The 72,089-nt window shown below is 41.1% G+C and overlaps 1 protein-coding gene across 1 annotated transcript; it reads right to left on the reverse strand.

Annotated features, from left to right (window-relative positions):
• Window positions 1-19,783: 19,783 nt before the first annotated feature.
• Window positions 19,784-57,532, reverse strand: hhip (hedgehog interacting protein). The gene is made up of 13 exons (XM_024802870.2): window positions 56,720-57,532; window positions 52,940-53,132; window positions 48,229-48,373; window positions 45,322-45,523; window positions 38,100-38,251; window positions 35,524-35,697; window positions 35,262-35,405; window positions 33,817-33,935; window positions 32,513-32,636; window positions 31,613-31,758; window positions 30,302-30,383; window positions 22,336-22,484; window positions 19,784-22,154 (listed from the first exon to the last, which is right to left on the reverse strand). Exons 1-13 carry the CDS (start codon window positions 56,987-56,989, stop codon window positions 21,958-21,960), a joined length of 2,097 nt encoding a protein of 698 aa, XP_024658638.1. The 5' UTR covers window positions 56,990-57,532; the 3' UTR covers window positions 19,784-21,957.
• Between the last annotated feature and the right edge of the window lie 14,557 nt (window positions 57,533-72,089).

Consider the following 72,089-nt stretch of genomic DNA (forward strand, 5'->3'; position numbering starts at 1 on the left):
CTGGGAACAGACCAGAGGATTTACCCCCTGCTGACCATGAGGAAGAATGCAGATTTAAAGCACTTCATGACTTCATTAGCCATCTTTTATTTACAGTCTACATCCAGTCCCCACTGAAAAGTCTGTGTCTGTGGTAAATTAACTATTCTACAGGATGAATCAGTAATCAAATCAAACATATAATGTATCTGAACCAAGTTTCTAACTGCATGTATGATAAACATACTACATGTGCACACTGCTTCCTCTTGTTTTATTAATGTGCAGAAACAAGCGTACGTCTGGTTCTAATCCACGTGTGAATATCTGAATATCAGCATGTGTAAACGTCCATGAGTGTGTTTATGCATGTTTATGTTCTTCACATGATATGAAAGGAACAGACATTCCTTTAACACTTTATGAGTTTCTCTTTCTATACTTGAACAAAAAGAAACTGTTATCACAACATAAAGAGACGTACATGATTTGCTGTATTGTACATGCAAATAACAACTCTTGAAATTGTTTTAGGAATTAGGCCTCAATGCGAGAAAATAGGACAGAGCAAAAAATGTTAGGATGTGTGGATGTTTTGAGGGAGTTTCTCTGGTCTATGAGGAGCTCTGCTGAGACTTCATCACTGCCTAACTAGTATACTTTTTGGTTGATGGTTTTAACAGGTGAACCCAGGATGATAAACAGTCTGGGGTCAGCGTTCACAGAGAGTATGCAAAGGAATCAATCAGGGACGAGGGGTTAAAGGTTGAAGGTCAGAGATGAGGTCACCAGAGAGGACACCTGTGAGGGCCCGATGAGAACCATAGTGGTGGCTCTGGCAGGAAGACAGTGCAAGCTGCCCCTCTGTTGGTCTTCCTTGGTCTCTTGTGTTCTGGGGGCCTCTGGATGTCTGGAGTCTTGATCTCCTCCATACCTGCTTCATGCCTTGGTGGACGGGGCTGTGGCCCCCCACACCCTCTAGCAGATCATTACATGAAGGAACCTTTTAAATACAAGCGCGTCCATGCTCACAGGTGTACACACGGGTGATCACACCCACAAACTACACCCTTTTTGGCTCCTACCTCAAAGCAACACTGTGTTCTGTTGATCTTACGTGCTGCACAATAATGTTTAACATTTAGTATTTACTGTCATATTCCCATATATCATTGTGATGTTGTTTATTATATTACTCTCATTTTCTTCTGCTTATTTTCTTTTTTCTTTCTCAACAGGTGATCCAGGTGATCGATATATGCATTTTTTTTTTTGTCTGCTTATTCTGTTGTTTGTTTGTTTTTTGCCCTTCTCCCCCGTCCCTCTTCTCAGCGGTTTTTCTTTCCCTCTTTCTTTCTCTCCTTGTTTCCCCCAGTCAAGTCTGTCCCGTATTCAGCAAGTGAAAATAAAATAAACAATAAAAGGTGGAATCAAATGGACCATTATGGCAAGGCTGGGATGGTCAATTTGGTAAAGTAAATCTTTCTTCGCCTTTAGACAATAATTCTGATGGCATAAGAGCCAAACGGGACAGGCAAAAAAAAAAAAAAAAAAAAAAGGAAGACAGTGCAACAGTCTGGAGGGGGAAAAATTAGGCTTCTCGGGCCATCATTACCAACTTTAAATCTTCTTTATATTTCTGGTCTGGTATGTGCATTTACAGTGCTTCAAAGCATTTGCCTCATTCCCAATTTCTTTTTTTTCCCGCAAATTTTTCACACGTTTCAGATCATTTAACAACAGAGAAGAAACAAAGTCACAAAGCCCTTTCTAAGACTTTGGGAAGGTCCCAAGTTCGCCTCCACCATCCATCCAGGTGTCTGTGTAGAGAAAGGCCCCCCATGTTTTCTTGGTTTCTTTCTGGATACTCCGGCTTCCTCCCGCCATCCAAATACATGTAAATATTGGGGTTAGGTTAATTGGTGATTCTAAATTGTCCACGTCTGTGTGAATGTGAGTGTGGATGGTTGTCCATCTGTCTGTGTCAGCCCTGCATCAGATTGTCAACCTGTCCAGGGTGTATCCTTGTGTACCCTCTTGCCCAGCGGTAGCTGGGATAGGCCTGCACCCTTGATCAGATCAAACTACCAAAATTCCCCCATTGTTGAAGTTGTGCAAAGTATGGAACAGGATGCAATGCCACCGACATGGATGCATATTCATGCAGTAAATGTGCTCCAAGCTAGCTTAGCTTCGGCACTGATTGTCTAGAGATTGCAACAAACGCACCTACTACGTTATCTGATTTATGCTTTATTCAGAAGGTTATTCCTTAGAGGCAAAGTCCAAAGCTGGCTGTAGGTGTGCTCAGCTATACAAATAAAGCAGTGTTCTGGCCTCTCTGCCATAACCACATTACAGCACCAGACCCTGAATATTTAAGTATTGTACAGAAAGCATTCTTCTATTTTGCTCTTCTCATTCTTCTCTTGGCTTCATATGACAAAATGCAAGGTTGCTGGTGTACATCGGCATATTTTATTGAAAACTAGAATCACTATCTTAATCTTACCAAGAACTTTTGGTGTCTGAAACTAAGAGCGTAACCGAACTAAGTGAAAAAAACTGTACCCCGACCACAGTCCCCCTGATTGTTAGTCTTTTGATTCTTGTCACTGTTGCCTGTCCATCCTCCTCATGTAAACTTTGTTGCTTTTTTAAAAATGGACTGTTTGCTCTCAGACCGTGATATGGCACCGATACCAAAGGACAGTGTGTACACATCACTGAAACACCAGGAGTCCTGACAAAGTATTTAACACTGGGCTGTTCAAGCATAAATAAATGAACATGACTCATGAAAACACGTCTTCATCTTTTAACTTCTTCATTTCAACTGCATGACTTCATCCCATTCATGTGGACTGGCATATTTTCATGCTGAATGACATGAAATACAATAACTGTCAAACTGTGTACATGAAAAGTGCTTGTTGCCGCAAATGTTGCTGAAAATAATGCAGCCCTAAACCCAAAGCGCTGTGTGAGGGCAGCGTTCAGCTGCAGAGGATTCAGAGTAGATCACTTCAAATTAACGTTGCTGTGATAGAACTGGAACCTGAGCCCGAACTAAGCTGCAAACAGCATCGTGGGCTACAGATGACCAAACTATGCAGGCAAACTGCTTCCGCACAACAGTGAAGAAACAGGAATAACAGACTCAAATGTAAATGTAAAGGTATTTACTACATTAGAATTATATGGACTTGTGATGGGAGTAGCACAGAGTCATAGTATGCAGACAGGTTAGTTTTGAACCTTGCAGAAATAAAAGAAAATGCACAAAAAGGCAAAAATAAATGTTCTATCCTCTACGTTCATTGAAGCGAGTTCAATCATTTTTAAAAAATATAATAAAATAGTAATAAAAAAGTGCACATAATATAAATAAAAAATAAATAATGTCAAAAATAATAATGCAAAATTAATAGCACATATAAACAACAGAAGCTTACCCAAAGTGCTTTAGAGACAGGCAGATTTACATTCAGGTCTCCAAAAAGCCCCAGTTTTAAAATATATGAAAAGCTGAAAGTTGGGTTTTATTGTGTTAACTCATTATAATGGAAAGTAAAAATCATAGTGATTTAGTGGTCAATAAAATGTATTCAGAATTTGAAAATTATTGACAATTTCTCTCATGATTCATGACACACAACTCCCCCCTACATAAGCTGTCGGTTATGCATATCGTCTTGATGCATGCTCCATCATCCAGGTAAGTAAATCCTAGAAGGTTGATTCTGTTCATCTGGACGTAGTGTTTTCAGTGGGAGAAACGTTTCCTCACTCATCCAAGTGACTTCTTCAGTCATATCGGTATTGGAATCAGCAATACTCCTCCTATACTAACTTTGGCATCGATACCAAACTTTGCAGTATCGCCCAGCACTAGTGACGAGTGGATGGTTAAACTGGTCCTTGAATACACAGGTGGAGGGCGAGGTGATGGAAGACTGGCTTGTCTGCCAGAGAGTCGTCAGAAACAGGTGAGGTTGGGTCCTTGTGGGGAAGGTAAACCTGCATTACATTGAGACACTGACACTGGAGAGGAAATGATGGTACTCTTTAAAGGTACAGCAACTGAAGTATTGAATCAATCAAAAGAACAATAAAAGAAGATCAATCTGTACCTAGATCCTGCAGGTATCTGAGTTTTTTTCCACTTCAAACGTCAAAGTCTAACTTGAATATGCCTACAGTCACCGTGGCTGAAAAGTTTTAGCTTTCTTCCCTCGCAGTCTTTTCCTCCTGTCACCACTTTGTCATGGCTGTTAGGCTGTAGCTAAAGTGGGAGTACACAGTGTACAGAGAGGCAGTGCAGCCATTAGACACAGAGCTTTGGAGAGATTAGGATGCACACAGTACACCACCACCACCACAGGCAGTCTGTGTACCAAAACGAGGATTAAAGATTTGGCAATGGTGAGGCAGCACCAAAGAATAACTCTTATACATGCAAAAAAAAGCTATCAGGAAATTGTTAAGAAAATTTATACACCAAATGTGTTTTTCCTCTTATGTGGCACCAATGAGAATGAATTGCTTCTTTCCTAAGAAGAAATGGGCCATATTTCTTTTTCAGTGCAATATTTCACAGAGAAAAGTCTGTAACCTTCCATTTCTGGATAAAAACAACTTGAGTTATTTATGATTCATTTTGTAGAGTGCATTCTGTCACTGCAGTTCGAATTATAGGGGTGCATTTGGGTGATTGTGTGTGGGTTTAACTGAGAGGCCGTGTACGGTTGCAATTTGTTGTGCTGGCAGGACCATAAACAATCAGATTTCTGTTTATCGAGGCTTTCGTTGCCTCTTTGTTACACAGTCAGTGTTGATTTATTAGTCAAGTTAAGAGGTTTTTCCCTTTCTTTAATGTTGACCTCAAAGGAATAGTTAATCATTTTAGGAAATAGAGTTTATTTAATTTCTCGCAGCTTGTTACTCAGCAGTTTATTGTTTGTACAGTAGGTATGAAACTGAAAGCAGATTAGGAGAACTTAGAGCGGTGTGTGTAAAAACACTCCTGCCATCGTAGTAACACATGCTCACAAAAACACGTTGGTGTTTGACAGATACCACAAACCAACTTCAGTAGCAAGGTGCGACTAGTCCATACACGTACTAGACACTTTATCATATCCACCTTGTTGGTACCGGCTCAGACCTCCTTTTGCCTTCAGAACTTCTATAATTCTTCATGGCAGAGATTCAAAAAAGAGCTGAAAACTTTGGCATGAGAGCATCGCACAGTTGCTGCAGACCTTCCAGCTGTGCATTCATGATGTGAATCCCAAAGATGCTCTATTGGACTGAGGCCTAGTGACAGTCGAGGTCATTTGAGTAGGGTGAATTCATCGTCATGTCAGGTCAGAGGGCCCGGTGGCGCCAGTGTTCGGCAGCCTCGCCTCTGTCAGTGCGTCCCAGGGTGGCTGTGGCTACAATGTAGCTTGCCATCACCAGTGTGTGAATGTGTGTGTGAATGGGTGGATGACTGAAAGCGCTTTGGGGTCCTTAGGGACTAGTAAAGCGCTATACAAATGCAGGCCATTTACCATTTACCATGTCCAAAAAAACTATTTGAAATGAAGACTTTTGTGACATGGTGTGTTATCCTATAGGAAGCATCAGAAGATGAGTACACTGTGGTCAGAAAGGCGTGGACATGATCAGCAACAATACTCAGATAGGGTCTGGTGGTCAAATTCTGACGTGTCCATCAATGTCACAGGAGGAATCAAGACTCATCAAGCCAGGCAACGTTTTTCCAATGTTTGGTGAGCCCGTGCAAATCTCAGCGGTGACTTCTGCTGCTGTAACCTATCTGCTTCAAGGTTCAACATGTTGAGTGTTTTGAGATGCTCTTCTGCATACTTTGGTTGAATTACTGCTGCCTTCCAATCAGCTCAAAGCTGTCTGACCGTTCTCCTCTGACCTCTGACGGCATTTCCGAGAACTCACTGAATGTTTTTCTCTTTCTCACACCGTTCTCTGTAAAACCCTGCATATGGTTGTGTGGGGAAAATCCCAGCAGATCAGCAGTTTTAGAAACACTCAGGCCAGCCTGTCTGGCACCAACAACCATGACACTGAAATCACCTTTCTTCCTCCTTCTGATGCAGGCTAATCTTGACCATTTCTACATGCCTGAATGCATTGATTTGTTGGATAATTAAATAAACTTTAAAAGGCACCAACACCATAGTCACGGCCTAGAGTTGAAATCGAGTGAATTAACACGGCAGGCACCTAGTGGCTATAAAGGAACCTGGGAATGTACTGGACGCAAACAAGATGTCAGCCCTGTTGGTGCATCTTGTGGGTTTGAACCACAGTCATTGGTGTGAAGGTAAGCTGACCTAAGAATTGTCACGTTTTATTTTATCGGTTCATCATAAATAACTTTTGAAAATAATATCGAGTAAATTGAGGAGAACCTTTGCACCTCTTTTCTCCTTCAGTAGGTTAAAAGCATCAGTCACATTGTTTTAGATCAGTTTTCTTGGAAACATCAAAAGTAGAATTAACCATTTGAGGAACTGCACTTCCATTATTTGCATATCTTTTGGAATTTAGGGAAAACAACGCCCACTCTGACTCTCTGCTTCCAGTTAGCCATCCACATCTGACTTTCAGATGCAGTTTCATCTAACTGCATCTGTGCTTAATTTTAGCCATTTAAACTGATGTAATCAGGTTTTGACTTTTGCCTTGCCTAGGCAAGACTGATCGAGAGTCCTGAGTATAAAACGATTACATGAAGAGGTCTACATTTGTTCCAAGGATGCATATAAATGCGTTTTGTGAGTCTGTGTGTTGCGCTATCACTTGTGCAAGACCCCAGCCTATTTGCCAGTGGTGTGTGATAAACACAGGAGAACAGACCATGCTGGTACAGATAAGAAGGTGGCAGGCATCTGGCAGAGTTCACTGGCCTGGACACAGAAACATGGACAGGCTGATGCAAGCAACAGCTCACTTCTCCTGGAGGAAACCACATCTTTGCAAGCACCGAGAAACCAATTGTGCTTCACTTTCTTTTTCTTCCTCTATTTCTTGTTGGGGAGCGAGTGTTTGAAGAGTAAATATGTACAAAGGCGTCGTCATCACGAAGTGCTTGCTGGTTACACAGATCTAGAAAATTGTTTTTAGCCATTTCTAATTGGGAGAAACCAAACAGAAGAGCAGCAAAACCGGGGACGTTTGCACTGCTGCAGTGGTCAGGTGCCTGTGAACATGGCTGGTTTCCCACACACACACACACACACACACACACACACACACACACACACACACACACACACACACACACACACACACACACACACACTATTTGACCCCAGTGTTAGCTCAAGTGTTAGCGGTAAGACTGCGGCGGATATCCCTCTGTTGACTCTTAGTGATGTAAGCTTGAGATGAGCCCTGCAGATTAAGAGTGAAGACAAACAAAAGGTCCTGCCAAGATGAGCCGCAGTGTATACAGATTAATTTAACAATACAGCCACACGAGCACTGCCGTAAACCATTTGCATAACTCCTTTTAATGTGTTTTGGAAAATTTCCTCGCTTTGCTTTGAGAATATACCCCCACGTGGAAACTTATACTTAGGTGGTCCATTCCAGCCGGCATCAGCTGTTTACCTAGCCTGCCCAAGGATCGTAGAGGGAAAGCAGGCAAAGAGCGCCGTGTTATCTTTGACAGCCACGCAAACGCTCACGTAGACTGGATCTTACACACAGACAAATATGTGATGCATGCAAATTTATACATATTTATGAACCTTTACAGTTCTCTCAAAGACCGATAACCAGCTTAATTGAGATGTTTGTGAACAAAATGCCAGTGGAGGATTTCGCCCTGGGTCAGCGGTTCTCTGACAGATGGAACGAACCCTTGAGAACCTCTTGGCAGCCACCATGTTGTTGATAACCCAGTTTGAGGTATAGTTAGCCATTTGAGGAACTGCAGTTGCTTGAATGTTGCTTGGCTTCATTTATCACTGCGCTACACATGAACACATAGAGCGCATAGTGTTTACTTGTAAAGAATCGGACTTTGGCACCAATCATCTTGCTTGTATAAAAAGAGTCTCTGCTCAACAGAACCTGCCGTCCAACATTTCGACTCCATCTAGACGCACATCATCAGGTCTGTCAAGCTATTCTTTTTTCCCATCAGGAGATACTAAATGTAAATTTTGACAGGATCCCCTCGTCATTCGTCTTTGACATCACAGATCAGTCGAATCCTGTCTGGAACATTTTGTTTCTTCTGCAGTTCAGGACATGAAACTCCTGCCCCCCCCCCTTTCTCCCTTTTTTTTCAACCTCCATCCCTCACCCCCGTCACTCTTACCTGTCGGCCAACGCTCAGTGCTGCTCTGGGCTCTCTGTGGGGGTTTAGCATGTGTTAACATGACAGATTGAGCCCCAGTTGGAACCTTAATTGCATCATTTCATGGATGCGAGTCAGTGCTGTGGTCCGGGAGAGTAAACAAGCTCCGAATCCAGGAGCCGAAAGAGAGGAAGGAGGAGGAGGAGGAGGAGGGGGGTGGGGGAGTGAAGGAATGAAGAAATGATGGAGATGGGGATGAAGAGGATAAATACAAGTGCTGAGGAAGTGCTTGAGAATGGGAAATTTGAGTTAAACTGGGGGAAACACGAGAGAGCAGAAGTATAAAGAAGTGCAGGGTTGACAGCAGTGAAAAAGAAATCTCTAAGATAATAATAATAATTAAAAAAAGAGACAAAGTCAACAGCTGATATCCACCCAAACCTCCTCCAAGGTGGTCGGCGCGTGTGGTTTGTTTTGTTATGTGATGAATGGAGAGCTTGGTGAGGGAGGAGGGAAGGCGCAGCAGCAGCCTGGTTGGAAAGCGTGTCCTCATTAGTAAGAGATCGGGGGACAGGGGGAGGTAAGATTTCAGCAGCAGTACTCAGCGAGGCCGCCAGGAGTAAACACATGAGGTCAAGGAATACACTACAATTAGCATTGTGACAAAACCTGATATACAACTGGAAAACTTCAATTAGCACATGCAGTTGCAGACATGCAAGCTCAGAAGGAACCTTCACACACTCCACATCCAAAATTATCACATAAATCAGTTTTAGCTTATTCATCTATTTTAAATCACAAGAAACCTTTTTTTCTTTGGCTTTCTGTGTGAATGCAGAAGAAACATCACTGTTGCTCCCAAGCTCCTTCCTTGACAAGACACCATGATTTAAAAAGTTAACCTGTCACCACAAACTCAGCTAAATGTACAAACACACTCTAAATTTAACTGTGATTTTTGCGCTATTGTGGTGAAGACAGCGCTGCAGGGAAAGTCAGACAAGATATGAAGGAATGTCACAATCCTAATGAACATCAGGAGATGTTTTCAGAAAGTTGACATGTCACATGTGAGGTCACGGGTGGTGCCACGAAAACGCAATCGTCTGAGTTGTCATTTGAAATAACACAGTATAAATTGGCTTTGTGAAGGAAAGGAAGCGCCCGACAAGGAAAAACCCTCGAGACGTCTCGTTTTTCTGGGGAATAGTTAAAGGAAACATCACCCAGGGTGGTCTAAAAAATGGATCTACCAGCTTTAAGCGGCAAATCATATATGTGCAGCATATTCCTCATCCTCATACTACACTCAAAACCACAAAAAGACTGTTGAGAAATTAGGCCTTCGCCCATTTTAAACAGACTCAAATTATAAATAGAAAATTATATATAGTTTATCCAATGCAGAAATGGCCACATGTTCCTGAACTTGCACATTTCTGCTGTAGTTTTTGTTATAAAGCTGAAGTCTATATCCTGATTTTGACTTTTGTAGTGCCTACGACGTAACCTGCGTGACTGACAATGACTTGATTGGTATAGAAAGTTGCAGCTTAGGGTTATAGTTTCCTCTTACATCGTAAGTTAGGGCGTAGATTTCCCACAGAAGTCTATATCAGACTTAGGGAGGTGCACGTCAGGTTACATACTGGGTTATGGTGTAGGGTTCAGAGGGGTTTGATTTCCTGCTGAAGCATAAATTGGGTATAAGGGACCAAACTTTTTTTTATGGTTTATCTTTACTAAGTTCCCTTTCTTCATGTGTTGTGCTCTGAAATTTACAGAGAGAGAGAAAGAGTTTTCAAATAATGTTTTCAAGTTTTTTTTACAGGGGGGGGGATTCAGCTGTCATAGAGGGAGAGGTGGTGTAGGTCGCCCGTCTATCAAAGGGCTAACACTGAGTAACACAGGGCTGGAGACTGGTAGGTGACAGGCCTGGCCACCACCGGTTGCTAAGGAAAAATCACTATAAAAGTGATTACTAAAGCTCCAGTCATGCATGGCTAGAAATTGGTGCCCATCGGTCACAGTTTTTCCTATTATTATTAAAACCCTTGTTTAAAAATTGCTTTTCTTATTTACTCTGGTTATCTTTGTCTAATATTAAAATTAGACACATAGAGAGAATAGTGCCTTTAAACAGTTATAAATCAGGAAGGAGGCAAATACTTTTTAGCCATATATTTTATGCACTGCAGTGAAAGGCTAGTGCAAACCAACAAGCTGTGACAGCAGTGAGAAATGGCTCACCAGCACCATCAAAATAAAATTATTAGTAGCTTACAAAATAAATGTGTTTTAGTTAACTAACTAAATATTGTGTGGTGCTTGTGCTGAGGTTTCCACACCCTACAGGAGAACTGCGTCTAGATGCTCCAGACTGTTTAGGCAATCAGACTCTTGCACCTTAATAGCAACACATACAGATACACCCTAGACACACACACACACTGGCAGCCTGAACAGGGACTGTCGCAGTAAATTTATTAGTACAACAGTTTAATCAGTCTCATCTGTTAATGTCTTGCACAGTAAGTCTAATTTACTCCTTGTGCGCATCTATTCATTATTTATAGAGGTATTAATTATCATTTGCAGTCCCGAGAGTAACTGGCGACCTACTACGAAATAGAAACACAAGTAGATAGAGCTTAATGAATTATTTGCTTTGTTCTGGCTGAGGAGAAAAGGAATGACGTGTCTCGTTTTAATCACGGGGCTATTGTTCTGCTGCTCTGTGGGTCTCCTTCTGTTACCCTATAAGTATTGCTTGCGCTGACTCTTGCAGTCATGTATACAGTATTATAGCATGCACTTCCAGCCATCTCAGTCCTGCAAATATTTGGTATACAGGCTCCTCGTGTTTATTCAAAGTACTGGGTTACACTGTTTGGGAAAGATAGCCAGACAAGGGCCCGTTGGGAAGGAAAAAGAAAACTATTCCAAATGAAAAGAAATGATTCATGCCGCTGATAGTGTATAAACTAAAATATATGTTGGACCTCGCAGCACTATTGGACAGTTCCACTTTATGCAATTTTGATTGGATCTGAACATTGCATAGACAACTTAGTATCGCATTACTCTAAATATGGCAGTGCGGGCTCTTTGGTGTGTGTGTGTGAGTGAGTGAGACCAGAGTGAGGTGGGTGGTCTCCGCTCACTTATCATTACACAACACAAAAGCCTCATTGGTATTTTGAGAAGAAAATTAATATTGCCATCAGCAGCGGCTCTTGCGTGTGTGCCTCCATGCTCGGACCTGTTTGTGTACTTCCGAAAAACGGAGTGGAGAATTTCCACTTCAGATGTGGAATTTTCCCAGCCTGAACTTTGAGCGATGGCATGACGCTGCATGACGACATTGCAGCCATCACTGGGCTTGCTCCTCACTGACAGCTCTGAAGGCAGCTTTTCCATTTGAAGCGAGAATGAAGGGAAAATCTGCGGTTTGTAGGCGCGCTGTCTCCGGTTTAACTTAAAATATTTTCTCAGCATCCTCTTTTTTACTCTTCTTACCTGGCCGGAGGTAAAACTGACAGTGGAAATGTTGCAGCTGAGTTACCAGAAACTCACAATATGCGGCCAAAGGACGTGCTTTTTTTTCTTTGATTACCATCCCGTTTTGACAGATTTATCCAAAATCTTCGCTAACACTTCATTTTATGAAAGCCTGCATTTAGTAACTATACTGAGGAAATAGACACTGACAGGAAACATGCTGAAGGCGAGACAGGAAATATGTTAACTTTCCAATAAGTTCCAAGAATCGTTCAGCAATTTAGCATAAAATTTGGTGCAAATTACAGGAGAAAGTGACATGAAAGGAAATACAATTATAAAGTTCAATGCCTCGAGCCATAAAAAAACAAAAATCCTGGTTTTAATTTGGGCTTTTTCCCCTTTCGAGATCGTGTCCTCTTGCACATCTGGATAGCTTCCAGTGCTCCTGCTACTTTTAGATCGCTCTGTGGTTCTTGCACTTGTGGCTCAATCATCACTCTCTGTGAAATGACCTGACGTTCATGTCAATGATCTTTACTGGTGATGGGAGCTGGGTCTTTGGCTACAACTCAGCGTCAAAACAGCAGTTCTCAGTGGAAGATCCCACAGCGGCCATGCTAACAGTCCATGCCTCAGGTCAGGAGTGCAACATTCGACACCCACGGGGTCATGCACCCCATAGCATCAGACTTTCAGTGTGATATTCGTGCTGCAAGTTACTGGTTGAAATATTTATCCCAAATTACTAAACTGAGGTCATACTATTTGCCATTATGTACCAGGATACAGTGCTTTGAAAAGGAGTGGTTTAGCTAAGCTCTATGCTCCTCTGTGTTTTACCCAAAATGATGCCGTGTTCTATTTACCTCAGAAGTTGGATATTGGATTTGACATCACTCTCTGCATGCGAATGTTCCAGTAATAGAGTCAGAAAACCAAGAAAAACAGGATTTGTTTTGCCTCTTAGCGAGGTAGAGCATGTGTTTTTATGTTTGCAACCGCCATCTTGGATTGCTAACTGAGGGTTGGTGGGACTGCTTCGATCTTTTGAGCTGGAAATCGAGCTTGAGCGTTCCAGATGAAAAAAGTTAAGTCTGGGAAATGGAAATTTTAACTTCCTACTTCAAATGGAACTCAGTATGTCCCTGTTTTTGTTTTTTGTTTTGACACAGTGGAGATCCAGGAGACAAGTAGTGGGAACAGGACTTTCCCAGTGTACAGTGACGTTAACCTGAGCTGCATGAAGAAACATGGAGAGATTGCCCTAGCTGTGATTGAAAAGCGATATAATCACATGCTACTGTGAAAGGATGATTTTGTGGTCTGATTATTGAACTGCTTCCTGTTGGAGTGCTACCAAATTACTCGCCAAGGGACTTCCAGCTTGAATCAACACAGTGTTTGGATTCCTCCATCAGCTGAAGTCACCCAAATGACTGTGGTGAATGGATGTGGATAATTAATGGGATTGTTGTTATTTTACTTTAACAGTTAGTATGTAATAGTTGGTACCACACAGTGTAAAAGATGGGTGCTAATCACCTAAACTCACCTGTGTAAGGACACCTGTCAATCAGAAATACCATGCCCTTAACTCAGTTATCCAGCTGGACGAGTTTAAATATAAATCATCACATTCAAGACTTGTTTTGTGGAACACACTATCCACACAGGCCAATATTACTTTTTACACTTCTCGATACTTTAACTTGAGTTTGAGTTTAACATGGGAGTCTGTGGGGACTGACTCCCTTTAGGACCCAGCCTGAAGTGGCACCCACAGAGCTGTAGTCTCCGTTATCCCCGCATTGGCTTCATTTGTCATCTGTAGGGATGGGTATCGTTTAGGTTTTATTCGATACCAGTACCAAACCAGTACTTTTGAAACGGTGCCGGTGCTTAAACAGTGCTTGAACCGGTGCTTAAAGAATGGAGAACACAAAATTGGTCCAAAAACCTCTCATGTTCAGCTGGGTTTTTTTGTAAAAAGATAAAAAATAATAATAAAAAAAGATAACAAAAAGATAAAAAAGATAAAATGAAATAATGATAAATGATAAGTGATAAAATGATAAGATAAGATAAGATAAAAAGATAACAATGTTAGCCTTTTCTGCAGCTATGGGGCATATATGGTATCACTCTTGGATGGAAGCACTGCTTAAACAATGGAAAAAACACAAACTTTGTCCAAAAACCTCTCATGTTTAACTGTTTTCCACTTTTTCTTTGGTCATTTTAGCCTTTTTGGCCAGGGTGAAGGAAGTATCTGCCATCAAACAAGAAGACAGCCGCATGTAGCTATGATGATGTTTGCTAGTTCACCTTACATGCATTAATGTAATAACGTGGTTAGCCTACTCAACGTAAATTACACACGAACAACATTAAGCTACTCACGCAGAGAAGCACGGCTGCTGCTGCCATCATCATCCGTCATCATTGTAATATTCTGTCTCAAACTTATGAATAACGTGTTGATAATCTGCTTCGTGAGCCACCATTATCTTTATTGCCGCTCGTCCATTTCAACATCAAACACACCCACTTTCGTGACAGCAAACACTCCCCGTTGCCACTACGGTGGACCACAAGGGACAGTAAGCACGGAGTGCAAACATTATCAGCAATACAACATCTCCCTTTTTTTTTAGATGCCCACCAGTGACACAGCTGGTATACATTTCAAAATAGAACATCCCGAACCTGAGGATAAGGAACAGTTTTTCAACATTGCCATGTGTAAAATTACTGCGGCCTAAACTAACAACAACAATGCGATGTGGGATATGCACTCATTAGTACATGGACATTTGACATGTTTCCTTTTTGTTTTTTGTTAGGGCAGCGATCCGCCTACATCCTTTACATCACAGGTCAAGAATAACCCTCGGTTTGACCACTCGTCCTGATCTGGTGGTCAGTGCAGGGCTAGTGTCCATGGTTGGTGTTGTAGTGTCTCTAGATAGTGACAGGGGCTCTGCTTGTTGTTGAGCCGCACTATCTGGCTGGGTTACCAGATCGGATGTTGGTGCTGAAGGTGCCAGTGACGCCTTGGCGCCTCTCAGGTGCCGTCGGTTACGCCGTATAGTCTGTCCCTCGCCAGTGCGGATCACGAAAGAGCGGGCAGTCTCTGCAGGTCGGATGATGACAGCCGGTTTCCAGGCTCCGGACTCGTGCTGAAAGCGAATGTGGTCCCCCTGCTGCAGCCTCGGTAGTGGTGTGGCGCTGCGATTGTAGTAACGCCTCTGATGCTCTTGTCTTTCCATCCGTGTTTTTTGCACAACCGTCGGGCTTATGATGCGAGGTACCAGGTGGCATCCGGTAACAGGAAGCACTGAGCGTAGACGTCGACTCATGAGGAGCTGCGCGGGTGACCTGAAGCTGTCGACTGGCGTGTTCCTTTGCTCCAATAGGGACAGGTAGGGATCTACTCCCTGAGCATGAGCTTTATCCAGAACTGATTTGGCCGTCTTGACTGTTCTTTCGGCAAGGCCGTTGCTTTGCGGGTACAAAGGACTTGAGGTCGTGTGGACAAAGTCCCATGTGACTGCAAAATCCTTGAACTCTCGAGAGCTGTATTGTGGGCCGTTATCTGAGATAAGCGTCTCTGGTATACCATGTCTGGCGAATATGGCCTTGAGCTTTTTGATGACGGACCCTGCAGTGGTAGAGAATAGCCTTTCGACCTCAAAGTAGCGGCTGTAGTAGTCCACAACTACCAAGTAGTCCCGTCCACGCCATGTGAAGAGATCTGAGGCCACTGCCTGCCATGGCCTCTCAGGGATCTGGTGTGGGATGAGAGGTTCTTTGGGATTCGCCGCGCGCCTCTCCTGACATATGGAACAGTTTTCCACCGTGGCAGCTATGTCCTTGCCCATGCCTGGCCAGAAGAGGGCGTCCCTTGCTCTCTGCTTACTCCTCTCAATCCCCATGTTCCCAGTGTGGATTCTCTCCAGCATGTTGTTTCTTAGGGCTGTTGGCACTATAATTTTGTCACCTTTGAAGATGATGCCATGGGAGTGTGAAATTTCATCTCTGAAAGTCCAGAAGTCCAAAAGGGTTTTGGGGCATTTTTTTCTGTCCTCAGGCCAGCCATCCTGCACAGTTTGCTTCAGCAGGGTGAGCTGCGGGTCGCATCCTGTTGCAGCCTGTATCTCTGAGAGTTTTTTGTCACTTACTGGGAGGCTGTTTATCACCGAGTGGATCTGGTCCTCCATGCCTTCACTCAGCGTGCTGTCTTGGTCGGGCAATGGTTTCCTGGACAGTGTGTCAGCCACAGGTATGTCTTTTCCGGGCCGGTGCACGATCTCTATGTCGTATCTCTGCAGCTGTAACAGCATGCGCTGCAGACGAGCAGGGGCTACAGAGATTGGTTTCTTCAGTATGTGCTCCAACGGCTTGTGGTCCGACTCTACGATGACTCTCCTGCCATATATGTACGTGTGGAAACGCTTGCATCCAAACAGCACTGCAAAGAGCTCTTTTCGATCTGTGCATAGTTGACTTCTGTTAGGGTCAGTGTCTTTGAAGCATATGCTATTGGATGTCCGTCCTGCATTAACACAGCTCCCAAACCATACTTTGATGCATCTACCTGTAGCCGTAGCTCCTTGGTCGTGTCGTAGTATGCCAGTATGGGGCCTGGTTCTCTGGTTATGAGATCTTTCATTTGCTGGAAGACTCTGTCGTGGGTCTGATCCCAGATGAACTCTGAGTCTTGTTTGAGCAGCTGACGCAGCGGTGCGTTCACCTCTGATAGTCGTGGTGCGAATCTGGACAGGTAGTTCGCCATTCCAAGGATTGTCTCAAGCTCATTCTTATTCTCAGGAGGTGGCATGTCCTTTATGGCCTGCAGTTTCTTTGGGTCTGGCTGGATGCCCTCCCGGGTGAGTTTGTGTCCAAAGTAGCTCACTTCTGTGGCGCCTATGACACATTTCTCTGGATTGAGACGTACTCCTCGCTCCCGTGTGCGCTCAAGCATGGCACGGAGGTTCTCGTCGTGTTCCTCCTTTGTCCTGCCAAACACGAGGATGTCATCCACGATGGCTGCCACTCCATTGAGCCCTTCATACGTCTCATCGATTTTCCTTTGGAAAATGTCCTGTGCTGATATTATCCCAAAAGGAAGGCGCAGAAAACGGTACCTGCCAAAGGTCGTGTTGAAGGTGGTGAGGAGCGATGACTTGGTGGTTAGTTGGATGGCCCAATAGCCTGAGCGAGCATCCATGACACTGAAGTACTGTGCTCCTGCCAGCTTTGGTGTGATGTCATCCAATGTTGGAAGCGGGTAAAAAAAAAAAAAAAAAAAAAAAAAAAAAAAAAAAAATGACAAAGGATGAACTGAAGCTCTGCCATCACGTAATGTCGCATACTGCTGTTTCTGATGTCATTTATGAAAAAAAAAAAAAAAAAAAAAAAAGGAAGCGGGTAATGAGGTCTTTTGATGGCTTTGTTTAATTCGCGAGGATCGAGGCATACTCTGAGCTTCCCAGTACGCTTCTCTGCGACCACCAGTCCGTTTACCCATTCTGTGGGTTCTTTTACTTTGATGATTATGCCGTTTTTCTCCATGTCATCCAACTCCCGTTTCAGTCGTTCCCGCAGTGTGAAAGGGATCCTCCGGGGGGGGGGGGGGGGGGGGGGCACACAACGGGCATGGCGTCTGGGTCAATGTGTAAGTCGCATTCTCCTGGGAATTTCCCTATGCCCTCGAACACATCGGCAAACTCCTCCATGACATTTGTGATCTGTACTGACATGACCAGCTTGACTAGGTTTAGATCCAGGCATGCTCTCAACCCTAGGATGAGGGGTGCTGCAGTGTCTACTATGTCAAATGTCAGCATCTTGTGAATGCCTTTCCACCTGCACTTCAACTGGCATGTGCCCTTGATGTTGAGTTTTTCTCCTCCATAGCCAGATAGTGTGCGTGTGGGCGGTGCCAAGCTAACCTGCTTAAAACACTTCTTAAACAATCGGGCAGGGATGACGTTAGCAGTGGCTCCTGTGTCAAGCTTAAAACTCACGGTGTGATGCAGTGAGCCTACTTCTACGTCGGCGTAAGCCTGTTCATCGGCCTCCCCTTCGTTGCACTTTGTTATGGAATCTATGAATAGCTCCGCTTCATCGCTTGGAGTGTCAGGGTTAATAGAGTACACTGGGTTGGGTTGGTGTGGTGCTTGTGAACGGCATGCTTTGGCAAAGTGGTTCATTTTATTGCACTTTTTGCACCTCTTCCCTTTTGCAGGACACTCCTCCTTCTGGCTGTGTGCTCGTGCACATCTTCCACACACTTTTCCCATCTTATTATAATGAGGTGCCCTCCTATCTTTTTGCTGCGTACTCTGGCGCTTAGCGGATACTGCATGCGCGGGCGCTGCTCCCTGCAGGCTCGTGTGTGGGTCAACCATGGCTTTCAATTGCTCTCGTGCGATCTCATAGGAGCGTGCAATGTCTATGGCTTTTTCTAGAGTCAAATCTGACCCTTGGCTCAGCAGCTTTTCTCTGACTTGTGGTAAACTGGTTGCAAAGACAATCCTGTCTCGGACCATTTCATCACTGTTAATGTAGCCACACTGCTTGACGAGTAACTTTAACTCGGTCACAAAGTGTTCAAATGACTCCCCTTCACCTTGGAGTCTTTCATTAAACTTGTATCTGGCGAAAATGGTGTTCGTTTTCGGCATGAGGTACTGTTCAAACCTGTCGAGATATGTGGTCAGCTTTTTAGCTTCTTCATCAGACAGCTGCCATGTGTTATAAATGTCCCTGCCTCTTTCTCCTACCCACAGAAGAAGATAGCTGCACTGGGTCTCCTCGGGCTTGCCGCTTAGCGGGCCGCTAAACATTAGCTTCACATGTTGCACGAACCTCCGCCAGGCATCGGGAAGATTGGCTGAATCCCAGTCCATCCGTGGTGCAGGAACTCCCGACGAATCCATTTCGCTCTGTCGGTGGGCGTTTAGTTCGATTTACTCTGACACCATGTAATATTCTGTCTCAAACTTATGAATAACGTGTTGATAATCTGCTTCGTGAGCCACCATTATCTTTATTGCCGCTCGTCCATTTCAACATCAAACACACCCACTTTCGTGACAGCAAACACTCCCCGTTGCCACTACGGTGGACCACAAGGGACAGTAAGCACGGAGTGCAAACATTATCAGCAATACAACAATCATTTCTGCTACACTGGCAGGGCTAGGGGCCAGGACTCTACTCTTCGGGTTTTTGGGGGATGTTGCTAACTCCAGGTCCGATAACGGGCACCACACCCGCAGTAGATGTGCCCGGTGTGAGGTCTCGCAGCAAGCTATCAAATACGGCACATTTCTCGGCTTTTAACAAAATGCTATACGTCGCCAGGTTCGTCGAGTTACCTTCTTTGCACAGTATCACCTTATAGCACTTGTTGCAGGCTGCTGAGTTTGCATCTTTTGCTGTGAAGTACAGCCAGAGTTTGACCGCCTCGCCTTGGGCGTTTTTAATCTGTAGCTCTGCTCTAAAAGAACGTACGTACCTGGGCCCGCCTACTATCCTTGGAAACGTAAAATGATTGGCTAGAATCTAAAGTGTATGACATCTCAGGAAAAAAAAGCACAGAAATAAAGCACCAAAATGTGCGCTGCTTTTCGGTCTGGTTACTACCATTTTATATCAGAACCGATACCGGTACCCATCCCTAGTCATCTGTGAAGGTTGCTCCTTTTTCACCAAGCTCTGATTGAATAGGGAACCCTTTAATGGCTGTACCACTCCTTCATAAGTCATTCATGAAATGTTTTCACTCCTAATAGTTACATTTATAGTTATGTTGCTCCAAGTTGGTCAATTTTAACTGTTAAAATTTTTTTATGTTATAGTACACACTATGAACTGATTAGAAAATTTATATAAGAAAATAATTTTAAAAATAGATACTTTTTTTTAAAACATCTTAAACAAGAGAGACAAATATTTCAGACATGCTATACATTTTAATAGACATATTGATATTTCTGAAGAGAAACCAAGTTATCCCTACTTTTATTTACAATACAGGAATACAAAATTGTCACATACAGTACAATGGTAAAAACAACATAGAGAATTTAAATAATTATTTTATTTGTGTAACTACTTAAATAATGAAAATGGTTATTCTATTCACACCACGCCGTCTCAGCAGCTACAATGCAACTTTCACATTAAGTGCTAAAAAATTATAATTTTCCATTTTACAGCATGAATTCCTTTTTGATGTTTTAAGACCAGGTACAGTTGTTTTATTTCAGCAAACACAAGGAAAGCAGGAGATGAACAATAAGCACATCATTTATGGCCACTAAACTTCAATTGACTAAACTTTAATTGAAAATCAAGTTATTGAAACTAGATTTTCAAAATAAAAGCTGTGGATAAAGTACAAGGATAAATATTTTCCTTAAAAACTTAAAACAACAGCTGTCAGTTCTGGGAAGACTGGCTTTACGGGTAGTGAAGAAGAAAAGTAAAAAAATTAAATGTTCTTATTAGGATGAGTCTCGGGTTTGAAAGAATGCATCTATATGCATCTATAATAACAAACACATTCTTAAAATTTCTTGCCTTACTCTGGAAATGCTCACAAGAGAATTTGCACTTTCTTCCTCAGGTTAATGCCAGCCCTGTCTCTGAGCTCCTTCCACACTGACTTGGTGGCCTGTCGAGATCTTTGATCATCTTACTACAGAAGCACAATTCTGACGGTCTTGCTGTGGGGGTGGGGGTGGGTGGGTTTTAGATGAGCTTCACCAACTCCTCCGAATGACTATTTGCAGGCACAGACATGCGTTACTTGTACTCTGGGCAAAAAAAGAAAACATCCTCGCGTGTCTTTTATAAAAGCTGCATATGTATAAGTACAACATGAAATGACATGAACTGACGAGCTTAGTGTAAAATTGCTTTCTATAAACACCATATTCTCCCATATATTATTACGCTTAAAAAAATAAACCCTCCTCTATGATAACAATAGTAATGCTATAGATTTTTTTGTAGATTTTTTCTTGTATTACTAAGTAGGTAAGCTCTATTGGAAATATACATCAGCGCGTTTCATCCCTTCCCTTTATAGTTTTGACTTCAGCTTTCTGCTTCAGTGTGTGACGCAATGAAAAGAGTTTGTTAAACCATACCTGTGACAGTGTGCTGTGTGAACGTGTGGAGCTGAAACTACTCTCATTGCGCTTTTAATAAATGTTGAAATTAATTTTGAATAAAAAAGTGAATGAAAGGAAAACGATACAGTGCATGGGATTCGAACACTCCGTTCAAATTGCATGAAACTGGCGCTGACAAAGTACAATGTTCTCAACTCGCTCATTCCTACGTCTGTGTGTAGATCCTCTCTGTACACTGATAGCAAATGAGTGATACGTTCTTTATACTGTAAATTGCTGTTTATGACTATGTACCCACAAACTGAACACAACATAAATGAGTCAACACAGCCTTCCTCTTGTTAGTGCTTTTGGAATAGTAAAGCAAAAAGCACTGCAGGCTCTATGAGACGCATGCCTCGTGCTCACAGTCTGAGTGCGTAGACATTTATTTCTTTGCTAGGTTTTCAACGGACCGTGAACACAAACTGCATCTTGAGCCACCCAATTCTGAATCCTTAATGAACTCCTGAATAATCAACTGTCTCCACTGAAATGCCTCAAACTCCATTTTTCGTAAGGCAGCATAAAAGTCTCGGGGTTTTAACAGTCCGCTCCGGCAGAGTTCCTGTTCCTGTGGAGCCAGTGAAGGCGTTTTTAGAGCAGCAGAGGAAATGTCTTAGTGGAACTCATCAATCAGCTGTCTGCAGGGCTCTCTGAAATGTGAACACGGCTTGGATGCCAGGCCTGGTGTTCAGGAACAAGTAGCTTATAGGTAAGGAGAGGAAAAGCTTGGTATGGTGATGTGGTTTAAAAGCAGTCTGATGGGGTCCTGCATGTGTGTGTGTGTGTGTGTGTGTGTGTGTGTGTGTGTGCTTGCCCGTGAGAATGTGAGGGGAAATTAAGGGGCCACATTTAGCAAACCTCTTTAAGAGTCTTTTGAGGGCGAAAGGTAGATGTGTGTAGACTTGAGGATGGATGATGGGGAGCGGCCCCCTCCGCACACCACTATACGACGTACTTGGTCAGGTCTAAGAGGTACGAGGTCATGTCGATGATGTGGTCCACTATCCCGCCATTCTCCTGGTCGTTGGGCATACCCCGCTCGCTCTTCTCACACTGGTTTCCGGAGTAGCCACTCTTACACAGGCACTTGTTGGGCTCCACGCAGACTCCTCCATTGCGGCAGGCTGGTTCACATTTGGCTACAGTCACAGGGTATGAGAGAGTGAAAACACTTTAAACTTTGTTTTATTCAGACGTACTCTGATTTCTGATTAGGGAAACTATGGCAGATATTACTGAACATCTTTTCCACATCTGAAGTGAAAGAACACGTCGATGTTGGTCCATGTTATACGCTGAGGGCGACAGATGCACTCTTACCGACTCGGCAAAATTGTCCTTCCCAGCTGGGGTTGCAGCAGCATTTGCCGGTGGGAGTACAGCGGCCGTTCTTACAGTGTCTGGAACAAGCTGTCATCAGCAGCTCCGGTGGCTCCACCTGATGCTGGCACTCCTTAGGGGTGTAAGGCCTGCAGCAATTGTTAAAAAAACAGAAGAAGACAAAGTAAGTATTCAGCAGACAGAAGCCTCTCAATATGGTGATTAAGCCACAGCGACACAGCGACAATTTATTATAACCAAATAAATAATACAAGACATTTCAAGTTAATAACCGGAGAACATATTTCAACTCTTAATAATAATAATAACACAGAATCAGAATTGTGTTGATTTATGAAGGGAAAATGTGGTTTAAAGGCATGTAGCTTTGGTATAATTCACTGTTTGGATGACTGCATGTCAAGAGATGTGCTATATGTTGTTTAAATTCTACCTATTAATCAGCATCTGCCTCAAATGAATGAACTGCTGTTGTGTCCAAAACAGAAATCAGTCATTCAGCGTCCACGGGTCGTTTAATTGGGCTTACACAAGTCTGTTTAGAGGTTTGAGCCTCGCCCACAAACACATTTAGTTGCCAGATCACAACAGTTTCTACAAAGTTTCACGCAACCTTTAAAAAAAAAAGTCCTGTTAAACAAAAAGCTGAGACTAAACAAAAACAAAACACTCATCCAACTCACACTGGCTGAGCTACACAGTAACACTATACCATGATTTAGGATGGGACTGTAGGAAATGTGTTCTATTTAAGCATCTAACACTTGACTGTGATGTATTGTGGTAGCTATTTATTTACCGCAAAGCTATTTTTGAATGGTACAACAAGACAAATCTGCCATCGCACGCTGCGTCCGTGATCTCAGATTTTCGAGCCTATCAGGTTTTGTTGATATGTAACTTAAGTGGGAAAGCACTTTTGAAGTGAGGGACTTTAAGATGTAAACTTTTAACTTGCCAAGTTAAAAATTTATGTATTTGCTCCTGAAGGAGGCGTGTGTTTCTTTTTCCAGTGACATGCTGTTAAAGTGACGGCGGCTCTTTTTCTACGTATTACCAATTAATAGCAAGTTAATATTTAAGCGTGTAGTTGGGACATGAGCCGCTTCATGTGTGGTTGTTTTTATTTTGAATTCTTATTCGAAGAACGAAACGACATACGGGGTTAAAGCATGGCTCCCACAGATATGAACACGGTTTGGAAAATGCACACAGACACAAACAGAAACATCTCCACACCATATGTGCCAAGTTTGAACACCAGAGAAGCAAATTATTCCATATTAAGACAAACATCCAGACACGCACATCAGCAAATGGGCTGAAACACAATTATTTCATATCACGCTCCACAAATCTGGAAATAATACAGTGAGTGCGTAATCAAGTTCGAATGTGAAGCGTCTGTTGGTGCCCACACACACACACACACACACACACACACACACACACACACACACACACACACACACACACACACACACACACACATTTGCTAGTGTGTACATTTGTGAAAAGGAGAGAGAGGAAGAAAAATAGATGTGTAAACATTCTGCTACAAAACATTGTTGGACATTAAGGCGTGTGTGCATATGTCTGACACACAGGCAGGGTAACTGGACTCTTGTGGACCGGTGCTGGTATGAGAGGCGTGAGCAGTGAGGTCACTGAATGTGTATGTATGTAATTCTCACTCCACGATAGGACGGGCCTCATCAATCATGGCAGGGGAGCAAATAGTCAATCAGCAGGAGAAGCCAAAACTAGATTGAAGACATACAACCAGCAATTTGTATATTAAAGCTCAAATCAGCTATTTTTAGAATACATATTACTTCCATCTGGGTAGCTGTTCCTATGGTAGTCACGTTTTACGTTACAATAACATCTCAGAACTTATCAGAGTCTTACGATTGTGTTCTTTCCTGTTTTACCTGTCTCTAAGAGCGAAGGCTGCCCGCAAATGGCATCAATAAGCTTTTCCTCCATTTCTGAGTGTCGGAGGTGTCATAAGAGTTGCTCTGACAGGTTTTGGTAATGCGGTGTAAATGCCAACCTGGATTTGCATGTAGTAGCCCCACTGAGCAGGTTCTGTGAGTAATGAAGCTCCTCAAAGTGTTTACTTTGTGTTTGTTGTGGAAGCACCACTAGATACTCATTCTATTCTGCTTTGGTGAGGTGCTGATCACCTGTTCCAGCAGTCGGTACTTCGGTATAAATTATTTTCATTTTACTTGCTGTACAGATTTAAATGAAAGATGCAGTTTTATTACAAAAAATACTAACAACTGGGGGATAAATACACTTGATTTTGTGCATACTAATTATATATTTGAAGAATTTCACAAATATATGTTAAATAAAGAAAATCTTAAATGCTGATTTCCTGATTTGAAAAGTGTGCTGCAGGTGTTCTGACAGACACACTGCCTGTGTGTATGTGTTAAAGTTGCTTTAAATTTTGAGGATGGAGTGTCGGTGGGGGTTGATTCCCATGCTCCCATCAGCACCCAACTCCATACTCCATCTCTGCTGGCTTTTGTTGCTGCAGGCTGCATGTAGTTAAAAAAAAAAAAAAAAGAGCAAAAGAGGGGAGAAAACAGAAAGAGAAGGAGAGGGAGAAAGAGTAAGAGTCCCTAGAGAATTGGGGGGGCTGGTCTGTAGCTAACACTGTTAATAGCAGGCAGGGGTCAGCAGTGCTACTAAACAGCCTGTACGACTGCCAGGGTGGCTGTGAAAACAGCACCTGCTGGTAGCACCACTTGACAAAGGCAGCTGGGTCAACAGCCACTGTGGGAATTTATCAACTTTGGGAGGGGTGGCGTATGTGTGAGAGTAAGGGAGTGGGAGAAGGCGATAGTGCTTCCACAAGAGTTACAAGTGGAGAGACAGAAAGAGAACAACTAAAGTCAGAGAGTGGTATGAGACACTGATCATGCCATAACTGAACATAAAACAGAGCAAAAAGTGACAAAGCACGCAAGCACAGCTGCAAAGATAACATACAGAACAGGGCAGATGAATGCAGGATCAGGTTCTTTCTTTGTGTCCTCTCTTCTTCCCTTACGTCAGTTAAACATTAACAGTGACCATCCTTCAAATCTTCCATGTCGAAGGAGTGCGAATGCTCTGCCTCAAACTTGTTATCAGTGTGTATCTGTGTTTAGCTTGTTAGCTCGCAGGGTCTGTTTGATTGACACGAGGTGTATGTGAGAAAAGGGCTATGGAGTGGTGTACACTGTGCACTCTAACAATGGCCTAATCAAACGGCCCAGTGTGGTCTCTTTTGCTGTTTTGTCATCCAACTCCATTGTTTGGGGGCTCCTTTTGTAGCTTCTTTCCTTGTTTTAATTGTGTAAGAAATTTACTGTGTATTGTAGGAGCCAGGGCTATTCAGTGGGACTAGCAAGCAGCTTTGTCAAGGGGAGGACCACAGCGGAGATGTAGGAAGATTTAGGAGGGATAGGAAAATAAAGAAAAGACTTTTTTTTTCCTGTAGCGTGCTGGGAGCTGGCGTACCACACACGCACACAAGCTCGCATGTGTGTGTGTACCCACCACCCACATGGTTTACATCTATGCACACAACACACAGAAAAGCACACATATAGATAAATATATCCACGAAGGAGCACCCGTGGTCTCCTTCCTCAGCACATCTAGTGATTTGTGACTTCCATGTCTAATGCAGTTCATAAAGGAGGTCCCAGGGCCCTATTTGAAGTTCACTGTGTCTTTTTAAGGGCTCTGCTCACTGTAATTCAATCAGTCTAGCTTGCAGCTGACAAAACCCGAACGTGTGAAAAGTCCTTCTCAATACTGCTTTCCCTGTGACGAGCTGCAACATGAAGAATGGCAAATTGCATTTTGTACCAGAAAGCAGCAGGAGATCTGGCTCTATATGTTAATTAAGCTCCTGCCAAGGACTGACCATAGGAGCAAGGTGGGGGTGCAACGTGGGGATTCTGAATTATGATGTGATAAACACGTAACTTTACTGTATGACCCTCAGAACAGGTAAAAGGACATAAAACAGGTTTGTTCCTGGCACAAATATAATGCTTTCACTGTACAAATAATTGTTATTAAATGCAGACTCAGTGGGACAGAAAAGAAGCAAAACCCAGGCCCTGAATACCTGCAGTATGTTCGAGGCACACTCAGGAGTGCAGAACCAGGGTTACTGATGTATGTTAAAGACAAGCAACAAAGGGTAGAAATTACATTTAATCACTTTGCTGTGGAAAGGTGAAACATTAAACATGCTTCCACAGATACCTATTCTTATCTTCTAAACTCTAAGGTCCTCTCATTGATCGTTAAACCACAACCACATCTTACAGTCACCACACTGAGATACGGTCAGTAAAGATATTAATGATAAATATTAATGCATATTTCTATCCCACTGCAACACCAAAAACAAGCCGCGCCTTTCTACATTCTTGCTTTCTCTCGCGTACAACCTCAGTCACACCACACCCATTCGGCATGTTTCAAAATGCATGGTGGCCTATTTATTATTGGAGGGGTACTCCAACTGACAAACAAATACCTAAAAATGAAGTCATTTGGCCAGGACGTGTTTACACAAACACTGCTGAGGGATTTTATGGTTGATGTTTCCTTGTAAGCCTTTACCGCTCCCCTAACGGTTCCTCTTTTTCCCACTCTATGTTCCCAAACACAGAGTTGATTAAAACACAGCGTGAGATGCTATACCGGGCCACAAAAACCACCACACTCTAAAACAAACCTCTGTCTGAATGGGCTTCAGAGTCCAGATGTCCCTGCAGTAGGGAAGAGAAAAGAAGGGAGGACCACCAGACTTGATAACGTGCTGGGGTCAGACACGTTAGCTACCCTATTCATTTCCCCCCCTTTGCCCCCTCTCTCCATCCTCCCTGTAACAAAATCCTAATAACGAAGCCAGAGTGTATTAGGAGTCAGGACTCTAACACCACAGGGTCCACACAAACTAAACAAGTCCAGTTGATGGTGGAAAGAACTGTTCTCTGGGAGAAATGCGTCCAGCAGCCATGCCAGAAAACATAAATACGAAGCAAGCCATCAGGGCCCCCTTTGAAACATCTGTGCTGTAATTAACTGTGCTAATGCCTGGGTGGCACTGCCGTCACCCAGGAATAATAAGATGTGAATATGTTTCTATTGTGTTCTTTCTCCTCAGTATGCTTATGCTACTTTATTTACTTCTCTTAATCACAAGCCACTCATTCACTTGAACCGGTAGGCCTACAGGATCTTATGCTCTCATCTCCCTGCAAAAGCACTGATTAAAAAGATAAAGCACAATCACTGAGTGGGTTTGGCTTGAGACTTTATATGCAGTTGGTTTGAATTACAAAGTCTTCTTATGTTTGAAGTGATTTCTGTACTGCAAATATTACGGATCAAACTTTTTATACATCCCTCTTGTATTTTTGTGGGTCGAATTCATTCCGTTTTCATATTTCCTCATCTTGAGTGACAAATGTTTTTCACATGTACTTGGCTCTCCAAGCAGAGTTTATAGATCTATCACTATCAGAATGATTTCTAATACTGCGATGCATATGGTAAGGATTATGATATGGTGACATGTACTGACATATAAATGATGAAGCTGCACTTGTGCACATGTTCCCTCCACAGCTAATTAAGCATTAAACTGGAAAAGAAATGGATTTCACCTCCCAAAGGGAAGTAGACGTGTGCTGGAGGGTTCGAATCCACCACCCAGCTGTGGCCTTCTCTGCCTGCGTGTTTGAGCTTCCTCCCACAGTCCAAAGATACGCATGTTAGGTTAATTAGTGCTTCTAGACTGGATGTAGGTGTGAATGGCTGTCTGTCTCTCTGTGTTAGTCCTACAATAGACTGGCGACCTGTCCAAAGTGTACCCCACCTCTTCCCCTATGACAGCCAAGATAGACTCTAATCCCTCTGTGACCCTGAATTCAATAAGTGGAAGAAAATGAATGGATAGTGTATCTACATGGATATTTTGGCTATACAGAGTTTGTCCATATCACCCTGTTAGTGGTTAATATGTTGAAATGTCGCTACTTGACAACAGGTGTCTTTGTCTTTTCCCTCACACTTACCAAAATATCACTGTTGCATATTTAGCATCTAACCAGTAGACAAAAGTTGAATAAAGCAATAGAATCAGTGCTGCTAGCAGTGTTTTTCTAAGCAAACAATTTGAAAGGCTATTTTTTTTTCTCCAGTAACCACTCAGCATCCATTCTAGGAAGCTGTAATGTGCATAAACAATTCTACTTGCAGGAATGTGTGTAAGCAGTGAGGATGACACTGTTCTTCAATGTGATGATCTGTGAGTAACTAAGATCTCATAATATGCTGTTAGGCTCATCTAAATTTCACAACAAAACAATCACAGCATGAAAATAAAGCTGGTGGTTTACTGTAGTTCTTCCATCTGTAATAGGCAGTCCTGATTAGGGGTGTTAACGGATATGACTTTGCTAACAGTGAAGTATTCACCTGCATTAACACTTATTCACACATTAACACATATTGTAAAAAATATGTGTGTGTATATATATATATATATATATATATATATATATATATATATATATATATATATATATATACACATACACATATATATACGTATATATACACATATATATACACATACATACATACATACATACATACATATACATATATCTCAATACTAAGAAACTAACTGACAATACAAAATTAATACTGATTAGATCATCTTTAGCAATAGTATTGATATCAGCACACACACACACACACACACACACACACACACACACACACACACATCATAGATAACTGCACAGAACCTAGCTGTTGTCTACAAGCATTATCCATCTACCGGTAAGTATTAACAGTTACCTTATAGCCACACTAGCTGTCTATTATCATTAAGAAAGAGGCTAGCAGCTATGGCTAATATAAAAACAATGATAACCTTAATGCTTGAGAAAACCTCCTGCCTGTCTGTAATCCTAATACAATGAGTTCATTTACCATGATATCACAAATATTTGTATCTAGAAAGTATTGTGTTTCTTTTGTTTTTGATCAAAAATAAAAAATATGGTGCCAAGTCACGAAAAGTGCAGTGCGACCTCAGCCAACCTTACATGTTTACCTTACTGTATTTTCTTTATGTCTGGCAACCTAAAAATGCTGTCATCATTGATGTTATTCGTTTTATTGTTCTAAGAGGAAGTGTAATTTTTATCAAAATCAAAAATTCAAAAATTGTATCTAGTATTTAGAATATTTTCCTGGGTATAAGGAAAATCAAGTATCGTGACAACCTTAGTACGTACAGCGTTTGCTGCTTCACCTTTCAGATATCATCCTCCTGAATTATTTTTCCAAACTTTAGCTGTGATTATGAATTCATGATATCGGTTAAACAACTTCACACTGTTGAATTATTTGCTTGTATTTTTTAATTTTTTAAACCTCCTTAACTTTTTAAAGCTGCGTTAATATGCCTAAAATAGTTAACGGTAAGAATTGGCTAATAGGCTAATAACATGCTAAGGTAACAATTATAATTGCTGTCTAAAAAAAATCCCAAATTCTCCAATACTTGGGAACGGCTGTCCTGCTTGAATATACTGAAAATAATCTGTGTTGTTGTTGACAGGAATCACAATCAACACTTAAAGCTACTGAAAATGTTGTTCAGACTAACTCGAACGAATAACTCAATTACAACCTTTGGGGAATGAGTTTATAACTAAACTCAACTCAAGAGAGAGCGATTTACCAGTAGTTTTGTCTCTCATTGTCTTGGTTTGCCCTCTTGTGGACGTAATGCAGGATTTTTTAATGAACAGCTGAATGTCCTCCCCACTAAGAAGGAATCACTTAATCACCGAACAACTAACTACATACCAGCACAAATTACCAAGGGACTTCCTGCTTTTACCTTTTCGGGTCCACCAGCTTGTAGAGTTTCCCACTGTGTGACTGCACCATGCTTTTACTACTTGCAAGTATGTAGACTTCACCTGCAAAAGAAGAACAGTTAAGTGGGAATCCCATCAGCATCATCTGATGGAAATACTTCCAATGTCCGAACAACTATTCAGCAGATCCCAGTGCCTAACTAAAGAAGAGACAAGACAAGACAAGGAAACACAAGAAAATGAAAGGGGAGGACATGAGGGGTTTAGGAAAATGAGTGTATCACAGGCTTCTGCATTTCTGCACTTGCCAATGGATTTTAAAAAAGAGTTTAATGAGACAATTGGATACTCATGACTGGGAACCAGGCAGATGATTTAATGAGGAACAAGCCTGCAAGAAAATTCCATAGGGGGACAAATTGTAAACATCTGTCTGTGGGGCCTCTTTTTTGGGACATAGGCCTGGCCCCCGCTGCAATTCTTGCACCACTTGCAAATCCTGATCGAATACAGAAATCTTTAAATATCTCGTCAAACAATAACTCCAAGACCTGGCAACAACTGTGATCAAAGATTTCTGATGGCTGGGCGAACAATTTACATCATGTGTTCATTTTAATCAGAAACATCAGAGCTCACGGTTTACAATTCTTCGAGTGTGTGGTGGGGATCCAACTTATAAAACTGTCTTGTGTCAGTTCATTTCAGGTTACTCTGCATATATTAACTTAATCTTTAACTTGCCCAGAGAAACACTTAACACATGTCATGGTGGCACAGTGAATTAAGGAGGTTTGGAAGATTATGACTATCCTACAAAAATGACAACTAACTAAGATGTTTGGACTACTTAATGAGAGGCGTGTTGGCTTTATCATCCATCCATCCAGTCGCATCTTTATCAGGGTTGTGGGGGGCCTATCTCAGCTAACATAGGGCGAGAGGCAGGGTACACCCTTGACAGGTCACCAGTCTGATGCAGGGCTAACACATGCACACTCCACACAGAAAGGCCTTGGCCAGACAGTGGTGTTGTGAGGCAACAGTGCTAACCATCACGCCACCATGCTGCCTGTTTTCAGATTTTCAGTGGTGTTTTATGCTGTGGTTATGTGTGTTATGTATGTATGTGCTGTACACACAGACATACACACACAGAGTCAACAAGCCTTCAAGGAGTCATGGATTAAAACCCTTGCTTCAGAAAATATGTCATAACATAGGTCAGGTGTAAATCTAAAGAAAGATCAGTGCAAGAGAGAAAAGAAACAAAGATAAAAGATCTCAGAAGCAATTACATTTTTAGCTTTTTTATTAATTGCCATACTAACCCAGTTCATCCTCTCCAAAACCCAAGATGTGTCCAACAAGCATAGTGCCACAGGAGTCAGCTGAGCCCAGGCACAGAGCTTTTTCCTGCCACTCTTCACCACTCGCTGATGTGGAAGATGTAGACTTCTGAAGGATGCGAAGGTTACTAAAGTGAAAAGTAAAAATACTCATGGTAAGTGACTGCAGACTGGATGATACTGTAAAAGGTTTAGTACTACATTTGTGCACAGGGGAGAAAGCAAAAGAAATCAACTGTAGTAGCATGGTACAGCATGGTTCATGACCCATATTCTTTTTCTACACCATGTCCCACATGGTGTTAGTTAGGAAGTCAGCCTTTAGTTTCAAAACAAACATCATGCCGGAGCCTTCACTTTGCCACAACAAAATGCTCCCAAATTGTAATAAGGCACAGAATTAACTGATCACACATTGTTTTAAACACGGTGCCAGCTTGCGATAATTGGACGGATTGGGGAGGGGACACACTTTACCCCCTTTGTTTACTCAACTGTCAGTGTTTGACATCAGCAAAACAGAGAAAACCAGAGAAACCAGAGAAAAGTGTGAACAGCACAGAGAACAATGTGTAATCTCCACTGACACTCAATGGTCCGCGCTGTCATGGTGACATGGGAGTCTATGTTTTCCTCCCATGTGGATGAACTTGGTGTTTACACTGGCACATGCTAATGCAAAGGAAATAGTTTTTAATATTAGAAGAAAAGTCATGTTGATCTTACTAAGTCATAAATCAACTCTGGGAGGATAAAGATGTTAGAATGACTTTGAAATATAGATTTTTGTCATCATGTAAACACAGTTAATTCTTAAAAACATACAGCTACTTAAATAGTCTGTTTAAATATATTAATCAGTCATTTCTTTATTGTACTTACCCATTTTTATCTCCAAAGACATAACTGCCATAAAGTCTCCTAGACTGACAGCCCCTGTAGATGAAACCCCCCACAGGTGGTGCTCCACCACTGGAATGCAGGTCATAGGCAGAGGGCTCATTTTCTATTGGGACAAGGAGACATAGGTCTTATTTAGGCACTTCCAATAGACTCATAGACCTACTGCCATTCATCTGTAACACCATCACAAACTGTCTGCATGCATGTTTTATCCCAGAGACAATCTCTTCTGTCTCACTGATGTTGCAGGGATTGTAATCTACTTAACTGCTTTTCTTGATTCATGCACTGGTGTTGTTTTGTTTGTTTTGGAATCAAAAACATAGACCACGTTCATCAGACATAATTGCTGTGTTGTTTATATGAGACACAAAAAAGGAGGAAAGAGGGAATTCTAGATTTAAATCGGACGTGTTTTATCAAAACTGGAAAAGAATGTATTGATCTTTTATTCAAAAGCGTGATGGTGAGGCAATGTGGCACATTTACTGGATTACGATTTCTTGGCAAGGAAAAATATGAATGGAGGTTTGCCGCCCTTAAAAATTTATGATCCGAGACGGGGTGTGCTCATTTCCCAACCGTAATCACTTTGGAGTTTGGGTAACTGGCTAAATCGGGCATCAGGCCAAGAGAGAGGTGGTCTGTGGCAAGAAGTGACATTTTCAAATGGAGTGAGAGATCAAAGTTAAGGATTAACTTAGCGCAAGGATAACCTGCCTCATATATTTTGGAACAAAGAGCTGTAATTTTCTTTTTGTGGAAAAAGGAAGGATAAGCAGTGTAAAGTGCTGCTGTTATTGATTATTTTCTAAATGTGAGAAGAGCTAGATTCCTCTCAGCTGTGTTTTCAACAGCGCCAAACCATCATCTAGACAGTTATTATTGTTGACAGCTTTAAATCTTACTTGTGGACACCATCTTACATTCCACTGGCAAATCTACACACCACAAATGGGGAATATTTCTGGATCACATCATTTTTACATTTAACCTTCACTGTTTCTGCACTCAACCTGGTGTGTTTCTGAATCTGTTGCCAAAACACTGTTCTTACAAAATGAAAGACATTCATAAAAACACATGTCACTTTCAGGGAAATAAATGTGAAAGGTTATCCAGGATGCTAATGTATTTTCACTTCTTTCTCAGGATGTAATGCAATCAAACAAAACTCCAGCAAAGACTGTGCACAACTGGGTATATTAAAACTCCTTCCAAACATGCGAAAAAGGTAAATATTGTGAACATTTTTGGAAATTCTCATGGAAATTGTAACTCACCATAATCGCCCCCCTTAGTAATTTCCAGTATTCTTCCTGCTGTTGTGTTTCTGCCACTGGCATCTGTACAGAGGATTACAAGACTCCCATTGTCTGACTGAAGTCGATCTACTGCACACCTACAGAGCACAGCGTGCCAGGAATGAATATAACATAACTAGAAGTAATATCCAAACACCAAACAAATAAAAGGTGGCAATACAACACAAGCACAAAAAGGTAATTTGCATGCAGTTGACTATTTCTTTATTGTAACGATGCATCTTGGTAAGAACTTTTATACCGTTGGAAAGCGTGTTTATTTCCCATTAAAGCTAGTGCTACATTTGAGCACCAGAGTTGAGCATGTGCTGAACAGCTTGTTCTGCTATTGAGTTTTGTTTCGAACTTCTAGTAGCCTAGTTGCTGACAATCAGGTGCCTGACTGGCTAGTGTTTAGCAGCATCTTGAGATGAGCACGGACCGTGGTACACCGGTCAGTTGGTGTATGCCCCAGGCCATGTTTGACTGATCTTTATAGGGCTGTCCCATAGGGCTACTTCCAGCTGATGTTAAGCAAAAACCAAGCTGCTGCATTATTTGGAGGGAGGCCTACTGCCACCTCCAAAGTGAAGTTCCATAAATTGGGCAATGCCAGAGACAGGCTACAAGGTAGGCGTCTCCGTCAGGTTGTTTCCTCACTCTCAGCACTGGTGAATCATAGGCAGTCTTCTACAAAACTACAGTCAAGGTTTGCAAGATGACACGGCCAACAGCTTTCTACCAAGACAACCCTGAACAGTCTGCATACAGCTAGTCTCCAGTCTCACAGGGCTGCCATGACTGCCTTCCACTGCTGGCATCAGCAACATGTGCACAGGAACCTGAACATGTGGAGGAACGTGACATTTAGCAGTAAGTCCAGGTTGATGCCATCACACAGGAGTGTGACCAAGCTGGTGACCAGCTGTTGTGGCTGTGTATAGTTCTATATAGCATCAAATGACAACAGCAGTCACCTCAACATACTTTATACTGACATACTATATACTAAGGTAGAGACCCTACAATAATACAGAGAAAATCCCACCAATCAAATGAGACCTTTTGATCAAGCTCTTGGGAACAGTGGGAAGGAAAAACACTGTTTTAAAAAGGAAGAAGTTTTCATGGGTGCAGATCATATATCAAACTCTGTTGTTCAACCTGTAAATGGATTTTACTTGTGTCACCATATAAGAGGAAATAAACAGGCTTTCCAACTGCATAAGATTTATTGCCGGGAAGCATTGTTAACAACAGAGAAACAATCGACCCAACACAAAATGCCTTACTGTTTGTGCTAAGTTCATATTTTCTACAAGAGCAGTAATGAAAATACCCTATAGTATGAGCAGAATTTCTACATTTGAAAATTGCAAATCAGTCATAGCAAGAATCTTTAAAGAGTGCAGTGTTTCACTTACCTGCCTGGATCATGTAATCCATGTGCAAAGATTTCAGGTGGCTGGTTGGTGCTGTTGAAGTAAGGATTGCTCCGTGGTATGGAATATGGAGAAGCACAACTATCTGTGTCTATGTCGACCCTTAGCACAGACCCCGTGAAATCACTGCAAGCAAAAACAAGAACACGCATTCAAAATTGTACACGGTAGGTCACGATTGAAACATGGAGCACAAAGCAGTATATAAACATCAATAAAATGACCCTTGGACTTTTGATCTTACCTCAGTCCATCCATTTCTTCCATATCATCCAAAGTGATCATGCCATCTCCCAGGATGATGTGCAACAGACCATCAGGACTAAAAAGAAGTTGGCCCCCAAGGTGCTTCCTATGCAGCTCCGCCACTTCCATTAGTACTCGGACTGTCCTTGTGTCTACCTGGTTTGGGTTTTTCCTGAGAAAATCATAAAAAATTGCAAATGCAAAAAATATGTTTGCTAAACGGCATTTATAAGGAGTACCCACAACATTTCTATACCTTGATGCTTTTACGCTGTCTTATAAATAAATAAGGGGACTTTTGTCTGCTCCCTTATTTTTAAAGGGGTCTGGGTTCAAATGTATGATATCTGAAAGTGGACAAATGGCCAAAAAGGTCATTCTGACTGATGTAAAAGCCACAGACATATGGTCATATAGTGTTTTAAAATATACAATAAAAGATAATGCTTTTTGTAAATGAATTTTCTGAACTGTTATCTGCTTTTTTCTTCACTAATTTGGTGCAACTTTATATCACACAGACTGTTAATGGGGAGCTGGCAGGTTAAAGGCCATTCAATTCAGCGTTCATGTTTTCACATGTGAAAAGCTCATGGTGATAGTGCATGTATAACATGCACTATCACCATGGATTGTCTGTTTGCTTCAAATAATGACTCTGTTAATGGGTACAATGACACCAAGGCATGGATAAGATATGCTGACATGACACGCGGAACAAAATCCAACATTAAATTACTTTAAATACTTTGTTTTCTGCAGACATTTAGTCTTAATCTAATGTATCGCCAAAGACAGTGGGTGGAGATGTAAAGACAGGGTGCAAAATGTTGCACAATTTCAAGTGAAGTGCAAAATGAGAATTTAGTTTCACAGTATCAGCAACTAATATGGCAAGTTGCGTTGTTTTGGGTAGTCGTGCAATTTTTAAAAAGCCTAAAGTTAAAAAAAAAAAAAAGTATTTTAAGCTACCATTAAGTACTTTAACTACCATTTCTCTATTGGACCCTCAAATTAAGGACTATGTGCTGCAGTTACCAAGACTGCATGCCAAGATTATAATTAAGATTAGATCATTAAGTCAAACATACAACTGTGATTATGAAAATGAAAATGTAACACTTAAACATGTTCGTGAGAAAAGATTGTTTTCTTAATCACAGGTCATTGTGAAGGGAGTGTAAGGTACAGACACAGGAAAAGGCAAAACACTGTTATGATAATGAGAGCGTTGCACATCTTATCAAAACACTTTTCTTGGCGATTTGACCTACTTTCTAAATCCTCAAAAGACAAAAATTATCTGTTTTGATTTCTTTGCATGTCTAGAAGAATCCTCAGTGTGCCTTTGAAGGTTTTGTTACCATGGTTTCTTGCAGAAATTGAGGTTAGCAGGTTGGATTTATTAGTGGTATAATCAAAAGATCCACAATTCAGTAATCAGAAACTTCCATATGAGAAAAGTTTGTCCTTTTTATCCGGTTGTTCAGTCTGACGTCACTAGCCGTGTCTGGACCTAAACTCCGCTGCAGGTCCATATATCAAACGATCACTATGGCATTACTGAGAGTTGAAAAACTGTCTAAAGTCTTTCATCTTTAATAAAAATGATCAGCGTTCTGCTCTACCAGGTGTAACTATTGAGTTTAACATCCAGGCATCCATGAAAACGGAATTTATGACATTTAACGGAGTTAGAAGTTAGAAGCTAGTGAGCTAACGAGCTAACTCCCTGCTATCTAAATACAATATAGCATGTCCTGACTGCGGGGTTTTGGAAACAAATTAAAACGTACAGCTCTGTTATCACTTCCAGCATAAATGAAGACAGAAAACTAAAAAGCAGTGACGTTTGTAGGGTTACTGAAGTTGGGCTAGCTGGTATATAATGATGTGCTACGTGACCGCTAGCGACACAGCTATGTTAGCATAATATAAACAAGCTAACTTTTTTTCCACTCGATAAAAGTTAACGTGAGTGTTCTCGGTGGTCAGGAACAAATGTAATCGCATGGCAGGATGCTGTAAAAGGACCAAACTTCAGCCAGGAGAACAACTGAGATAATCCATCCATAATACGAGGTTAGTCATTCATATACTGCTGCATGGGCTGGGCTGTAGTTACATTCTAAGGTTTTAAAAACTGAGTTTAAATAAATGATTAGCGGTAATAAAAGCCGAGGGAGGTCAACGGTGATCACTGACTGTTTTAGGAGCTTTTTGAGATCAAATAGAAGAAAATACATAACATTAAACATGTTAACAACACAAAAGCCATATTAAACGCAGACTACTTTAGGCCCGGAAGTAGGATTCGTCGTGTCATCACTGAACAACCGGATAGTGTTTAGAATTTAAATAAAATTAAAAACAATGGGAAATGGGAATGTTCACCACATTTCATAGGTACAGTACTACAAATCACAGTTGTCTAAAATGAAAACTGTTTTGCATTCATGTGCTAAAGATGTCTTAAAATAAGTTTGCATATCCAGTCTCTATTAACCTCGACCTTTTATGTACCCTTATGGTGTCATTTCAGGCAGTGGTTTGGTGCACTACTTCTCCCATTACCTCGAAACGGTGTATTCAACTACACGGAGAATGTGGTCGTGTGGTCCGATGGCCCAGCGCTCTTGGTTGGTGGTGTAGGAGACGTAGAGCTTGCCATTCTTCTTATAATTGGGGTGGAATGCCAAGCTTAGCAGGCCCCTTTCATCTCCGCCCTGCAGTCAGATGATAAACACAAAAGATCCAGGAGTTAATTATGTCCCTGCTTGGCTTGTGCTTGGCTGTGTGGGGTTGGAATCACCCCCCTTGGTCATCTTCATCATCCCCAACACACAGCCTCTATACATCCATAACCCCCTGCCTGTTTTAGTTCTCCCACTGTCCCCCCCTCCCTTTTTTTTTTTTTTTAAATTTGACGTTCATCTTCCCTTTCACTTCTTTGCTTTTCTCTCACTCTTGCTTCTATTTCACTACACACCTTTAAAACATATACTTTTACCAATCATTAGGAAGCATTTGACTCAGGGTTTAGCAGCATCTCCTCTGCAAATCATAGACTTTGCCAGGTCTTCTGCAGCCTGTTTATGTGCGCCTGTCCCCAGGGTCGGGGGCCCCAGTGACGCCCAGACCCTCCCGGTGGCCTCTATTGTGCGGTGATTTGTGTGTGTAATCTTTGGGGGATATCTGTGAATGCTATGCTGAGTGGCTGAAAGAATTTATTAGCTCACTCACAGTTCATAGAGAGCACAAAAGTGCAGAGTGCTTCAGTCCCTGCTTTTCGCTCCCCATCCCCTCACTCTTCACTGATTTACACAAAATCCATGCAAAATACGAGGCTTGGAAGGTGGTGGTGGTGGTGGTGGTGGGGGGGGGGGGGGGGGGGGGGGGGGGGGTAGGGCTAGAGTAGAGTAAAAAAGGAAAAAAAAGACAACCTAAACAAGGAAAGAGCTGCCAACTCCCACTGTCTTGGCAACATGTTTAGAAAACATCTAAATTGCTTGTGTAATATGTAAACCTTTGTCTAACCCTGCAGGCAGCTACATCAGTTGTCACTACCTTGGTGGTCCTCCCGTCATAGTTAGCTGTAGTAATCAGCTATAGCATTTCATTCCCCAGGCAAGGAAAGTCAAGTTGGCTTTTTTTTAATGTTTTACTCTCTCCCTGTATTTCTTCTTGACTACAGAATGAGCAGAATTCTCAGGTGTTAAGAACATTTTTTAAAGTGATCCTTAAGCAAGTATATAACAGCGTTTCATTTACTATCAATAATAGCTTTAAAAAGGTCTGCAGTTACTACAAAAGCACTGATATTGCACTCATATTCCTCAGGTATTCATTCTCAAAACAGTAACAATGAGAAAGAAAATCAGAAAAAATATATACATATAAATATTTGTTTGCACTATAGTGGCACTTTTCTGGATAGGTGTAGTTTATTTAACAGGTCAAGAAAAACATAAACTGGTATACTGGATCTACTAGTTCGGTTCACACTGCACTGGACCCAGTGCAGTCCAAACACAGGCTCCATACACATGTAAAAAGATGACTCTTTGCCAAGGTATTACTCAAAGTACCAATGAGGAAAAACAGAGACCCACAGGATAAGCCACAGGAGGTCTATCAATCTGAATATAAAGTGAAATACTGTGAAGGTTTACAAATAAGTCTCCACCCCAAAAGGCAGGGTTCCTCTGCAAAAATTTATGAGTACTACTAAATGTCAGACCATTGAAGTCAAATAAAAACAAGAGTTATATGGGAGTGGATGCAGCACTCTTTACTTGGAGACACAGTGAGTATCCTGTGTCAAAAAGTTTCTTGATGGGAAGAGAAATTCTCCACCTCACCTTTGGAAATTTTGGATCCATATGTTAGATTGAGAGATGCAGTGACCCACATCCCCAAAATAAACTCACCATAGGGAGTGGGTCAAAAGCTGTGATTCCAAAGAGGCCTAGATCCGGAGCCAAAGGGGGACCACCAAGGTACACAGTGGTAAATGGGCTGAAATATTAGCTCCCTTGCTAATGACTAGCTCCTTCAGCAGCAGGCAGACAGCAGAGCTAGCACCAGAGCCATAAGAAACAAACACTGCATCAGCGAGCCTTTCACTGTAAGCCGGTCCATGGAGATAGCTTGATTAAAAGAAGACAAAGTGCCAAACTGGGAATCGTGAGCAGTGATCATGTTAAAACTGCTGCCAAAGCTGCAGTAGGTAAGATATTTTTGGCATGGTTCAAAAACTTACAACTATATAAACAACCTCATTTAAAGAATGTACAAACTGCATTTTTGTGCATATTGTTAGGTGTAAAGCCAATTCTGAAGTTTTTAGGGTTCTCTAATGCACCTACATATAAAGATATTCAAGTACATTGACTAGAGTGATACCACATGTGTAGCTGAATGCAGGAGGAGCTACATGTTTCTGCCATGTTTTTCCATCTATATAAGGGATGATTCTCGTAGTTATAGATGCTGCACCTGTACTTCAAAGCTCCCTGATTGTTGTAGTGACTCTGTCAAATTGTACAAATCACCATGCACATTGTGTCAACTTAAAACACATTTTTTCCATGAATTTCTTTGTCTTTTTTATGACTACCATCATTCTTCCAAAGCAAAGTAGGGGGCTTCTGATCTCTCACCAGGTATTATTTCTTCATTTTTCACAAATACCTGTCCCTGCATTTCACTTTTCCCTCAAACACTGTTCTCTGGAGCTCTGGGTTTGGCTCTATGGAACATGTGGCATCATTCCAAATAAACCTGGGAATGTGAGGTGCAGGGATAACAACCAGCTGATATCTCTCAGTGATTATTTTCACAGAATTATGAAGAAAATGTCACAAGAAATGCAGCAATTTCCAATTCTGCAGGGATAGCTGTCACTGAGCATCAGTGACACATGTGTTGGTTCATGCATTATAACCCTGAACCTTTTGATCCTCACTCCACAAAAAGACATTCCATTAGAGTTGATTGGAACAAAAACACCCTCTACACCCTTCACTCAAAGACAACCTGCAGCATGTATGCTCGTACCTCCCTCACAAACAACATACACAGTTTTTTTGCTGTCTCTTTTTTTCTTGTGCAATAAGAATCACACAGTCAAGTTTCCACTGCAATGCCTTCAGCTGGTGATACTTAAATTCTTGGACCATCGAGAAGCCATGCACAAATTCCACTCCAACTAACCAAGAACGAGATATAATCCATCATCAACCACAAAGATGATGATTTTTTTTTAAAGCCAACAATATTTATATGAGCACTGCAGCATTTATGTGCAAAGCTGTTTTTATAGTACTGTGGTGTCCACTTGCATAGCTGTTCAGCTACAGAGAAGGAAGGATTATAGGATCTCGATCAGCGCAGTGGCTACAGAGATACACCTTTGTGCATACTATCACTTGTTTGTAATATGCTGATTGGTTAAAAAGTTTACTTAAACAGGAAAAGGAATAAGCACAAATAGGAAGAAGTGGGAAACAAACCCCAACAAAGATCAAGGATGCATGAATGAGAAATTCATGGCTGCAGTGGACAGTTTAAATTTTCCTTAACACTCGGTTTCACTCCACTACAAACATGTCCTTTATATAGCTCAACTTCTGCCCTCTCCACCATGGGCAAAGCTTAAGGTAGAACTACAACCTGAACAAGAGCAGCCAACATTACATACTGCTTTATTTTACTCCATCATCTCTGATCTTCTGATGCCAAGGACAGCACCAATGCTCTGAATCATTTGGCTGAATAGGGAAATATTTTATGAGAGGCCCACTCACCCACATGCATAGTGATTCATAGGACTACTGTTAGCTCTGGGATGCTGGTCACCCATATCTGTACACTGTTATTATCATGCATTGTACTCTCAAGTAGCATTTCTAAAGTTTTTTAGCACACCGTTTCTGATTGCATCTTCATAGGTTGCTTTGAGAGCAATTCCATACACGTTCAAGGATATTTGTGGTTCCTGACAGGTTTAATAGTGTTCAAATGTATGTTTGTAAAAGCACTATAAAATTTTATGTAATCTTTGTATGCTGCAAGCATTGCTTTCCATAAATCATGAAAAGTACGCAACTGGAAATACACCTGTGGTTCACTGTTACTGGCAAGTAAACAGGCTAACACATAACCATGTTTGCAAAAATAAGCTATATAATCTAAAATAAACTATTAAGTTTGCCGTCTTGATGCATTCTCAATCGAGTGACGAAATGTTTCTCCCACAAAACGCTACACCCAGATGAACACCATCAACTTTTGGAGATATTAAGTTTGCCCCAATAGATACTAATGCTGGGGAATGAAGTTCAAAAGATCAACGATAGCTTGCCAACTCACCAATCAAGGCTATTTTTAGCTCATTTCCAACTGATGCATTAAATAAATATTATTATTATTATTATTATGTGATTCATAATAAATTAAATCTGCCTTGCCATAGTTTCATGTCACATCTGGAGGATACTTATAGCAGCTGTTTTGATTTTTAAACTGTAGCGTAATGTGACTATACTTCCTCTATGTAACTTTTTGGTCCACCAAAGTGGGGAGAAAACGGTGATGAGTGAAGGGGAATTAGGTGAGGCATTTTAAACAGAGTGGATGAGTTAGTAGAGCTACAGGTGTAAAAAATTGGAACTGACATTTGAGAAATAAATTCTCAGTGTGTGTGTTTCTCTCTCACCAGTGTGTAATGAGTTTTCTGAATTTAGGCCACACATTGTATTTTAGGGAGTACAGCCCTAATTGGTGCATGTTAACCTCCTCTGCCATCCTTTCCTGGCAGCAATGCTTTGCAATCCAACAGGAGAAAGACAGTATGATTGAACTATGGAGCAAATTGCCCAGCCCTATAGGCTATGTAAAACATAGAGAGGATAAAAATAAATCTTTGTATAATTAACTTAAAACCTATATTCAATTAAAAACAATACAAATGTAACATATTAAAACAATCAAGAATATGCTCATTTGATGCCAGTAACAGATTAAAACAAACAAAAAAAACCCCCCAACAAAACAAACTTGGAGCAGCATATGGGGCCATCCTTTTGTCCCAATTTATTGCTTAATATAGTGTCCAGTGTTTCTAATGGTTTACAGGTCTGAACTGCGGGTATGTGAGTTTTTCACCTGGGCTCTGTTATAGTGAATTATTGTTTTAAAATCTGGATGAGGAAAGCTATCATGTAAAAAGGCAAGAGATGTAAACCCAGTATATATTATCTTCACTGATGTGCACCTATGCCACAAACAGTAATATAACCACACACGATCACAGATAATCGCTTTGGAACTGTGCGCTGATAACAAACCCAATGGTCCCTATTCTTTTTAACCTGAAGGATGTGGAATAGATTTAAGAAACAACCCCCAAACCCCGGCAAAAAAAGAAAAAACAACATCAACAGTTACTCAGATTTGACATGCTATATTGTTTCTTTGCAAACAACAAGTCCAAAATAGGGCTTAAATTATTTTAACAATTATAGATTTCTGCAGACAGGATCCCGCTGAGTTACATAATCAACTGAAAGTTTGTAACATGAATATATAAATGGACAGTATGACTTTAAAAGCAAACTGAATTTCTAAGAACACCCACAGCCATGTAGAAGCCCACACCAGAGTGTAGTATTGTTTTTGTGCAGTTCAGCTAAATTGGCACCGAGGGATCCATGGAAGGAGGGGGACAGAAGAGTAAGAGGAAACATAGAACATTACAATCAAAGCATGTGCATGAGGTTGATGATTAACCCGTTATCTGCCTTGTCTCTTGAGAGCATGGGTTCCTCTTTATGTATAAAGGCAGCTCCATCCTGTTGATTCTGCCAGTAAACACCTTAGCCCTCCCTTGGAGTGGATTGCACCGTTATGGCAGCCAACAGTTCAGAATAGGACTCCTGGGGCTTGCAGGGGGATTGAGCCACATCTAATTGTCATAATAGTGACTTTATCCACAACTAGTTTGGAGTAAATTAAGATAAGAGAGCTGAGAAGAGTGGGGTGAGCATCCCAAAGGGTGCAGCTTAATATTCAAATGCTCTGCTCCGTTTGACTCCTTGTAAGCAGAGGACCTTGTCAGTGGAGGAGCAAGAGGCATGCGTGATGGATAAACTTCCTGTCTGGGAGTGTGCCCCCCACAGACATCTAAGCTACCACATCTCCTCATACAATCTAAACAATTCCTGAACAATTACCAAATTCAAAATCTGTGATTACCCAAGCTCTACGGATATAAAAATAAATCTCAAGAAGATTAAGTGTCTTTGGAAATGATATATCCATAGAGAATTTATAAAAAAAAGAAAGAAGACATTTCAAGAACTAGCAGCGTAGCACGGCACACATACTTTTGAGAATACATCAACTCAAGGACACAGCAAGCCTAACTATTTCCAAAAGAGTGTATCATGTTCAAAAGACATAAACAATAAAATTCATGTGCACTTTTTTTTTTTTATTGCTTTGGCTATGTTTACTTTTCCCACATAGGGCAGATAGCCAAACAAAAGTAGAACATATGTTTACCCTGCCATCCTCCCTCTTCTGGCAAGAGAGATGGTCAGACAGACAAGTTAAATGTTACAGAGGTGCGGCTAGATCCGCCTTTTCAGGTCTACAGGTTTTATTTGTATTAATAACACCCCAATGACTACACTAAGAGTGCAGGACGAGGAAAAAAGATTTCACAGACCTCTAATATGAAGTTATTTGTTTAACTGAACTACAAGCATAAACAAGGTTACAATTTAAACTTAACTGTCATTCCCATTATCACGTGTGGTAGTCATATAAATAAGACCCTATAATATTGGAACCCTTAAAGGAACAATATGGGAGAGATTAAGAAAGCCATTAACCATTCTAATGAGAGGTAGCAGAAATTATCAGTTTGCTTAATGTTTGCACTGTGTACATTTAATTAGCAGGTAATAGCGCAATGCACAATCACAATTAATGAATGACTGCTTGTTTGGTCTAATCATATAATATAATACTAATAGTATGCAAGCAAGACTGCCAAGGGATTTTCCTTGCCTGGAGACATTTCATTACACAGGTGAAAACATTTTGTGTTGGGAAGACATGTGTTGTATTACTTCCTTACTCTAGAAATGTAGCAGAAATATTTTATGTACTCTCAGCCATGTTTCTTTCTTTCTTTCTTTTCCCCTTGTTCTTTACAACTATGATTATCTAGTTCAACATATTACCTCTATAATTCACAGGTAACAGTATGAGGCAAAGTTGGTCCTACCTTCAAGCCGCTCTGCACTATCTTGTGGATGTCCAAGAAAGGCTCCTTAATTAGCTCGAGGTTATGGTTGAGTATCCTGACAATTCCCTCCCTCTCAAGGACAAAGAGCCGCTGGGAACCATCTCCACAGTGCACCACAGCCACCGGCTGCCTTAGACCACTCAACACCTCCTGGGCACAGTAGCAGTTGTGTTTGTGTTTCCTGGGTAACAAGGAAGATACAAAATGTCAAGGGCCCTGTTCATATTTGCCATCAACATGCGTCTTGGGTGATCCGATCATAAACGGACCGTGCTAAGTGCGTCATTTCACACTTGGCATTAGCATACGTATCGAGTGACCACTTTTGACCGGATCTCACTCTCCCACTTTACAGGCAAACAAACAAGTACTCTACATTATTTCCGCTTGCTAAGACCAAATGTTAGAATCCTGCATGGGCTCAAGTTTGCAAACTCAATTCTGCTTGCAACCAGAGAGCAAACGGACTACTAAATTACTGGAACTTACTTGTTACCAACAATTATCTCTAAATTCCAATCCAGAACCACCACCCTGACTGACCAGTTTTGAGCACATGAGCTGAACCATAGCTAAGCAAGGTCAAACACTATAAAGTGTTTTATTTTTCCTTGCACAACAGTATTATTCAAAATAAATGGTTAATGATAGCTGCAGGTAAACAACTCAATTCACTCTGCCAAAGTGCTGTTTTTCACTAGGGAGAGGCAAATCACTAGAGTACTACTAAAAGAACTGATGCCATTTGCTGTGCAGACCACCAGAAATAATGGACTGACTGACTGACTCAATGTGACTGCTTCATGGGTGCATTCAATACTCTACTGTACTATACTATCTCTATACTTAGATTTATTCAGCAGTGAACAAATAATCTAAGACACATTTTAATGCCAGATATGAACAGGAACAGAGAATGACTATGTCAGTAAATCCAGCAATAAGACAGAACAGGAAGACTTTCAGGTAGCAGTACAGATGAAAGATAAAAACAAAATAACCCCCAAAACATACCAGGGTCTTTATAAGATATTTGGCAACCACCTGCCACCTCAACAAGTTCAGTGAATCTTGGCATTGATTCTACAGGAACATTTTTCTCACAAAAAGATATCTTGTCATTTTATCAGAACATAATCTAAAAGAAATGCAAATACCACCAAGAGCTATGGTTCACTGATCCACATCATTTTCATAATCATGACCTATTATGCTCTATAAATGTCTGATCACAGGCCAAAGGTGATCACACTGAACAGATCTGCAGTCACCCTTACCTCTACTGGGACAAACAGACCTGAAAGCAGTGAATCCTCCATAGCTTTACGCCGTAGGCTTCAAATGTTGAGGGTTTTTCCATACATAAACTAAAAGAATAATACACTATATCCGGCAACAGTATACATTACCTGGACAATGATTAAAAACAATTATTGCTGTAGGTATTTAAAAGGTGTCCTAGCTGATAACTACTAAATCCATTTACATGCAAAGCAAAACTAAATCAGCTGCACTGTCATATTTTATTGACTGTCATGATCCTGGGTCTTGGAGCTCTGAGGGTTTTTTTTAAGCTTTGTACTCTTTGTTCTTAGACATTTTATTTGGTTTCTTTGCGAGTTTATGTTCTTAGTTGTCTGATTATAGGTTGAGGGTTTACTCCTGGTTTAACTTTATTTCATTTTATAACCTGTTTACTCTCCTAGTGTGTTTCCCTGTATTTGTTGTGTCTCAGTTCGTGGACTTCATTATTTGATTATTGAACATCACGTCCACCTAATAAAGATAGATTTTCTGTTTAACCTGCCTGCCTCCAGGCATCTGCACTTGAGCACTCTATCTGCAATTCATGACACTCAGAACAATAAAATATTATAAGAAAAATGCCATAGCCCATCTTTATTCAAAACATTGATTTTTCTGGGCAATAATTGTGTGTGTCAGATCTGGCTCTTTGAAAGAAGAAAACCCAGTAAGTTCAACCTCATCCACCTACATTTACCCTCAAATGTGCCAGTGTGAGACGAGGGCAAGAACCCCTGCAGATTTCCAGGCTGTGGACATGACTACTTAGGTTAATCTACATAAGAGAGGTCAATATGAAGTGCTATGGCAAAAATCAGTCTATAATCATCCACACCACCCAGTGACAACATATATGACAATTTTTTTTGCCTATACCATAAAAGTGCACAATTGCCACACTGCATTGTGCAAGGAACACAGGGCATTTAAGCTCTGTGCCTTAAATCACCAAAATGAAGCTCATATTCTCAGTCGATAGCTCGGCTGACTTAATTCTGGCTCTTTCTCCCACTCTTTTAAAGTAATGGAGCCTGTTCACTGTCATTTATGTGCTTACACTTCTCAGAGGATATGAGACAGAAGAGACAATTTAAGCCCTTAACTCAGTGACTGTCGGAAGTTATTTGACGGAAAGTTGGTTGCTGCTGTTCAGGTGCCTAGTCTCTGGCCTTTCTGCCCTAGGGAAAACTGAGATGAAAGGCATCCCCCCCATGGACTAAAGGGCAAAGCTCTCTGTGATGTACAGACCTTTGCAGTGAGGGAGGAAAACAGAATGACGCAGGATAAGCATTTTCATTATGTTAGCAAAGCTGAGCAAAAGCAGTCTGTACAAACTTTAGGATTACAGGAGAAATTGCATGGCATGTCAGTTTGAAAGTATGGACCATGTCAAAATGGACCAGTGAACCCAAAACATGTTCCAAAGCTATGCCTGCTTCTCATAGGTATAGAAAAAAACCCAAGAAGCTAATTTTGTTAGAACACATGGCACTGTCAAAACTTATTTTAAAAATTACTTTAGAGCTTCCATAGTATCACGCAATCAATGCAGTAAAACACTGTAAAAGTCAGACTACATACCTGCTGATTTCTTCTATTTTCTCATCTCCCAAGTAGTTAGAATCCTGATGATGTGATTGCTTTCGTTGAAAATCTGGAAAACACAAACTGGCATCTCTCCTCCCATAGTATTGGCAGAACTCATCCACATCGGCTTGGAACAGTTCTAGAAAACACAACAGATACCGAGATATGGAGTCATACACACTAGATACTGCATGGCTTCTTATACTTGGCTCGTCTGGCCTGCTTGCTTTGGTTTGCCTATAATGTATTGTGGCTATTATGCAAGAGAAGATGAGATTGTAAGTGGAGGCAGAAGAAGAGAGATGTGATGAGAAATGATGTGATGTGCTAGTATGTCGGGGAGAGTTGGAGTTTTACTTGACGAGCCAAAACAAATCCTGGCTAGACTGAGCTGAAAAGAACAAGTGAAAGCAAACTGGGCCAAACCAAATGGATCACAGATTAGAAAGGGCTCTACAGTGAACTATACCTCTTCCGGAAAGAAGAATGACTGCATTCTAAATTTTAGTTTACCTTGTCATTATTTTTATTCATGAAATAATGCTCATGCCTTAGTCCTAGTAGAAGAGACTGTCTTTCTATTCAGTTGGTTCAACACCATGCAATAATGAGGTTGCATTTGCTACAGCTGGATGATCCTTTAATTATAACTGCTTTAGATAGTTAAACCCAGTGTGCGCTGTCGATGTACACTAAATGAAAGCTTACTGGAAATGAACAGCAACACATTGCAAGTGGCAGCAAAATTCATCAAGCTTGCTGAGGAAGTACACATCTCAGCCGTTGTACATGAAAAAAATCTGAAATAAACCTAGTACAAGAACTGGCATGATGAGGACTATAATTTTGTCTGTTTGGCACTAAAAATATAATTCTTCAACTGATTCATAGATCATTTGATGGTTGACTAGGTTGTGACATACACAGAAGTGGTCTTAAGAAAGCTATTTCTAGGGAAAAAAAGAAAAAGAAAAAAACCCCACTGCATCCCAACGAAGACTCCACAAAGCTCCACAAGGAGTTCAATCATTTTGAAAAATGTGAGACACAAAGAAAGCCAAATATATGATTACTAGAATTATTAACTAGGTAAACCCTTGCCAAAAGCATCTGACTCTATACCAGAAACAATATGTCTCCATCGCAGTGAATTATGGGAACCAAATTAATTTCATGAATCACACATATACCCCCTTGAATATATTCTGCAACACTATAGATACAGAAAAAATAATTTGAAAACAAATGTCAAAAAAGTTACCAAATTACAAAACTCTTCTAAAACTACATTTTTACAACTTTTCCCATCATTATTTCTCAAAATCAACACATTTAACGGTTAACTAATCTGGTGACGCTGGATGGCAGTTTCCAATTTTCAAACTGTGTTCATTCACTTAGCTGGAGTTAAAAATGTTATTCCTTCATTTTTCTTGCCAGTCACAGGTATCCTAAAATGTTCTTTGATCAAATAAAAACAAACAAACAAACAAACAAACAAAAAAACCCAACCAAATTACTTGTTTTACTCTTCTGGTCTGGCTGTTTTGCATTACAGAGCTGCACATGGGCATAGCCTGTGAAATGAAAAAGTCCACCTGTTTAATATGGCATGTGACTGAATAAACAAAATTGTTTTCAGGGTGAGAGCTTTTCATCACTTGAATTGCCAAACAAAGACATGATGTTCCGAAATGCTGACTGATTGTATTTCCATAAATTCTGCCCATGAGTTCAAAGTAAAACTGACATCACATCATTCCTTATTTCCCTTTGGCCTGCTAGTTTACCTAAAACGACTTAGTGCCAGAGGAGAGGGTAATCTGCATAAACACAGGAGTCACACAGAGCTGCCCCTCGAGCCAGTGCAGTCACAACATTATTCCCGGCAATAAGCAGAGTGCGCAGTGGGTCTTCGGGGCCCTTAGCGACCTAAAAACAATCTTACCAATATTGTTTCCTTTAGTCAATCCCTCAGAGGACAGAGGAAAGCAAATACACCAGTGGTAAAAACACAAACAGGACTCTCCCTGTCCCTCCTTTCATCTACTCCCTGTGCCCCACACCGCAAGGGTTGACCGCACCAAATACTGGAGGTGATAGGATATCCCCTCAAACATCTAAACATAACATGAAGATCAAACACACGTAGAAACACACACACAGCTCTGACTATACCACCCACACTCTAGTGTCTGCAGTTATCTTAACCATGCTGGTTGGGGACATCGAATGGAGGGTGCGGGGATGAGTGGAGGAGGACATAAGAGAAGTATGGAGAAGGTGGGAGGCCCCCAGGCAGAAGTGAGAGTCAAGGCAGTAAATAGCTTTATGGAGAAAAGGGGTACATGGGCTAATCAAGGACTGGTAGGAAGTTTCATGGGTGCAGAACGACAGTTATGGGTGCAGTAAAGGCTACTGTTTCAATTTAATACCTGTGACTGGTGATTTTGTATTAGCAAAACGGGTGACACTGATAGGCAAGGTTTGTGGTTATGTTCACTTTTGCTGCCTCCCATTACAATATTCAGGTACAATAAAAAAAAGGAATTGCACATTCAAAAATTCCAACTTAATTGTTACCATTTATGCAAATGCCTAAGAAAAGCATTGCTCATATTGTACATCATTCAATCAAATTAATCTGTCTGTAGTTTGGAGATGATTTTCAGGAATCGCCAATACCTCCTTGTATGCTTGACAATGTCTTCTACCTTCATTGCAGGGTGTGCACTAACAAAAGATACTGTAAAAGAGTTAACATTAAAAAAAAAGGCAGGAAACAAATCAAAGGAGAAAAGAAGTGCGAGAACAAGGGAGCGAAGGCAAAGACACACAGAGTGAGAGACAGAACTCTGTCCATATTCCTGGCTCCCCACTGCTAAAGTTATACTTCCATCTGGTTATCTTCCAAGGCAACCTGGGTGGCCCACCCAAAGTACTTGACATCTTGATGCACTTCAGCAGTTTTACATACACACAACCTTTGTAGAAAAATAAATGTGTCATTCGTCACCACATATGCTGATCTGTGGGGGCTGATGGGGGGTGTACAGGGAGGAGCCTACAGTGGGGGGACGGGGTGGGAGTCTTGTCTGGATTCTTCTCTTGAGGTTTTCTGGTTTGACTCTCTGAGCCCATATGTCTATCAGTTCATAAGGAAACAATGTAACTCTGACAATGCCAGACTTCTTCTTCTTTGCCTTTGCTCTGTAGAGTCCGTCTCGCCAACATCAGTTGTAGTTGAATTGTTGTACATGATACTACGGTAGGCCATTAAATGCAGATGAGCAAGGACTCCGATGGAATGTATGTGTTTGATATTTGACTTGAGCTGCAGCGTATCATGTGGGTGGATTGCAGACAAGTGTGTTTGAAACTGTTCTCTGTTTGCAAATCTTAGCAGATCTAATCAGTTTGTGGCGACCGAGACTGGAAGAAGACTTGGCTGTAGGAGAAGAGACAGTCAAGAAGTGTTTGATCTTGTGTGGTGTGCACTCTGAAGGTACCTGTGATCTTCTGAGAAGAAAATGCTTCAGTGATAGAGGCGTCCCATTTAACAGTACATTACACATATAGAAAACTGTTGCATCAATGGCTTTTTTGTTTTTTTGTGTTTCTGCCATCTAATAGTCAGGAACGACAGAGGCCAGTACAGCAACACTTCAGCTATGTTTACAAATCATGTTAACCTACTACCCAAATGAAAACAGTTTAATGGCAGAGTATGAGAGAGTTTTTTTAGTTGACAGTTTATGTCTGAGGAAGGCAAAGCACCCAGCAGTCATGTCTAGACCACAGCTAGGGTGCATATGCATCCCAAATACAGAATCAACTCCAGCAGTTCAGTCTAGCAAGTTGCATCCAGGAACAGGTTATAAAATAGTTCACTTTTCTCCAGTCAGTCAAGTTTTCTGGAACACAGGTCAGGCCGGCTGGATTTTGTCAGTGCATTCATGAAATTTGTTTTCACACCCACCTTCGCATATCTAATATTTTCCATTCACATGTCACGAACTGTCTCAAGTCTGCATATTGTTACTACCTTCAAGGGCTTCAGAAAGTTAATTTATTGCAAATTTCTGCTGATTAAAATAACCCTGCATGATCCCAACAGACCTAACAGAGACGTGAGAACAACAATATCGGCACCTGATGACATAAACACAGCTAGACTCGATACTGTGTCATAAGAAGCACAAAAATCACTCTCCAAATTTGATTACTCAAATGTGCTAGGCCAGCCTGCACACTAATCAGGTGCTGGGTCCGTACAGCCAGAGTGTGGCAAGTGATTTTACTGATGCATTAAGAAACGAGGTAGAAAGCAAGAAAAATGGGTGAGACAAGCAACAGCAAATCGGGGTGAGGTCAGATGAGGTAAGAGCTGAATAAATAAATATCCACAGACCAGACTATTGACGCACCACTTCTTGCATAAGTTCAAAAATCTTCCAGCTGCACATGCATGTGAAAGCTGAGTCTCAATGAGAAGTGTGGCTGGGTTTGATTTTTTTTTTTTTAATAAATCAAAATCAACATGTTCGCATCAATTTGAATTTATGAAAATTACAAATGACCAAATATAGCACATGCTTACTTTAACTTAATCTTTTCCACTATGTATGTTTACTTGGATACCATCAGGTAACCACACTGGCAACATTAAAGTTATAATAATGGCTATTATTATCTGTGTAATTACCTGGTATGTGCCCCCTGCAGGTGTAGTAGAACTCGCGGCAGAAGTTCTGGCAGAGCCGTGGCAGGTCTGGCTCCCTGTGTGGCATCTTATCCATGTCCAAGGAGTGGAACAACACCTGGGCATTGGGGGAGCAGCGAGCACACTTGATCTCCTCCAGGAGACGTCCACATTCTGTATTGTTGGTGGAGAAAATCTGGAGACCACACGCAACAAGGGCATACGCCTGATTAGAACGGCTTGCTGTTTGCTTTTACCTCTCACTTCACACTCACTACGCAAGCAAACATATAGTTTAGGTTTAGCTGGACATTTGGTGATAGCAGCATGATAAATATTACACTATGAAGAAGGGAGAGTTTAGATTGTGAGATTCATTTTCAAATCTTTGTTATAAATTCCTGAATATGACGACACTGAGAATTTAGAAAAACTACGCAAGATGCTTTCAAATGATCTCACTGAGTTCAAATTATATACTTTTATATATTTTTGTATATTTATTTCAGTGTTAGGCTTGTATATATCAGCTCAGTAAATATGTGTATATGATGTCTAACATTATGCTCCCATTTAACTACATGAAATTAGCCAATGTGATATATATAAAGCAAGTACTCACAAGATTTAAAGATAGTTATAAGATATATATGACGTATAATTTGTTCACTACATACATGAAAAGCTTAATGTTAATGCCATGGACTCTGTTAATGTTCTACAGTGGATATGTTTGGGGTGTTTTTATTTAGTTTTAGTTTTTATTTCTTTCAGTTTGAAGTCTTCAAAAACTCCACAATTGCATCTGCATCACCCGACTCCACATTTTCAGCAGCAACTAGTGATGTCACTTACCTCCTTGTTCTCCCACTGGATAATGCATGATCCCATTCATAAAAGTGAATTCTAACAAAGGTCTAAAAGTTGTTTTTGTCTTTTCCTGAAATACTCAACATGCTTAAATTTTCTATACAATTGCAACATTTTTTATTCAGTCGCCTTTTGTACAGACTTGTCAAGCCTACAGTCTGACCTCCCTTTCTGTAAACAGAAATAAACAAAAAGATCATCTCATTCTCTGCCTACTTACCAAGTTCACAAACACTTAAAATCAAATTACGATACCCACGCTTGACAAATTTCAAAGCAAAAAATGAATGAAACCAAATAAGCGCCTCAAAGCCTGACTTGGGGTGATTATGCAAAGGTATACATAGACTTCATCCAAAAGAAATTAGCAGGATTATTTACATAACAAATTAGCTATAATAAAACACAATGTAATCTGTTTTAGGTCAAGTGCTGTTTGCAGGCAGCAGGCTGGTAGTGCTTTGCTCTGTGTGAGGTCCATGTGTAAACACCAATTTAGAGATAGACAGGCACATCATTCCCTCTCTGGTATCAACAAATTAGCAGTCTGTCGAAGTCAATTAGACCAGGGGACCCAAGGCTAACATATGGACACCTTACACTTTACTCTAGTTGCAGAGCGAGTTGAAGCTGCAGAACAGACTTTCTCTTCAGAAGTTGTACAGTGCTGATTTTGCCCATAAGGTGAAATACACTTTCAGACATGCAAATAGGAAATCGCAATTCATAGAAGGCAATGTAATGGACTAAACAAAGACAGAATCATACTGAATGGTATCTTTGTTCTGCAATTTATCTAACCCCTTTCCAAAAGGGAGCTCTGCACTGTATGTACAGTGTGTACCTCTGTCTCGGTATCCTCTACGCTCATGCCCTGTAGTGTTGCGGGCATGCCTGCTCTCCTGCTCTAAATTGCCCATTGATTCTGCGTGCCATAGGCTGGCACAAGGTCCACAGAGAGTAGCATTTGTGTGCTCTCAACCATGCCCTGTGTCCATATGTTACTGGGATGGGCTCCAATGTTGCCATCATCCAAACCAGAACAAGTGAACCTTTGTTTGTTGTCTCTCGCTCAATCTTGGTGAGTACACGCCTCAAAAAAAACAGGGAGAAAACAGCAACAAGGAGGCTCAGCTGTCACACTTTCACAGAGATCAAGAGCAGAGTCACAATCGGGGAAAAAAGTGGAACTACAATGGGTAAGAAAATTAAATCATGAGTAACTTAACTCCCCTGTCATTTCAGATTTTTACATTGCATTTTTTTATTTATTAAAACTCCCTTCACACCTGCAAAGCTCAGCCTTGTGTGGGAGAACAGCTGCTCCTTCTATGATCGCATCTGCATGACTCAACAGCAAAAATCCACAGAAGAAACACATTAACACATAAAAAAATGAAAATGTAAAATACGATTCAGCTGGAATAAAAAAAATAGAGAAAAAATCTGGACAGTCCTCACACAATCAGGGAGACTGGGATAGGAGAAGGGAGACAAGCACTGAGGTAGGCAACACTAAGCGTTAACAAAACACTTGTCCTCGGGGAATAGGTGTAAGTTTATTGCGCGGGGGGGGGGATATAGTGAAAGACACGCACCCTCTCAAAGGCATTAACACTTGGACAGGGGCTCATGACTGGGGGGAGAATGATGTTCTCCAGCTTCTCCCATTAGTGAAACCAACAAACACAATGGTGTTGTTGTTATTCTTTTGCCATAATCAGAAAGGGCTCCGTGTGTGGGCAGTGTAGTTGGGAGGAGGAGAAGTCGAGTTCGTCCTATTCAGTTTCGACCCCCCCACCCCTTCTTATTTGCATGACTTGAGCAAATTAAATGATGCAATATGGCTTTTTGTCGCAACACAAAGTGAGATACCACCCAGCCACTGAATGATTCGAGGGGTGGTTTACATGAGAATGGCCCGGTGAGGATCCAAAGGAATCTGCTACAAGTTTGGCCGCATACACTCGCTGTTTTTTTCTCCTTCCTGCATTTCCGAAGAGCGGTTTAATTAACCCCCCCCCCCCCCCCCCCCCTCTGAGCTTTGCGCTGCATTACATTTTAACACTTACATTATTACCTCGGTTGGCGCCATAACGGTCAAGAGTGGAAGAGCGCGAGACACTTAAAAGACGTTAGACAAACAAACGTCTGAGCGTTAACTCTGAGAACCAACGGCTGCCAAACAGCCGGCAAGAGGGGAAAAATCCTTATCAGCTTCCAGTTCCAGTAAAAAGGTCGACGGCTGACTTTAAAAAAAAAGGGTACAGCCGAACTCCTACCTTGTCGGGTAAATGGCTCAACAGTTAGTTACCTAGCGCCTCTTTCTGTCACTCTCAGCCGGCGGTTGGAGCTCACTGTGGCCAGCGTAGAAGTAACGTAAATCGGGCGAGTGATTGCCATGGTAACAACGAAGCGGATTGGACACACCGAATTAGAGTTGAACCGTATTATGAGAAGCTGGTAAACATTTTATTGCTGAAAGCAGGATTTTTCTTCACTTTTAAGGCTGCCTCCGATAGAAGCAGATTAAGTTGTTCTCCGAAGATTGTATAAATGCTACAGCGATACTGAAAAGAGGGGGAAATAAATAAAATTAAGCCACGCATATGCTTACAGTTTTATGAATGGGGATTACATCTGAAGCTATTTAAAGGTCGCCTACCACTAAGGCTACAATAGCTTTCCCACAGCAACATAAAAATTAGGACTTCTTCTTGGCAGCATAGCCCAAGGCAACTTCCTCTTGCCATCCTCAAATTCAGCTGTCGGTAGTAAGAAGCAGAATGACAATGCACAAAGGCTGTAAATGCATGTCCTCAGGTGCCTTAGCAATAATAATATATATATTAAAAAAAAGCCAGTCCTTTCATTAGAAGAAAATGCTGCGTGTGCGGACGGACTTTAACTTACCCTGGGATCCCTGCGGTGCAGGATCTGATAGGCGGCTCTCCTGGTGGGGCAGCAGGATACGCGAGGATACAGCCTGTGGCAAACTTCTCCTCCGCTGCTGCCGTCAAGCAACAGTTTTCGCTCCCTTTTCTTCAGCCGCTTGGGCAAGCTTCCGTCGTAACATCTTCTTCTCCTGGGGCTCATTTCTCCTCTCTCGCCAAACTTTGCGTCCCCACATTCCCACACGTTGACCGCGATGGCCAGCACAAGCACAAATTGCAAATGCTTCATAGTCTCAAAAGATAATAAAATGCACTTGCAATAATATTAATTATAATAATAGAAAATAAAACAAAACGCGTCCCTTTAAAAAAAAGAGAGAGAGAGATGTTGACCTGGAGTGCACTATATTTTTACATGTATATATTTCTCCACGCAGGAAAAAAAAAAAACAACAGTCAAATTTGTACACGCAGGTGTTCTAAATGTGATTCGTTAGTATGAAAACAGGTGTTTAAAATAAATTAGCCCTACTTTTCCCTTCTGGTTATACAGTATAACTCCGAAAATTAAAATAATATAATAATAACAATATGAAAGCAAAAATAATAACACATTTTATCCTGATGAGCAGAAAAAGCCAAAACCCGCAAAACAGTGGAAGTGGAAAAAATACAAAAAATAAAGCCGTGACGTTCCGTTAAGATGTAATTCCTTTTTGAGCACAGCACGGCAGTTTGGACATGCACAGGTAAAAAAACATATAAGAAAAATAAAAGTTGCCTCTCACTAAAGTCCTCAGAGCGCTCACATGTTTTCCCGTGCTCTTTCCTCCTTCTTTTTAACCAGCGCGCGAGAAGAGGAGCGAGCACAGTGACGTATGACTTCGCGGGAGCGCGCGTGTGGCCACAGTCGCGTCCACGTCGAGGTAAACGGTTACCTGGCAGAGCGGCGGACGGAGACAGGAGGTGGTGGGGGGAGTAAAGTACCGAACGCTCATTCGACGGTAGAGGCGATTAAAACGACTGTTGCTCATTATTCACTGCCTTCCTGTACTTATCACGTCAGTGTAATGACTTATTTTGACAATAGCGAGAGAGAAATGTAATAGACTATTAAACTTCTCCTGAATTCCCTCCCTAAGACGGCGGTCGTTGTTCATAAATATGAAAAACCTTTACAGTTGTACGTCAAGTAAGCATTATTCTTCTGATGTAGTGTGGTGTACCTAAGGTACATTTACTAAAACTGTACCTGCACGGTTCTGGGGAAAGCTAACGCAGGCTTTTAAGAATGGGTAAACTAGCCAGTGACTATTTTAATACGCAGTAATTACTAGCTACGTAAAGACTTGCATATGCTCTTTTAAACTTGTTAAAAACAATCAACCTGTGCCTTTTTATACTACTTTTTTGTCTGTCCCCCCCCCCCCCCCCCCCCCCCATATACAGATTCTCACCGTATTTTAGTTAATGAACAGTCATGTCAAAAATGACTTGCCTCGGTTCTTGAATGGCTTTGCTGTGGCAGCGACTGATATCTCTTAAGAGACTGTAGCATTAGAGAAACGTCACACTGCATATTGTGTCATGGGTTGTTTGACTTCGTTTATGGTCTAAAGGCTTTGCTCTGCAGTACTTTTCTTGTAGGCGGTGGAAAATTGGCTACAATGCGAATCAATCACTAACAATCTGATGCCCAGTGATTTGTTCCTGTACAGTCGTACTTACAGTAAGGCATCTTAATTTGGCTAAAGTCTCCTGATAATACCAAATGTGGGACAAACCCTCTTTCATTCCGCTCTTCAGGAAAGTCACATGATAGCAATCCAAAAGGGACTGTTCAACCCAGAGCAATTACCGGGGAAACATTGGGAAAACCTGAAATCAGTTACATTAGCGGCACCTGTTCTTACTTGGGGGTCTCCAGCACTCACCAAAGCTGCGGCACAGCTTATCTACAGGAATCTGGAGCGGGTGGAATCCAAGAGGGGTTGGTTTGATTGTGGGCAATTATGGAAATGACTCAGTGTGCTATGAAGCTGTGGCAGACCCTGCCAGTTCTGACCCCCTACCTTCTACATTCTTCACATTACAGAACTGGAGATTTTTCAGGACCAAAGCGGGGCCGGAGTGCTACTTGCTTAACTCTGGTTTAAGGGCAGATCAGGGCCATAAGAATAGTAGGAATCGTCCACCACCAGCACCACCAGTATCACCACTAACATTAGAGCTCCGAGCAGAAGAGAATATACGTGCATTGTCAAGCAGCGTGAAAACATGTGGGATGCAGCTGTGGAGCAGAAAAGAGTACATCTGCTCGGAGAGATAGACCCAGAGAATCACAGTTAGACAGACCACAATTCTTAGCTGACATAGTGAGGCACAAGCTCAGAGCTGAGGCACATATACATGCATGAGAACAAAAATCAGACGCTGACTCTCTCTTTGCTTGGCCCATTTGGCCCATTCAGATCACATATTCAGAATGCTGACCTAAGTGAAACATCCACATGCAAAGTGCGTGATAATTTCCTGATGTGATACCACCTGCTACACCCTTTCATTTCTGCAGGGTCAGTGGGGGAAATCATCTTTTCGATCAGCATCTGAACCTCTTTTAAGGATATCCCAAGGGATGGTGGTTAGGTTTGCATGTGACCACATAAGCATCAACAACATGACTCTCATTGCCGCCTCTGCTGTTTCCCCCTAAACTGAAGAAATGCTTACTCTGTTCTCTCAGTCCGTCTGTTATTGCGTTGTTTGTCTCATAGCTCAGCATCGTGATCGTGTGCGTCCACCAACGGAGTAACAACAGGACTCCACTTGTGTATTTTGTTAGTGTTTCCATTCTAGGCAGTCAAAACCGCCACCTCACACCTAACAGTTCATAAGTCTACCTAAAGTTGTCTCTGAGTGTTGTTGGAGGTGGCCAACATTTAACTGCAGGGTCAGCAGGGTTCATCTGCAAAGATGAAAGCACAAATATAATTTTTGTTATTGCACTGAATAATAATAAAATCTTGAACTTGAACAGAACATAATGTCTTTTCTAAAAATCAGTGGAAAAAAAGAACAAAACAAAACACTGGAATTAGTCAATTTCTATCTCTTGTGTTGTTGGTGTCATTTTTAAATGTCTCTTAATTAGAAATCTTGAAGTACCTCAATGGTAACTGGGTTTCCATGGGCATCAGTACAGCTACAGCACCTCTACAGCTAATACAGCTTTGTTGATGGACTCACAAACAAAGATGGACATAGCTAGAATGACATCACCCATTTGTATCTCCATTTCTGACTATGAAATCTCACACTCATTAGCTACCAACTTGTCAGTCACAAGTCATTATCCAATGAGCATCACCCCAGAAAGCCTTCCTTCCTGAAACTTTAAAAATAAATTTTCATTCAGTATGGTCACAGATTAGTTGCTGAGCCTATAAACTCATTATGAAAGTGCCAACAGAGGTCAAGTCCAGGACTGTTTTTCCACTGATTTCTAATAGGTCCTATTGCAATCAAGGGCATCGCCGCCTAGTGGCTGTTAAAAAGAATGCAGTTTAAAAGCACTTCAGGTTTCACCTTTCTTGCAAGCTAGGTCCATCTTTTGTGGTCTTTATGGATAGATCTTTCTGACTTCATATTAAGAAATGCATGTGTGTGCATTTAAACAAAAATTAAGATCAAGGTGCTTTAGATTGGGAGGTAAAGACCCTATAATAGTGCAGAAAACCCCAACAATCAGATGACCTTATGAACAAGCACTTTGGTGACAGTGGGAAGGAAAAACTCACTTCTAATAAGAAAAAAACCTCTGACAGAACCAGGCTCAGGGAGTGGCAGCCATGCGATTATCAGTATTATCTGATTCTAATCTCAACTTTGACAAACATATAAACAAGTTCAGCCAGTCCTGATACTCCCACATGAGGAATAGCTCAGAAACATTATCAATCGTTTTAATAACACTTGGACTATCATTCATGCTTTTATTGCTTCTTGGTTAGACTATTGTAATTGTCTTTCAATAAATATCAATCAGAAGACATTAAACAGACTTGAGATTTGCAGGAGCCAGACTTCTTACAAGAGCCAAGAAAAGTTAAGATATTACTCCAGTCTTAATGACTCTATACTGGCTGCCCATTACTTTTTTAAAGGATTTAAATATTTTACTTATTACTTATAAAGCCATTCATTGTCTGGCCCAGATTTTATACCCAAACTGCAGTACTTGCACTAACCATTACACAACCTCTGATCCTAAGGAAGAAACCTGTTAACTGTTCCCACCTCGAACTTAAAAGGCAATCGAGCTTTTCCTGTTAGGACTTCTCAGTTGTGCCTCAAGAAGTTAAGCTTAATTCTTTAAAATGCTTCTTCTTTAAAAAAAAAAAAAAAAAAAAAAAAAAAAAAAAACACTGCTAAAGACTCATTCATGCAACAAATTATATCAAATTTTAGAACAGAATTTTTTATTTTTTTTTGGGGGGGGGGGGGTGTTCTTTTATTCTGTGTTTCTGGGAAGCTCTTTGTAATGCTGGTTTTGCTAAATGCTATAAAAAAATAGGCTTTATTATTTTTTATTCAGATTAGGTACACATGTCAGTGTTCCCTTTAGGATTAATTTTTGCTTTGTAGGAATAACCACTGGTTATGTCAACTGGGCATATTTCCTAAACTTTCTAGCAAACAAGAGTTTGTGAAAAGGAGTATTGTGTATCAAATGCTTTTTTCAGATGGAACAAAATAAAGCTCATGGGAAGGAAAAGGAGGGCAAAAGCAATAAATTGCGAGATGGATTTTTACTAAGCTGTAACCTGAAATTGGAAGGCAGTAGAGGTGATTATTATGCAAATTGTCTAGTGGGGTCTAGAAAGAAGATGACCAAGTAATACAAAATGAGAAAGGTATTGATTTACACATATAAAGGTAAATGTCTTAAATATGTTTTTAAAAGAAACATTAAAAAAATGCTCATAAGATAACACTACTGTGTATATATGGATCGAATGTTGTGTGGGCAGCTGATTGCAGCCATTTTATTATAAAATCCATTTTAATTTGACCTATGTAGTACAATATTATTATTAATTTTTCCAATTTTCCAAGAGGCAGTCTGACTATTTGGAGTGAAAACAATGTTTCCGGCGTAGTTTTGCAGTCATATGGCAACTGTGTTTTGTTTGTGGTGAGAAATGTGTTTGCTTGCTTTAGATCTGGTTGGTTCAAGTAAAAGATCATTTGCTCTGAGTTAAAGGTGCAGTCAGTTGTTTTTGGAAGTTATTTAACATAAGAACAGGATACTGTACTCATAAATATACATTAATAAGTGTGTAATTACATCTTCTAACAAACTCAGAATTCAACCATTAAAAAGGGTGCACGTTTGTAGAAGCTGTCATGTTGACCCACTGTCTTGTATACAGCTGCTGATATAGACGTCACCATTCTGCCTAATTGTGTTTTATGTTTGTGGCTGGAGACCGGCCAAAGAGGAAGTAGTCGTAGGGGTTTAAGTGCCATGGAGGTAAATTTTTATTTGTGCACATTTTTAAATGTTCTGCATGAATTTAAATGTGACGTAAAAGCATCGTTTACAGGCATCCATATGTGTTGAGTTGCTACTGATGGACCAACTCGTTAGACAGAGCACAACAAAGGACACCTTGTGCATAATTTGGAGACGTGTGCAGGTTTGACAATTTACTAGCGCCAAATCACAATAACAGTTGCTTCAAGGCGTTTTATTTTGCATGATAAAGGCCCTACAAAAATACAAAAAAATAACAATCAGATGACTTCTCATTAAACACTTGGCAAAAGTGGAAAGGAAAAACTCCCTTTTAACAGGAAGAAACCTGCGGCAGAACCAGGCTAAGTGAGGGGCAGACATCTGCCACAACTGACTGGGAGCGAGGGGAGGGAGACAAGACAAAAGACAAAGGGGCAGCATTTGGTAACCCAACCTACTGAGATGCTAAGATGGAATACTATGAGGGTGAATACGATAAACATTTCACCTGCCTAAAATCAGCATTTTAGTATTATTGTGACCAAGAGAGAAAGGAGATTTCAGGAGGGCTCTAACGTCGCTTCACAAAGCCATCACAATTAGACTGTCAGTGCTTCATGTAGATTGAATAATACCCTATCCTATCTGACCACATCAAAAATCCCAGTACAGATATAGCAGTGAACATTTTTAGATTATATCTCTGTTTCAGCCTAAAAGATATTGCCTTTTTGAAAAATACTGCTCCCCTTCTGTCTTATTCATATAACCATAATAAATGTGGCTAGTAAAAGTATGACCATCACAACGTCAGATAATTGGTCTTAGAAAGTCACAGAAACAGTCATCCACCTGCTAAAGATGCAGTTATGGTGAAGTAGTCCTACTTATTTGTTTGGATTTCAACAGTTCACACTTTTTAAAACAAAAGGCAACACAAAGCTATTATCTGAATGAAATTACTTAGTTGATTTAACAGTGGTATAAGCCCCAGAATCAAAGCACATACAGCTCATACATACAGTATGCACTGCACAGTGAAATCATTCAGCGCACTCCTACGGCGCTGAAATCACATGACGTTATTTCATTTTTCTCCCCTCCACTGCAAACATGAAATCATTAATGTCAGCTCACTGTTAACAGTCGTCCAGCCATGTGTGTACTTTTCTTTCATGGCATCCATCCCTCACCTTGCAGCACACAGCAGCATTGCGTTACTCTCACACCTTCTTTAATGACCCTGCTTTGGCAATCGCGCGCCTTAAGGCATACAGACCTCGGAAAGTGTTCACAATGTCATTAATAGTTCTGACAACAGCTTAATGAGCCTCTGCCATCTGTTTATGAAAGCTTCAGGGAAAAGCAGGAGAGAAACAAGAAAATCAGATCCAGTAGCCATTCCCAGCTGTGCAAGTGTGCCTGATTTCCACTTGAACAGATCTAAACACATGAGGACATTTTAAGTGTAGTGACTTATGCAGCGTCATCCGTGGTGAGTCAGTGACTGAGCCTTGGCTGTCTGCCCAGTATCAACAGCCTCTAAATCACGGGCTTCAACCATAAGACCACACTACCTCGCCTTTAGCTTCCTCGCCCCTCCTTCCTCTGTACCACCCCGGAGTGTCCTTAGGCCTTGTTTGGCTAAAGTATACACATGGCATGAATAAGTGAAGCCACCCAGGGCTCCCTAGTATGGTGGCACGAGCTGAGAAGATGGAGTGTCCCGTAACTGCTGGAGCTATGCTAAATGCCTGATGCATGTAAATACACACAAATACAGTGACACAGCTCCATGGAAATAAATACAGCAGCTTTGGCTTCCATTGCTCCTTTCAGGAAAAGTAGAAAGCCAATCAGTCATTTCTTTAGACAGATGTCTTTCCAGATGTTTCAACACAGTGACTCTTTAGATTTCCAACTCAGAGAGCTTATGATGAGTCATTCTGTCTTTCACAGGTCTCGAATCTCTCGCTCCAAGTCTTTTTTTTTCCAGTCATAAAGGAGACAGCAGACAATAATTGAAGCAATTATAAAGTTGTTCTGTTAGGATTTGGCTAATTTCTCCTATACTCTGCTTTGAAAGAGACTATTTCCCTTTCCTCCTTTTTCCACTTTCTTTGGTCTTCCCCTCCTCCAAGTAAGAGGTTAATGTGCAGATTGATGACTCTTTATGGTAACTTGTTTGTAAATGTTTCCATCGGGGTTAAACAGATCCCAAAGTAGTACCATGTTAGGCACTACATATGTGTGCAAATTGCAGATTCATTACAGCAAAGAATCACTGTACTGAAAATGAATTTGGTGGGATGGGGGCAGGCAGGCGGCTGGTGGTAAGTGCAGTCTGGTGTGGGCAGCAATGATGGTGGTCCCTGACTGTCGATGCTCTCTCTCTTCTTTCCCTCCCTTTGCTCCCTCATTCCCAGTACCCCGCCGTCCTCAGCCCATCTGTTCCTGCTTGGCCTCTCGAGCTCTCCATCAGGTAGGCCTGAGCCATTGAGTGCTCCTTCAACTCATGGCATCTGAATAAACCAGGCAGAGGAGTGTGTGTGTGTGTTTGAGCATATGCACCTGCACAAGGTCTTTTTTTAATGTACCGTCTACAGTGTTTGATAAATAGGGTCCTTCAAAAGTTATTAGCCGACTACTTAAACTGGCCAGCTCTGTCAAGGTGACATCAAAAGCCATGGCGCACATTTTTTTCCTCCCATTCCATTTTGCTCACTAAAAACCCTAAAAAGTGACTGTTTTAACGCTCTTTCAAATCTAAACAGCGTTTCTCTCTCCAAGCAATTTCTACCAGTGTGAAGAACAACACTGCTAAGTTTACCCCAAATTCTTGCTTTTGCTTGACGAATGTGGAAAACATCAATTCTCGCTAAACGTGAACATTTTATCTGAGGAGTCAGTCAAACAAAACGAGTAGCAGGCCCACCAACCAGATTAATCAGTTCCACTCTTATTTAGATTAAGCAAATGGAAAGAATTTTACTCCATCATTTGGAAAAGTACTGTAGTTCTCAAGGTGGTCCTCAGCATGGGTGTAATTGGTCTGATAGTGCCCTGTACAGCTTCTCCCAAAATTGGACGTCATATAGTTTTTCCAGGACTTGTAGTCAGTTGTGAAATCTCAGTTTGCACAGTCTCTTTGCGTCTGGCTCATTTTACATCGGAAAAGGAAAAGAGGTGACTGGAACAGAAGGTGTGGAATCAGTTAGAGAGGTTTTTTTGCCTTGCATGCTCCCATTTAAAGGTCACTGTTTGAAAAACGACTTTGTTTTATTGTCTGTGGGAATCGTTGCGAGGTCTGATTTCAGAGTAATATTCCTTTGGCTGGTCCTTTTTCTTCTGTATCAAAAAGTCAAAGTGAAAACTTCCCCTTTGTCTGGGATCTGATTACCAAGCATGAGTCATTTTTTTTATGATGCACCAGTCTCTCCTGTCAGGATGCTTTTGTTGTAATCCCTTTCACTTAGTCTGAGGTATGTCTGCTATAAAACACTGCCCAGTTATTACAGTATACATTTTCACATTTCTTGCCTAAATGTAACTCAAACTCTGGTCTCTTTTGTGATTTCGGTTCATACTAGCCATGGAAGGTTTTTGGTTGTAGTTCTGATAGTTTTGAAGTAGGCTAATAGCTTGAAAAAAGTCAAGTACCTGATTTGCTTTTCTTAGCTTCACTTGCACTTGAACTCAGTGTGACGCAAATTTGTTTTATTATTCATGTTCAGGTGCATTTCTATCTATCTCGCTTCTGCTAATATTCCTTATGAATCACGTAGCACTTTGATAGCTAGTTGCTTGTGCACAAATGCATGTTAGTCAGATGTGTTTTGCTTTCTTGTGGCCTGCCTTTTATTAGCAGCAGAGCGATGGCAGGTTTGAGTCAGTCGCTTTATATCATGAAAATGGGCAAGAGAAAACAACTCAATAGGTCTTTGGAGTTGACGTCATGCCGCAGTGCATTGTGGGATTGCGGCACCATGTCAGAAGGCAACAAATCAAAACAAACACACTGTGTTGGAAGTGGGACTGCCAGAACCATGCTTAAAATCAGCGCAAAAGGGCTGTATCGCGACCGATTGCGCCCAGAAGCCAAGAGATGGTACTTGGAAAAAATAGCGTGCAGTGGACTGGAAACCCAGACAGCCTATCGCCGTTGTCCTATCCCGATATCTTTGCGTACCTTGTCTGTAGAGTCAGCGCATAGGGGAAATCATTTTTGTAATTATAAATCCCTGGAGGCGCACATCTGATTCACAAACGGTTGGGTACAAGATTTGGCCGTTTTTAAGCCTGCACGTTGTGAGTACGTTGACCATATGACCAAGATACAGCCAGAGGTTGCACATAACATTGACTTCTCCTCAGCACCTGCCCCAAAATTTGCTCTAAATGAACGATTCACGATTGATGCCAGCTGTGCGTTGCCATGTAAATAGTTTGCATTTCATGTGTATGTCCTTGCTAAGTACAAGTGAACAGATCTTGAATAAAAAAAATAAACATACTTTTTTCTGTTTTATTGAAACCACTTTACAGAAAGTACAATTATTTACAATGAACTGTACATGCAACACAGCAGTTTTATGAATATTCAACAAGAGCAAGTTTCATTTGGCCCTGGTTTGACAACCACACTGGGGCACATACAGGGAGTGCAGAATTATTAGGCAAATGAGTATTTTGTCCACATCATCCTCTTCATGCATGTTGTCTTACTCCAAGCTGTATAGGCTCGAAAGCCTACTACCAATTAAGCATATTAGGTGATGTGCATCTCTGTAATGAGAAGGGGTGTGGTCTAATGACATCAACACCCTATATCAGGTGTGCATAATTATTAGGCAACGTCCTTTCCTTTGGCAAAATGGGTCAAAAGAAGGACTTGACAGGCTCAGAAAAGTCAAAAATAGTGAGATATCTTGCAGAGGGATGCAGCAGTCTCAAAATTGCAAAGCTTCTGAAGCGTGATCATCGAACAATCAAGCGTTTCATTCAAAATAGTCAACAGGGTCGCAAGAAGCGTGTGGAAAAACCAAGGCGCCAAATAACTGCCCATGAACTGAGAAAAGTCAAGCGTGCAGCTGCCAAGATGCCACTTGCCACCAGTTTGGCCATATTTCAGAGCTGCAACATCACTGGAGTGCCCAAAAGCACAAGGTGTGCAATACTCAGAGACATGGCCAAGGTAAGAAAGGCTGAAAGACGACCACCACTGAACAAGACACACAAGCTGAAACGTCAAGACTGGGCCAACAAATATCTCAAGACTGTTTTTTCTAAGGTTTTATGGACTGATGAAATGAGAGTGAGTCTTGATGGGCCAGATGGATGGGCCCGTGGCTGGATTGGTAAAGGGCAGAGAGCTCCAGTCCGACTCAGCCGCGTATAAAAGAAGAAAAACTCATGACATGGCCTCCTTGTTCACCTGATCTGAACCCCATTGAGAACCTGTGGTCCATCATCAAATGTGAGATTTACAAGGAGGGAAAACAGTGCACCTCTCTGAACAGTGTCTGGGAGGCTGTGGTTGCTGCTGCACGCAATGTTGATGGTGAACAGATCAAAACACTGACAGAATCCATGGATGGCAGGCTTTTGAGTGTCCTTGCAAAGAAAGGTGGCTATATTGGTCGCTGATTTGTTTTTGTTTTGTTTTTGAATGTCAGAAATGTATATTTGTGAATGTGGAGATGTTATATTGGTTTCACTGGTAAAAATAAATAATTGAAATGGGTATATATTTGTTTTTTGTTAAGTTGCCTAATAATTATGCACAGTAATAGTCACCTGCACACACAGATATCCCCCTAAAATAGCTAAAACTAAAAACAAACTAAAAACTACTTCCAAAAACATTCAGCTTTGATATTAATGAGTTTTTTGGGTTCATTGAGAACATGGTTGTTGTTCAATAATACAATTATTCCTCAAAAATACAACTTGCCTAATAATTCTGCACTCCCTGTATTCACCAAAACACAGCACACCTTCACAATCTTATCAAGCAGTGTTGTGTCTTCACCCTCACATGATGTGAGTAATCAGATTGGCATTGTAGTGCGTAGCATTTTGAACTTGTTACGCAAACTACCTATTACTCGCTCAACATGAATTCTCAGGTGGGCAATTGCTCTCGTTTGGGGATGGCAGAGAACTCGATATCCGCTCGTCTGACCGCTGCAATCCAAGCCTGACGTCTTCGTTTAGTATTATCGGATACATGAGATCCCTCCCGTGACATGACGGGAAACGATGAAAAGAGAGCCCATTTTCCAGCTTCTTGCCTTCCCTATGGTGTGATCTACCGTTGCAACCGACAACACAGTACGTACAAACCACAGCTGACGCTTCCGTGTGCTTTGTCTGGCCTACTGTCATGGCGGGAGGGGGCCGCGTGACTTCACGCTCCAAAGCCCTATAAAAAAGATTACCAGGAAGAGTCAAGCTTACCTCAGAAATCACAGCATGGGTTTATATGTGTGTTAAATGTAATATGTCATCGATTTTTGAACAAATGGCTTCTTTTTCTTTCTGCTGTTTAATTTATTGTATGCACATTCGGGTATACAGCGCAGTTGGGCAACAGGCTCCAAAGTGAACCACATAAAGTTTTTACTTGCTGTCCAAATGTTTCTTAGTTCTACAAATAGTGTTCAGGTCAACTTTGGAAATTGATTTACTCAACATAATCTGTTTTGGAGTCAGGTTCAGTTCCAGTTGAACTTTGGATTTTATTATTTAGAACGCAAGTATGCACAACTACTACAGGTAGCAATTGTTCCTCTAACTCCTGTACTGCTGTCAAAGGACTATTTTTCTGGAACTCTTTAACATGACCAGGCCCCGATGGACATACTGTTGGCATGCTTTTGTTGTTTTTGTTTGGTTTTTGTTAGCCACTGTGCATTCATAGACTGTATAGGTGGATAACAGTGACACTGATATCTGCTATTTGACATAAGTGCAAACATAAAGACAGTATTAGAATTTCACTCACTAGAACTGAAGAACAGACTATCTGTTGTGCAATAGAAAACCTCCAAAAAGCACCACAACAACAAACATAATTAAGAATTAAAGTTCAGCAACTCAAAAAAGTGATGCCAAACAAACTACTAGTGGTCAAGATCACACCCTGTCACACAATAATGTCAGCAATATTTGCTTGAGGTGATTACTGGAGAAACTGCAGTTTTTGGTGTTTGAGCACTAGCTTCATTTTCATTTTCTACAAAGTTTTAAGTAGCTGGGCTATCAAATCCACTGTCCAAATAAACTTATTTGGGTGTTTCAGTGTCATTTTGGTTTAAGGTCACGCTTGATATACTGGTAAATTTACCAGTATATCAATGTCTGCCCCTCACTTTCCACTTTGCCAAGTGCTTGCCCATAAGAAGTCATCTGATTGTTGTTTTTTTTTGGATGGCGCTAATGCGTTAATAAGCTAACCACGCTAACGCATTGATGCCGTGCAGCTCCACGCACGGGGCAATATGCGTTAACTCACTAATGGAGATTTGCTGCGTTAATGCAGTTATGGCGTTAACATCATTTTAACGAGATTGCTGACAGCACTAATATCTATATCTATATATATAGATATAGATATAAATATATATATATATTAGGGGTGCAACGATACACAAAATTCACGGTTTGGTTCGGTTCAATACTTCGGTGTCACGGTTTGATATTTTTTCGATACACAAAATGTTCATGCCTTTTTAATTTAATTTAAAATTATAAATATATATTTTAACTCAAAAGTAGTTTTTAAATTTAATGTTGCTAAAACAACAAAATAATTAAAAAAAAAAATCTATCTGATTGAGAAATCGCTCATCTTTTGAAAAGAGAGTGTATTACAGAGAAATGGCTCTTTCCAAAATAAAAGCTATACTATACCCTTCTTCTGCGGTATATTCTCAGCAGCATATTAAACATATCAGGTCCCCATAAGGAGAATCATGTGCTAATGGCTGTCTAAATGACTCGGGTAAAGTTTGTAGCATGCGTGCTTGTTGTTTTTGTCTGCTTCCACTTGTCTTTGCACTAGGATGATGTTGGCGTAAATGTGGAGTCATATTCATTGTGTTCCCACTAGTGCTGTCAGCGTTAATCTCGTTAAAATGACATTAACGCCATAACGCGGCAAATCTCTGTTAATGAGTTACCACGGATCACAAGCTAACTGCGCTAACACACTAGTTCCCACCAGTTGAGCATTGCGTGGCACATCCGACATACTGTTTTACTTTTGTCCATGACACGCTTACCATCAGGGTCATGCTTCACATGAAAACCAAGATAGTTCCAAAGGCCAGATCTGAATGAGGGTGGGGGAGGTTCAATTTGCCATGTTGCAACGAGCTTAGCTTCTGTCTTGCTAGCTTGCGCCGCACTCAGTGGTTCTGCGCTCGACAGTGCAGCCTAGGCGGAGTAGTCGAACGCAGATCCGCTGAGCGCTCAACACAGACAGCATCGTCGGAAGAAAAGTTGATAAAATAGATTTTAAAAATTGTATTGTTCGATACATATGCATACCGAACCGAAAGAACTGTATTGAACGGTTCAATATCGATACAAGTATTGTTGCACCCCTAATATATATATATATATATATAAACACATTACTACTGAATTATAGATACAGAAGATTTAATACCCAACAGGTTGTTTCATAGTATCTCATGACATGATGATAGTCACCCAAACTTTAGCTTCTTATTCCTGCACTGTTGTCATCTGCTCTACGCTGCTATTTTCTTTCTGCTATTTTCTTGAAAGCATTTTTATAGTAACTTATTTTGATAACTTGATCAATAATCAGTGGCACTGTGAAGATTCAAAATTACTGACTGTAGCATAAAGAAAGGCATGATCTGTTATTGTTGGTGTTGATCCTACATCATCATAATAATGTCGGTACAGGACCCTAGCAACTAACCAGTCAACTTGACTGAGTATTCAGCTAACATTAGCCAAGAAATTAGCTAATACTAAAACTATCAGTAGCAAACCAACAGGAGTAACCTAAATTTGGCTAAAAGCAAATCTAACTCGATATTTGTTTGTTATTCATCAAACATGCACATGGTGAACACAGTCGTAAGGACACCAGTGCTCAACTGAACGGTCAAATGTACAAATATATATGATTGATTTGATATATATGATATATGATTGTGGGATTTGTATAAAAATAAAATCTTTGTTGGGACTCCTGCTGTTTCGCTAAGCTTTCACTTAATCTTTCAGCTGGGTGAGGAAAGCAAAATCGGAATTTATTTAACATAATGCGGCAATCGGCTAATGGCTCTGCCATGAACGTGCATGTTAACGCGCTGAGTGTGATTGAGCAGTTGTGACCCCGGCCTTAGACTTCTCTCAGCGGGGTTCATTCAGACGAATGGGGTCAGCGCCCTGTCTGCCACTGTATGCACCCTCCCATTCCTCAAAGCTTCACACTAACACAATGTAAAGGTTTGAGGTAGGCTCACATGGTCTGTCAGACAGGCTCATATGCTCTGAAACACATTGAGGTCCTCCAATCAGCACGAGAACATAAAATACTCAAACAGTCGCACTCCTTATACCACTAAGCACTCAAAAACATAAACACTGCTTCATTATCCCCATGCTCCCCTCACAGCCATTTAGAAGCGGACAACAAATTAACAAAAGTCAGTGACCATAAACACACGCAACATGTGTGTAGTTTCTTGTGGGAATGATCATTTTGTAAATAATTTGGGAAACAAAGTATAAATCAGGACAGTGTAAAAACCCGAGTTTATCTTCAGCTAATTGCAAAGATACAGAGCTGAACTTTCTGGGTGCAGTCCCCACCGTGCTACATTCC

Source organism: Maylandia zebra, linkage group LG6, assembly GCF_041146795.1.
Source record: "Maylandia zebra isolate NMK-2024a linkage group LG6, Mzebra_GT3a, whole genome shotgun sequence".
Classification (NCBI taxonomy): domain Eukaryota; kingdom Metazoa; phylum Chordata; class Actinopteri; order Cichliformes; family Cichlidae; genus Maylandia; species Maylandia zebra.

What these genes read in the sequence shown, in the direction of transcription:
- hhip (XM_024802870.2), bottom strand. Translation starts at nt 56,989, where the DNA reads ATGAAGCATTTGCAATTTGTGCTTGTGCTGGCCATCGCGGTCAACGTG. An exon ending in TGCACCGCAGGGATCCCAGG is followed by an intron (nt 53,133 to 56,719) that starts GTAAGTTAAAGT and finishes TGTGGTCTCCAG; the next exon opens with ATTTTCTCCACCAACAATAC. An exon ending in TAGTGCAGAGCGGCTTGAAG is followed by an intron (nt 38,252 to 45,321) that starts GTAGGACCAACT and finishes ATCTGACTGCAG; the next exon opens with GGCGGAGATGAAAGGGGCCT.